Below are 72089 nucleotides of genomic sequence, written 5' to 3'. Positions count from 1 at the left end.
TGTCAGTATTATGTCAATATCAGGAGTGGTTATTTGCTTCAGTCATCAAAACGATTTCTATAAGTTTAAGTTTGTAATGGATATATAGTTTTTATATAGTATTATAAAATAATACTGTGTTAAAAAGTTTCTGGGGGAGGACCCCCCGCCATATCCAACCCGTATTCATTTTACTGTATAATGTTCATGTCTGTATATCAGAACTTTGTTTGTACTCATTTAAATCCCCCTTTAATTGTTTGTTTTACTTAGCTTATTATAGTATCATTTTTTGTAATATAGTTGTTTTGGATATTTACAAAAGCTCTATATTAGTATAGACATCTATTATTATTATTAATATTTTACTTTATTAGCTGTGATAAAAGTTCAATAGTTCAATAGTTCACTGCAATGATCAGTAATTATTTGCAGCTGTTGTTATAGGTAGCTATAGGTTTCACAGCTGTTTGAATTGATGAGAAACTAGAAAAAGTGCTCCTCGGAGCACAGGTCTCCGCCAGGTCAGGTAGGTTATTGTGGCCTCCTGGTGGCGCTATAATAGGCCAATGTGAAAAGGGTGCCATTTCTTCTTAGGCCTTGCACGGCAATCGGACACTGCATTCATGATTTTTGGCATTTTGTTCCAAAAATGTGGTTTGCTAAATTAGACCTGATGGTGGCACTATAACAGGCCAATGTGAAAAAGGTGGCATTTCTTCCTCGGCCTAGTGGGAATGTGCGTGCAAAATTTCACGGAAATCGCACACTGCGTTCATGATTTGAGGAATTTTGTTGAAAACGGACCTATCCTGCAAACTTTGGAAGCCAATGTAGCCAAGTAGGATGGAATATGAATTATTGGACACATCCATCTTGATCACATGACTATAGAGATACTGTGTGTACCGATTTGCATGATTTTTGGACAGAATCTGAAGGAGTAAGAGCAAAAAAATTGTTTTACAAAACTCAACCTCCTGGTGGCGCTCTAAAAGGCATATGTGGAAAATGCAGGGCAAAGGTTTTTCCTTGGCCTCTAGGGAGTGTGCGTGCAAAGTTACATGCAGATCGGTGCAGTTATAGCTAAAAACGTGAATCGGCCTGTTATAGCGCCACCATGAGGCTGATTTGAAAGTTTTCAAGTGGAATTTCTTCCTGGGCCAAGTGGTAATCTACGCGAAAAAAAAACACGGAAAGCGCATGCTGCGTTCATGATTCGAGGCATTTTGTTGAAAATGAACCAATCCTGCAAACTTTGGAAGCCAATCTTAGCCAATCAGGATGGAATATGGAAAATCGGACAGATCTGTGTTGATCACATGACTATAGACATATTGTGTACCGATTTGCATGTTGTTTGGACAAAATCTGTAGGAGGAAAAAATGTGTTTTGCAAAAGTCGGCCTCATGGTGGCGCTATGACAGGCTGATCTGAAAAATGTGGGGCAGAGGTTCTGCTGTGGCATCCAGGGAGTGTGTGTGCGCAGTTTCACAGCGACCGGGCCAACGGTGGCGTAGATTAGCTGCTCGCAGACAGAAGGACGGACACACACACGGACGGACACACGGACGGACGGACAGTGGGCAAAACATACTCTCTCGCCATGCCTTTCGGCCTGGCGGAGACAATTATCAATATAATTTAACATCAGTCAGTTTCACAGCTGTTTGAATTTGAATTGATGAGAGAATCTATACATATAGTTTAATGTGTCTTAGCTGACCAGGTCAAAGCAATTAAGTTTGGCCAATCATGTTACTGATGGGGTGAGAGGGACTGTGAGCCAATCAAGGCATGTGTGGTTTATACAGCCATGTGACATTAGCAAGGGAATATGCTGGCTGACTTCGAAGAGTGAAGATGTTATCTGTTGGTATTTTTTTTGGACCAATTTTCTGGACTGTGCTTTATTGTTCATATTGTTCACAAATGTTTTCTTCTTACTCCTTCAGATTCTGTCCAAAAAACACGCAAATCGGTACACAGTATCTCTATAGTCATGTGATCAAGATGGATGTGTCCGATATTTCATATTCCAACCTACTTGCCTAACATTGCCTTACAAAGTTTGCAGGATAGGTCCGTTTTGAACGCAGTGTGCGATTTCCGTGAAATTTTGTACGCACATTCCCACTAGGCCGAGGAAGAAATGCCCCCCTTTTCACATTGGCCTGTTGTAGCGCCAGCAGCAGGTCTAATTTAGCAAACCACATTTTTGGAACAAAATCATGAATGCAGTGTCCGATTGCTGTGAAAAGCCTAAGAAGAAATGGAACCCTTTTCACATTGGCCTATTATAGCGCCACCAGGAGGCCACAATAACCTACCTGACCTGGCAGAGACTTGTGCTCCGAGGAGCACTTTTTCTAGTTTTGAATCAGTTCTAACCAAAACTTATATTCCCTCAAGTTTTCCTCGTAGACATAATGTACACGTATACGTACCCCCAGAACATATGCTTTCAACAAGTACAATTTAATGTTGTGGTCACCATCATCATCGGTGTAAAGAAAAATGTGTGTGTGTGTGTGTGTGTGTGTGTGTGTGTGTGTGTGTGGGTGGGGGTGGGGGGGTGGGTGGGTGGGGGGAGACAGGTCTCACTGCCCAGAATGCCATACCAGGAAAAAAGGAGGGTAAGACTATATATTAAGGTTGGGTCTATAATGCATTATAATCACATTTATATTGCATAATAATGCACTTATAAGGCCTTATACCACTTTTCATAATCATGCATAACAACTTATAACAAAGTTTATGAAGTCTTATAACTTATAATAATATATCTATATATAGTCTTATACCTTGGGGAGCCCGAGGGAACATAGGGTCTAATTTGGGATGAGGGAACATAGGGCTGAGGGAACATAGGGTCTAATTTGGGATGAGGGAACATAGGGTTGAGGGAACATAGGGCTGAGGGAACATAGGGACTAATTTGGATAAAATAAAATTGTTAGGGATTGAGGGAACATAGGGCTGAGGGAACATAGGGCTGAGGGAACATAGGCATGACCCCGATCAGATCACACAAGGTTCTGTTGAGACGCAGTCTGTTTAGGCCCTCTAACACCTTGCGGAAATGGCCACGCTCCACAAAAATCTCAGTCCCCCGTGAGGACAGATATGCACTGCTGGTGCTGTCCTCCAGAAGCGCAACGGCACCATCTAGAGGGCAGGGGGGTGAACTGGCATCGACCCCGATCCTTTCAGCCGTGTCTGCCTTTGCTGGATCAGCCTATTAGGACAATAGCAAGGAATAAATGGTCAGAACTGTTTGTATGTTACCTTTTATCAGTGGTGTAAAGTAACTACAGTACATTTACTTAAGTACAATTTTGAGGTATATTGTACTTTACTGGAGGAATGTTCAGTACTTTAACTTCTACTCCACTACATCTCAGAGGCAAATATTGTACTCCACTACAATTATTTGAACATTTTAGTTACTAGTTACATTGTAGATTTTGATTATTATTACAAAACATACATTAACCACTTCAGCCCTATATACATTTCGGCCTTTGAAAATAGCCGATCTACAAGCTCACAATATGTCGGGATGCGATGCCCCTCCCCTTCTCAGGGGAGGGGCCGGAAGCGGAAGGCCTACAAATTCACGCCCACTTTTGAGACAGCGCCGCTAATCGAGGTCCTTTAGAACGATGAACTGCACCTGCCAATGCATTCCCTATGAAAGAATATGAGAGTTGGCCTACTTTTAAAATTATCCTGCATTAACTGAAGACAATATCGATTTAAATAAAAATATGTTTCCAAATGTATGGAGTGTGTCTTTGTCAACATATCTTCTTGTTTTCTTAATAGTTGATGTGTTTCACATTTAATTTGCCACTTTAACACATTCCCTGCCAGAGTTTTCTACAACAGGCTGTTCCCACTGCCAGCCATTTTGACCAGTCTGACTCTTTTTTGTGGACCCATAGCATATCTTCTGCTATGACTATGAACACATGGAATATCTCAAAACAAAGCTTAGAATCTCTTCTTTCATCTGAAAAAAAAAGTGAGTTGATAGCATGTTCCGTCTTTTAGCTAGAGGTAGTTGAATACAGCTCGCTTTCACCAAAAACTGACCTTTTTCTTTAGATTCAGAGTTATGAGTGTTTTAGTGAAAGGACACACTTTAGAGGCATACAAATGATTTCAGAAGTGTTTGATATTTATTTTGCGCCTTCATTGACATCAGGCATGTAAACAATACTTGTTTATAAAAAAAAACAAAAAAAAGTTTTTGATTGTACATTTATCGCTCCATTTCCAAAGTGCAAGCTTATTTCAGCTCAATTCAAACAACATTTTTTCACTGTATTTTTTTTTTCAAATATGTTTTCCTCAAAATAATAATAAATAATAATAATTCCAAGTTCAAAGTGCAACATCAATACATTCAAAATCAAAATCAGTCAAAATCTCAAGTATTCATAACAAATAGCAGATCAACAAGCTTTTACTAAGCTTGTAGATCAGCCTTTTTTTTCCCTTTTATGCCATTTATGACAATTTGTGAAAATAAATAAATCAAAATAAGTAAACCAAGTAAAGCTCAATGTGTCATGACTCATGATGCACAATGTGCAGTGCATGGTGAGTGAGGTTGGTAGGTTGAACCAGCGTCTCACTACAAAGTGCAAGAAGTCATTTGAAACTAAATGTAACTACATGAAATAATAAATAATAATCGTTCAAAGATCAACATCAATAAATTGGTGCAATTAGTGCAAAATAAATAAATACAAATAAGTAAACCAAATAAAGCAGAACTCACATGAATGACAAAATAGGGATGAATGTAAACAGACTCTTGAGTCTCAACAGTGCATGGTGAGTGACTACTGAACATTCGTTACAGTTTCACTGTAAAGCACAAAGTGCAAGTCATTTCAAACTAAATATAATCAACTAACAACAAATAATAATCATTCAATCAATAAATTGGTGCAATCAGTGCTTTTTGAGGGAATGTGACAACTGATGGTGTGTGTGTTTGTGTGTGTGTGTGTGTGCAAAAAAAATAAAACAAAATAAAGTAAGGCAGGTAAGGTAAGGCATGAGGTACTGGTTCAGGTTTTACTCACAAATACCTGTATTCCTGATAAGTGTGGTACCGTAACCAACAGTCCCCAAGATGCAAGGGAACATGACATGACCTGCACTCATAACTGGTCTCGCTCCGTGTTCGGTTTGATCTGCTACACACCCTACAAACCCTTGTTGGGTGCTTCTTTTTACCCAAGCCTGGGATTTGGTCCAATGTATGGGGTAGAGCTCTATTCAGCCTGCTCTGTGGGTCCACTATTGGTGGCCTTGGGTGGCGAGCAGGTGGTCCGGGGTCCACTCTTGGACCCCGCCTTCGGCGGCGAGCAGGTGGGGCATCTGGTGCAGGGTCCTCTCTTGGTGCCCTTCGGCGGCGACCAGGTGGGGCATCTGGTGGAACGGGGCCATCCTCGGGAGGAGGGGCCTCAATCCCATCCTCCCGAGGAATGGCCTGATCCTCTTCCGGAGGAGGCGGGGCCTCAATCCCATCCTCCCGAGGAATGGCCTGATCCTCTTCCGGGGGAGGCGGGGCCTCAATCCCATCCTCCCGAGGAATGGCCTGATCCTCTTCCGGAGGAGGCGGGGCCTCAATCCCATCCTCCCGAGGAATGGCCTGATCCTCTTCCTGAGGAGGCGGGGCCTCATTCCTACCCTCCTCAGGAGGGGCCACAACCACAAGGTGCGCCTGACGGGTCCAGGAACCGACTATTTCGTTCATGAAGGAGAAGAGGTTCTGCCAGGCACCATCTGGGTGCCTGGCTTTATAGAGGACAAAGGAATTGTACAGGGCAATTTGGAAGAGGTAAAACACAAACTTCTTTGTCCACTTCTTGGTCTTCCTCGTGCACATATAGTAGGACAGGTTCTGGTCCAGTCTGTCGACCCCATTCATATACTGATTGTAGTCAACCACACAAACTGGCCTCTGTTCGTTCACCCTCTTGCGTTTCCCTTTCTCCCTCAGTGGCACGGTCCGCATTTCGTCAGGGTGGAGTGTGGTGATCATAGTGACAATCTTTGTCAGCTTGGATCGCCATGCCACCACCATCACTCCATCTCCACTATGGCGTGACATTGACGACCCAAGGCCCAGCTTCGATTTGGTCACCTCGGCGATGTCTGGTGGCTGCCCTCGGTTTCTACGCAGGGTCCCGCAGACGTGGGTCTTCTTGGCAAGGAGGATTTTGGCCGTGCCCACCGAATTGTTCAAGTTGTCCATGTACAAATGGTACCCAAAGCCTGCTAAGTCCCCCAGTAGGTTTGAAACCGTGTCCACAAGGGTGTGCCCCAAGCCACAGTATGGCTGCATACTATATAAGTAGCCTGTTGCCGAGTCACATAGTATGTAAGATTTGATGCCGTACCTGACCGGCTTACAGGGGGCATACACCTTGAACTCGAGGCGCCCACGCCACAACAGCATGCCCTCGTCAATTGAGATGTTCTGGCTCGGCATGAACATCTTCTTGAAATTTGCCAGCAAGGAATCAAACACCGGGCGGACTCTCCAGAGCTTGTCTTCTTTCTCGTCAGGCTGAAGGACAGGGCGGGGCACGGTGTTATCGACGAAGTGAAGGTTGCTGAGTATGGCCTGGAACCGGTTCCTCGACATGTACTTTCCAAAGAAGGGGGTGGCTAGACGCTCATCAGTGCACCAGTACATCTCAATCTCCGGCTTTTGGAGGAGTCCGGTCAAGAAGAAAAGCCCCAGAAAGTTCTTGAGCTCTACCACATCGACAGCTTTCCATACATTGGACCTGGAATACTGCAAATCACTGGGCTGCTGCTGGCCTGCATAGAGGTTTGTTTGTTTGCAGATCTCCTGCAGCAACTCGTCTGTGATCAGCAGCTCCAGGAAATCGACCGGGGCATCGGACTCCAGAGCAGCAGCCTCGTTCCGAGGACCCGGATTCCCAGTGAAGGGGATGTCCCGAGGACACCAGTCTGTGGCATACCACACAGGAGGAGGAGCCTTGCGTTTCCGAGGCCTGCCACCACCTGCGAATTATAGAAATAAGAAAATTACCATAAAATATTTGTTTTTGACACACACACACACACACACACACACACACACACACACACACACACACACACACACACACACACAGCAGAAGAGGGTCTTTCTTACCTCGTCTACGACCAGCTGATGCTCCAGCCATGTCGCCCTCCAGATCAGCCCCAACCATGTCTGGCCCTACAATAACACATCAATTCAATTTAGGCATTTAGCATCGATATAGATCACATGCATATATATACAGAATAAATACATTTGAGAGAATACATTTACATCGCCCTGTGGGGATTTAGCTTTTTTTTATTCCTGTGATGATAATTCTCACCTCTACTACCACCGCCCACAGCTCCACCAATCGCTCCCTCCAACTCCTCCTCCTCCTCCTCCTCCACACCAGCCTGTGACCCTAGAATAACATAAAAATATACTTTTATAATCTAGGCATTTAGCATCAACATATAGATCACATGAATGCATATATACACTGAATAAATAAATATGAGAGAATACATTTACCATTGTCTGGTTTTAGCATTTTTTTATTCCTGTGATATAATTGTGACTCTCGCCTCTCCTACGGTCACCAGCATGGCTGACACCTCCATCCATGGCTCCCGCCATAGCCTCTGCCTCAGAGTCAGAATCTAGAATAAAATTTCAAATACTATATTATGCATTTAGCATACATAGACAGAGTGACTAGGCACACATGAAATAACATAGTACATCTTTCTGTCATGGTAGAATTACAAAGGCAATTTCTCAAATGCTTTGTTGACATGACCCGATCATGACCTGACTCACATCAAACGCTTCATTTGAGGTCAGGACGAAAACAACAATAACAAAAAAAACCTTGATCCTACAGGATCAAACAGTTTTGTTGTTGTGTTGTTGTGGCCCTGACCTGAAATGAAACCCCTGACCTGAAATGAAACCTTTGATCTCTTTTGTTATGATAACAATTATGTGCAGAGGGAGTGGGGGTTGGGTGCACCTGTTATTTCCCCCCAAAAAAGCAGAATAAAAATAGCAGATCTACAAGCTCACAAGCTTGTAGATCTGCCATTTTATAGCACCACACAATACATCAACAGAGCCTAAAAAATGTCATCAGCAATGCAAACATGCGTTGTTGTGAGCTCAGTTGTGGTCGCGACCCACATGTTGAGAACCACAGACACCGACCGCTGATGGGCCTGTCGTGTTAGCGTTGCCAGGTTGTGGGAGAGGAATAAGCAACCAGGTCTATGAAAACGAGCCCAAAAGTAGTGACTAGCCGACTATGGGCCACATGAGCACTTCAAGCCTATCTGAACATAGCCAATTTACAAGCTCACACTCGCAGGCAATCACCATGTTTTATAAGCAGCTTCACAGAAAAACAAGCCCAGTGTGGCTTATTGCAGATATACAAACTCATAGCTATAATAAGCAGACCTGGCAACACTGGCTACGACTCAACACACACAAAACCGCTTGATTTCTCCATTGAATCAACTACGTAACACACAAAACACGATCAAATAAAATACTAACAAATAAAACAATAAAACAATAAAACAATGATCACACAAGCAGATCACAACAACGACTCGCGTTGCGAGTCGTTGTCACTTGTCAGCAATGCATACATGCGTTGCTGTGAGCTCAGTTGTGGTCGCGACCCACATGTTGAGAACCACAGACACCGACCGATGATGGGCCTGTCGTGTTAGCGTTGCCAGGTTGTGGGAGAGGAATAAGCAACCAGGTCTATGAAAACGAGCCCAAAAGTAGTGACTAGCAGACTATGCCACATGGGCACTTCAAGCCTATCTGAAAATAGCCGATTTACAAGCCCACACCCGCAATCACAATGTTTTACAAGCAGCTTCACAGAAAGACAAGCCCAGCGTGGCTTATAGCAGCTATAGAAGCTCATAGCGAAATAATCAGACCTGGCAACACTGGCTACGAATAAACACATAAAACAGTTGGTTTTCTCCATTGAATCAACTACGTAACACACAAAACACGATCAAATAAAATACTAACAAATAAAACAATGTATAAAAAAATGTATGTGTGCTTACCATTGTCAAAAGCAGGCCTTGGTTCCCAAACAGAGCCTCCAGAATCACTGGAGGAGACCACACCGGACTCGATCTCACTCTCCGTGCCTGGGACAGACTCTGGGTCTGAGACTGGGTCAAGTACGGGCACGGAGATCCGTGAACTGTGACGGACAGGCGGGTCCGGCACAGGTCCGGTCACTGGAGGAATAACTACCGGGGGCTCCGGCGGCTCCGGTGGCTCCCGTTTCGTCGGCTCCCGTTTCGTCGGCTCCGGTTCCGGCTCCCGTGGTTGGGGGTTCGGGGTTGGGGCTGCACTAGGCCCCCCGAACTGCATCTCCAACAGCGTTCGCTGCCGTGGACCCGACGATCCAACGGCGACCGTGTTCTTACGCTTGTTGGTTCTCTTCATAGTCTACCCTCTCTCACTGAGTAAACTATGAATAACTCCTGTCTACTCTCTCTCGCCGATCAACTCGCTACACTTCTTCACCTACTCTATCTCTCTATTATTACCTCCACGCCTCTCTATCTATATGTATATATAATAACTCACTAGGCTATATATATACCACTCACACTTACAGTAAATCACTCACTCACAAACACTGTATACTACACTCACCTATATAATTATTACCTCCACGCCTCTCTATCTATATGTATACAATAACTCACTAGGCTATATATATACCACTCACACTTACTGTAAATCACTCACTCAAATATCAAATCACAATCAGTCACACAAACTCACGTACAAATCTCTCAGATCACTCACCCTCTCCCTCACTCAAGGTCTCAAACTTGCACAACTTTCTCACTGACTCACTCAAATCTCTCAAAACTCACACTAACTCACACTCAAATCTATCAAAACTCACACAACTCACTCAATCAATCCACGCAACTATACTCACACTCAAACTAACACTCAAAATCACTAGCAATCTATCTATCTCTCTTTCTCTCTCTCGGTAACTCTCTCTCAATGATCGGCTTTCTAAACTCAAAAATGGTTTTAGATGCACAGACTGAACACGCTTCCCGGCTCCTCTTTCAAGGCTTCGATTGGTCACGTGACCGATGACGTCACCCATCCAGCTGCGCTTTGAGCTACGTGCATGAGATTAACCCCCAAGCTGCCAGAGGACCTTATTTAACAGAAACCACTAAAAAGACCATGTCCCGAGATATCTCGGGATCGGCGCTTAACGGGTGGATTTTATATCTCGAGATATCTCGGGATTGGCAGTTAATGTGTTAATATCTTACCTTCAATTCTCGCTGAAGAACAGACAAGCCGTGGAGACTTCGTCTGCTCAACCATGCCTTCACCCATTCTTGTCTTGTCTTACTCTTTTTCGTTTTCTCGGTGCAAAGCGTGCAAAGCACCACCGCCGCAAGCTTAGCCGGGTCCATGTTGTTTGTCTTTTCGCACTTTGTTTTCTCTCTTTGCCCTCTCTTTTCGCTGTCTTTGTACTGCTGTCTTCCTCCCGCTTCTTCTCCAGCCTCAAGCTCCGCTCCTGTGATGTTTTGTCTTTCTGTTTGTTTGTCTTTTCGCACTTTGTTTGCTCTCTGCTCTCTCTTTTCGCTGAATTGTGAGCGAGGTAGTTTCTCTCATATCTAGGGTTTCTCTTGTTTGTTTTGGCGCCTCTACTTCTCGCCCAGTCGCGCTCTAGTGACGTAATCATCCTGCGTTTACATCTAGCGTCCAAATTATCAAACATATTCTACATAATTATCTGTTATATATCTGTTTACCTCATTGAAATAAAACTGAGAACGAGGTTTCAATGTAAGAGTATTTAGATGAAATTGAAAACACATATTTATTATGTCCATTATATATAGATGAATTGAAAACACATGTTTATTATGTCCATTATATATACATCTATCTATGTAGGATGTTTTTTAATAAATACAACAAAAAATATAAAGTATAATATAAAGTATAAACTAATTACTAGTAATAATCATAATGTAATTGACAATAAATACTAGTATAAAATAGTATAAATAAATAAAGACATTCATGTATAGCACTTTGTGGTATTTATTCAATACATTTCCACATTCAAAAAGTCTTAACTTTTTAATATATATATATATATATATATATATATATATATATATATATATATATATATATATATATATATATATATATTGAAATGAACACTAGATGCCATAACTCTGAGATGTATATATATGTCACAGTACGTTCGGAGAACCAGTACGATTGAAGACAGAGCGCTCGTTTTTAGGCACGGGGCTCCTTCGGGGCGAGGCGGGGCTTTTCGAGACAGGGTTTATTAGCGAGGCTCGCGAGGAGGAGGAGGAGGAGGACGGCGCTGCGAGGCGGGGGGTTATTACGCGAGGCTCGCGAGGAAGAGGAGCCTCCTCCTCCTCCTCCTCCTCCTCCTCGCGTTTTAAACCGTCCCGTCCTCTCCTTCTCTCCTTCTCCTCCTCCGAGGAGGAGGAGAAGGAGAGCGCGGAGAGGCGGGGCTTTGATGCGCCGACGGAGACCTGTCTTTTGTTGTTCCCCCCCACATAGCAACCAGGAAGCTACGCTAGGGGAACCATAATATCTATGAGGGGAACGCTGAACACGCGTTCACACGCACGGCGCGCCGACTTAGTGGAGCTTGAGGCCGAGGAAGCGCGCCCAGGCGCGAGTGCCCGCGGTGACCGGCCGACGCTCCACTAGTTGACTCAGCGCCGTTTGATTTGTAAACCGATAGGGACAGAATAGTTCTTTTCATGGATCACTGTGTGTGTGTGTGTGTGTGTGTGTGTGTGTGTGTGTGTGTGTGTCAGGGAGAAAGTAAAACAAAAGCCAGAACACAATAAAAGTATCTAAACAGTCCTGCTTTCAATAAACCAAAAAAAGCATGAGCGCGTGCGCGTGTGTGTGCGCGTGTGTGTTTGTGTGTGTGTGACTGTGTGTGTGTGTGTGTGTGTGGCCATATATGTTTGTGCACAAGCCTGGCTTGTGGCTCCCTCTAGTGCTGGGTGGGTGGTAAAAACGAGCGCGCATTCTTCAATCGTACTGGTTCTCCAATCATACTGTAACATATACATCATATGTATATTAACACACACATATTTATTCATTCCAGAGTAATTCCTGTAGTCAAGTCTTCGTCCTAGCTGCCTTTGAAGACAACTGACCCCTCCACATTAGTTTGGCAGAATAAACACTTTGAGAGGAAGGCAGAGTGATCAGTGGGTACAGTAATCAATGGGTAAGCCCTCACAATCTACTTTAAACAGTTTAGATCCCAGAGCCTGCCTTGGATACTGTAGGTTTCAGCCACTTGGGTTAGCAACATGGAACGCCAAAAAAGCTCAGACAAAAAAACATAAACGACCTAGGTAACAGTAGTGTTATAGAAGATATACGTGTATTGACATGACCAGCTATCAAGAACATATTAAATAGCGGAGAACAATGGCTGTGTATGAACAAAGCTTGGTTTAGAAAGATTGTGTGTGTGGTATCACACCATATATATATATATTTAGCAGTAACAGCAGCGATGGACAGTAGTTTTGTGGAGATGGGGCAAGAACATGAGTGACTGCCTGTACCTAGTTTTCCGACACGTCCCTCCTCCCAATACATTCCACCTGACAAAGATAAACTACATATATAAACTACATATATACATAAACCATATATAGATAAACTACAACCCCATACTGCAATATATTAATAACCTCCACCACCACTCCTGTCTCAGAATTGGGCAGCATTTCTGCAGGAGGAACATTCAGAAGACCCCGGTCCAAAGCTCCCTTTAGGTCAGAACTGTCAAAGACCCCACCATCTGAGACCCTGCCCTGAACACCTACACTAACATAAATAAACTTACAATTTGCATCAACAGCTGCCATCATAAGTACAGAAAATCTACCCTTATAATTGTGCCATGTGCTGCCACTGTTACCTCCACACAATGTTGAAAACTAAAAACTAAAACAAAACTGATTGAAACACAACTGGACATGCACTTCCTTTGCCAATGCTGAGGTAGAGCTGTTACTCTTCAAAATCTTGCAGCATTCTAAAGATACTCTGACAATGCTGCGGGCCCTGAGGAGGCTGCATGTGATGGTAACTGAGGTGAGGTTGTGACTGTGTGTGTGGGGGGAGAGGGGGGGGCATGTGTGTAGGTGCAGGACTGGGAGGCTGATATGTGGCTGGTGGCATGTATGGCACACTCTTCTGGTCAGCATCTTGACCCTCATATAAACACAGCATGATTTTTCTCTTCACCCCTGTCTGAATTGTGACATTTTTGATTGCCCTGAGCTCTACCGCAACAGTATTGGCCCAGGAAGTGAATGGATCTGGAGGTGTCAACACCGAGGCAGTCATCTGCTGCAACAACTGCAGCTTCTGGTGCTCAATGGAGTCTGCCTCCTTCCTGTTCCGTTTCGGTCCTGGTGTGGAACTGGTAGAGGGAGTGGTGGTGGAGGGAGTGGTAGAGGGAGTGGGCCGGTCCCGGTCCGCCCGTGCAGTAGGCTGTGGCCCTACGGCAGATAAGAACAATATAAAAGGAAAATTATGTTTTCATTAGAAGTAGAGATGGGATTTATGGCTCTGAATGGGAGCCGGATCTCAGGGATCGGTTCCTTTCAAAGAGCCATTCAAAAGAATGAAAAAAATACATATATATATAATATTATTCATATATTATTATATGTAGTAATATATAATATTATAATAAGTGAAATATAATTAATATATAATATTTCTGTACATCTACAAGTTTTGATTGTACCTGGTGCAGCAACCCCTGACCTCCCTTCGTCTGGGTCATCCATCTCCGGCTCCTCAATTGGCTCCGCCGGCGCCAATTGCTCCCTGATAGATTGATCAAGCTGAAAGATAGTTTTTGTGTCAGTTGAGTGAGTGTCTATTCATTGATACATCAACAGGGTATGGCTACTGACAAACAAATACTGTCTGTGAAATTGTTTTCTCTGCCTTTCAATGCATGATAGTTATTATACAATGGCCTCAATACATGTTTGGTACCCTAACATAATACATGCAGATAATTCATTTATTATATTATACACTCCTGTCATACCGATACTGCATACTCCTGTCATACCAATACTGCATATACTCCTGTCATACCAATACTGCATATACTCCTGTCATACCAATACTGCATATACTCCTGTCATACCAATACCGCATATACTCCTGTCATACCAATACTGCATATACTCCTGTCATACCAATACCGCATATACTCCTGTCATACCAATACTGCATATACTCCTGTCATACCAATACTGCATATACTCCTGTCATACAAATACTGCATATACTCCTGTCATACCAATACTGCATATACTCCTGTCATACAAATACTGCATATACTCCTGTCATACAAATACTGCATATACTCCTGTCATACAAATACTGCATATACTCCTGTCATACCAATACTGCATATACTCCTGTCATACCAATACCGCATATACTCCTGTCATACCAATACTGCATATACTCCTGTCATACCAATACTGCATATACTCCTGTCATACCAATACCGCATATACTCCTGTCATACAAATACTGCATATACTCCTGTCATACCAATACTGCATATACTCCTGTCATACAAATACTGCATATACTCCTGTCATACCAATACTGCATATACTCCTGTCATACCAATACTGCATATACTCCTGTCATACCAATACTGCATATACTCCTGTCATACCAATACTGCATATACTCCTGTCATACCAATACTGCATATACTCCTGTCATACCAATACTGCATATACTCCTGTCATACCAATACTGCATATACTCCAGTCATACAAATACTGCATATACTCCTGTCATACAAATACTGCATATACTCCTGTCATACAAATACTGCATATATTCCTGTCATACAAATACTGCATATATTCCTGTCATACAAATACTGCATATATTCCTGTCATACAAATACTGCATATATTCCTGTCATACAAATACTGCATATATTCCTGTGATACAAATACTGCATATATTCCTATATTCCTATTAATTTTGGGAATCACTGACGATTGTAAAAATGGTGCTAAAAGTATAACACAAAAAGCCCTGAGGGCTATTTTCCATTGTGGTCCTGTGTATTCAGTCACCTACTTTCTACCATTCATTCAGGAGTTAAAACTACAGCGATATTTACAAAACATTATACCAAATAAATGTATATAGTCTACACAGTAAAACGAAGAGTGTTGATTTAACTATTGAGAGAGTACACAATACACATGGAACCAAAAGTTAAGAAGTTCGTCGCGTTTGTTAGCATTTTCTCACCGGTTACGTTGAGAGCCGAGGCTATCTCGTCCCACCGCTTCTCCTTCTCCGGACGGTTGTGATACTGCTCACACGACACATTGAAGAGAAACTCGTGTTCTTGCCACATCTCGACAAATAGGTCGTCCATTGCTTTCGTCCATGTCGCTTTAGATTTCACACTCGCCATTTCTGTTTGTTTGTCTTTTCGCTCGTTGTTTTCTCTCTTTGTTTCCTCTCTCTTTTTGTTAACTTCACTGTCTACACGGTCCTCCCGCTTTCTCGCCTCAAGCTCCACTCCTGTGATGTTTTGTCTTTTTTTTTTTTTCGCACTTTGTTTTGCTCTATTTGTGTCTCTTTTCGTTGTCTTTATTCTGCTGTCTTCCTTCCTCCCGCCTCAAGCTTCGCTCCTATGATGTCACTAGGAAGCGCCTGGCAGTCCGGCTATTATGACGATGACAAAAAAGGGGGGGAGGGGGAGGGGGGTTCACCCGAGGGGAGGGATTTTCACTCGAAATATCAAACTATTTTGAACATGATCGGAGCGGCCCCGATCGTCTTGTGAGCAACTCGGGAGGTTTCAGATTGGATCTTTGAACCCTCACACTAGACGATGTTTAAGCCCGAGATTCGCCCCCGATCTAGGCTGGGGTAGACACGCCCCCCCGATACTCGTGAGGGTTGTTTTTTAGCCCGATTATCTCATAGTGTATGTCCACCTTAACACTGGTGACATGTCATTGCATTGTGAGCTTGTAGATCTGCTATTTTCAAAGGATTGTTATACATTTCATACATTTGAAAACTTGAAACGGGACATTCAGCATAATGAGTACTTTTACTTTTGGTACTTTAAGTACATTTTGATGCCAATACTTTTGTACTTTTACTCAAGTACATTTTGAATTCCAGACTTTCACTTGCAACAGAGTATACGGCAGTTTTGATACTTTTACTTAAGTAAAACAATTGAGTACTTGTTCCACCACTGCCCTTTTCATTGATCTCTGACTCTGAGCACCATCTTTACCCCACGACAGCATGTAGCTTGGAAACCTACAAAAGAAAACCATAGCTAGCATACATGGCCCGGCCAGATAGCAGATCTACAAGCTCAAAACACGTCGCATCATGACGTTTTGTGATTTCGTAGATCGGCACTCAACCCCATGCAGTACTCGAGTAAGACTACAGATACTCCCGGTCAAATTTACTCCACTACAAGTAAAAGTAGCTTAGTCAAAATGTTACTCAAGTAAGAGTAAAAGAGTAATTGCTTTTAAATATAAGTAAAGGTAGTGTAAGTGATTTACTTTAGTTAAAATAGCTCTATATTGTGATAGTTCTCATTGCTATAGAGTGTTTGTTCAGTAAAAGGAGTCTCCATGTCTCTCCAGCTCTTTATTAAACAGAAAATGCATTTTCAGTGCTCTCTCTCCTGATTGGCTTAAATTGTGTCACCGTACAGTTGACATAGAAAACAGAGCATTCTCTCTGTTCAGTGTATGTTTGTGCAGAGACCTGTGGGTTTGCCGGGAAGCCAGAGCACCCAATCAGAAAGCAGAGCACCCACAGGAAATGTGTCGGTCGGATGTGTCGGTCGTGAACCTTTGTAACGTGCACTTTTGCACACCTACTGGGAAAGGTGCGTAGGAGCAGGCAGCCAGTGCATGAGGCAGGAAAGAATGGTGATCACGCACACTGTCTTCACTTACAGCTAAAAAAATATATTTTATTGCGAGTACAATGTTTCCCACCAGACATTCAATCAGGTATTTCTGATTAAGGGGTTAAAACTTGGTTGATGTGTGTGTGACTTGTTGTTGAGTACCCTACCCACCCAACATAAATCGGCATCCATGCCTGCAGAGATGGTGGTTGCAGAGAGGCAGGTGTTGTCTGCAAGGCATGCAGTTCTTTCTGACCACTTCCTCTTCATGGAGAGCAGATAAGAGGATGTGGTCCCAAAGAAGAGGCTGTTATCTGCAGTTTCATATGTTCCCACGCGCACAACCGTTAACTTCACCCTGTCAAAATAAGATGGCACAGAGACAAGTCGACCTGCTTGGTCTCCACACAAACAACCTTTGATTTCCTATACTAACACATCTGTGTGCCTCTTTAAGTAGATCTCATGTCATTATTTTTTACAGTACCTGCTTTTAAAAATACTTAAAGTACAAGTAAAAGTAGAAGTATGTTTATGTGCCTGTGCATAGGGCCTGTGCCCCAGTAAATTCCCGCGGAAATGTACGGAAATGTACTCAAGTAAGAGTAATAAGTATAAAAAAAATCAATACTCAAGTAAAGTACAGATCCTTAAAAGCTGTTACTGTACACCACTGGTAACTAGTTACTTTGTAGATTTTACAAAACATACATAACCCACTTCAATCTAGATCTACAAGCTCACAAGCTTGATACTTTTACTTAAGTAAAGAATGTGAGTACTTTTTTCCCATTACTGCACATAGTAGTTATGTGCATATGAACACGTCGACTCCCATGCAGACACTGGCCACTCCCCCTTTTACAAAGCTTGATATTAAGAGCTGTTAAGGCTGCAGCTCATTTGAACCTCTGTCTCCGTCACCATGCAGAAGCTGATCATACTCATCCTGGGCCTCGTGCTCCTACGTCATGGTAAGTCTTTTTTTCCCCTTTCTTATCCGCTTTAGTTTAACCAATTTTACCATTTAAGACCTGGAACGCATCTATGTCACTTTTTGATTTGAGCAAAAATAGCAGATACGAGCTTGTAGATCTGCTATTTTTGAAAAATTATGAAAATGTGTGCAAATCTTTGAATATATATTGTTTTAACATTTTTTTACTAAAATATTTGCTTCTGGGGGGTCCCTGGAACAACATATTTTGAGATGGCGGTCGGTGGCCAAATGAATAACTTGAATAACTCGCAGCGGTTCCGGTACAAAGGAGACTCTTTGTGTCTCCTACCGGAACCGCTGCCATTCATACACATTTTATTGGCTTAGGAATGAGACAAAAACAAAAAGAATATCCATGAATTCAAGCCTGCATGGGGTGACTGATCCATAGAAAAAAAATATTGTTTTGGGGTGAACTATCCCTTTAATGTTGATATGGCACACCGCCTATCAAGACAATGACAAACATGGCGCTTGGTGTCAAAAAGTCTGCCGACCCCTGAAGCCACACAGATAGCATGTTAGACATCATACTAGATCAGGGCTGATGCAACTGTGATGATGCAGAGGGACACTATATTTCCACACTCACTCCAGAGGAACACATTGCATATACTGTTGGGGCAGACACCTCTTATCTCCATATTTTTTACTTTTTCCATGTCACACAAAAGTACCAAAAATAGCCGATCTACGCGTCACACTGCAACGCGCTTTGAGCTTGTATATCTGCTATTTTTGCTGTTTTTGAATTGGAATCCAGATTTCTTTTGCTGCTATTTTTCAATTGGAATCCTGAAAAATATTTTGTTTTATTTAATTTCAAATGCATTTAGTTATACTTATGTTAACTTTATGAACTTAAATACAAATACATTGGACATAAAACAGACAATAGAATGTTAATACTAGTCATTAAGCTACTAATATAGACTGAAGTAATTAAGACCGGGAACGCATCTGTTTAACCACTTAGACCATTAGTTTATACTTTGGCTATTAAAAAATAGCAGATCTACAAGCTCATATGAGCTTGTAGATCTGCTATTTTTTTAAAAATCTTGAAAACTTGTGCAATTCTTTGAATATATATTTTTCCAAGTGAACATATTTTACTCAAATATTTACTTCTGGGGGTCCCTGGAACAAAACATTTTCAGACGGTGGTCCGCGGCCAAATAGGCTTCATATCATTCTGGGGTCCTTGACATGAAAATGTTTGAGAGCCACTGATTATAGCAACATATATATTTTTTTAAACTGTTTAGGATTTAGAAAACATTTGTAGAATCCCCCCCGAAGTAAAGATTTGAGTCAAAATGTTCGCTTTAAAACATATTTATTCAAAGATTTGCACACAATTTCACGATAATAATAAATAAATAGCAGATCTACAAGCTCGTAGCGCAGCACTCGGTGCGACGGTATGAGCTTGTAGATCTGATATTTTTGAATAACCAAAGAAATCCTTAAAAATGACACAGATGCGTTCCAGGTCTTAATGGGTTAAAGGGATAGTTCACCCAAAACATGATTTATTTTCTATCAATTGCACACACCCCACGAAGCCTTGTATTCACGGAGACTTTTTAATCGTCAAATTATTGGCTGAGGAATGCAACAAAAACTAACACAGCTTCATGAATTCAACTCTTCATGGGTGTGTGAGTGATAGAAAATAAGTCAACTTTTGGGCGAACTATATATCCTTAGGCTTTAACCGATAAAAAGCCAGGAAAGTGAAATTTTACACCATTTTGAATCACAATCTTTTATCTTATCTTTTAAATATATATATATATATATATATATATATATATATATATATATATATATATATATATATATATATATTCTTTTTAAAGGAAATATTCTTTTACTTCTGGGCGTCTCTGGACAAAAACATATTTTGAGATGGGGGTCGGCAGCCAAATATAAAAATGTATAATATATATAAAAGAACCGCTGATATAGCAACACACGTTTTTCACAAAAAACTGTTCAAGGGTAATAATCAAGGCCACCGATACTGTGGGTGCCTCGGGGCTAAAGCCCCCAAAAGAAAAAACCTCCGACATCTACACTTCATGGAGTAGGCCAACATTTTTTGTACCAAATTAACCGAATTAACGTTAAAGCAGGGGTCTTCAACAGGGGGTCCGGGACCCCTAGGGGGTCCTCAGAGCTACTATAGGGGGTCCGCCAAATCGTTGTGTGATATGATTTAGTTTTTTTACATTAATGACCTGAACCCTAGAATTCCTTTTCTGAGGGGAACATTAGCCGAAAATAGCAGATCTACAAGCTCTGCGAGGCGTTGTGAGCTTGTAGATCTGTTATTTTTGGCAAAGAGGCTACAGGTGTAGAGGGGAAAAAAGAGCAGACTAAGTTAAAAAAAAAACTTTAATCTGAAACACAATTTTATACAATATAGAGTAGGGGGTCCCTGCTTCATCTCTCTCTCAGCTAGGGGGTCCTTGGCCTGAAAACGTTTAAGACCCCTGCGTTAAAGTAACAAAAAAACAACAAAAAACAAACAAAAAACAAACAAAAAAGTAACAAACCCCCCCAAAAAAAAACATGTGCGCTGGCCACGCATGCACGCGCACTGCGTCCCCGGATGCGCCCCCAGGAGCATGCACTTAAATCGGCGCCACTGGTAATAATAATTTGGTTTTAATTGTATGATATTGTCTACCTGTTACATTAGCCTCTGTGTCTGCCTTGGAGTGTCACGTATGCAAGACGCCTAAAGATGCCGAGAAGGACTGCGCCGCGAAGGAAACATGTGAATCCCCCAAGGATCGCTGCTTCACAACACCAGGTAATTATCCTACGGCTTCAGACAATTGTCCTGTTTACATGAATATGTCCAGTGGTATAAAGTAACTAAGTACATTTTTTAGGTATTTTTTACTTTACTGGAGTATTTCCAATTTTCTGTACTTTTACTTCTACTCCACTACATCTCAGAGGCAAATATTGCACTTTTACTCCACTACAATTATTGGACAACTTTAGTTACTGGTTACTTTGTAGATATTATTACAAAACATACATTACCCACTTCAGCCCTATATATATTTAGACCATTTGCAGATCCATTTGCAGATCTACAAGCTCACAATGCGTCGCGATGCGACGCATTGTGAGCTTGTAGATCTGCTATTTTCAAATGATTCTAATACATTTTATACATTTGAAAACTTGGGAAATGGGACAGTCTGCATAATGAGTACTTTTTACTTTTGATACTTTAAGTACATTTTGATGCCAGTACTTTTGTACTTTCACTCAAGTACATTTTGAATTCCGGACTTTTACTTGTAACAAAGTATTTCTACATTGCAGTATTGATACTTATGTCATGCCTCATCTCAGAAAAAAATGCAATGATCTTTCTAGACTTCATATAAGGTCCCTATTTTGTGCGCCCCCTTACCGCTTATGGCTAAACTTTTTAGCCATTTATTTACTATTTAGAAAAAAATAACATTTTGAAACAGCTCAAATAGCCGATCTATAAGCTCACAATGTGTCAATGTAGATCGGATATTTTCATTATGTTACAATATTTTTCAAAAATAGTAAAAAAGAAAACAAAAATTAAAAGCCAAAAAAGGTATAGGCATAAGGGGAAAGGTAGGGACCCATACATTACTAAAAGGGATATTTCACTTTCAATCATGTTTGGGGTCATTTTAACGTCTACTCAGGCTTCTGTGTTTCACCACAGATAGTTTATAAGTTGATTGATTCAGTATTTGGATATTTGATATTCATTTTATCAGACTCACAACGCGTCGCATCCAAATAGCCTATGTATAAAATAGGGCTGAAGTGGTTAATGTATGTTTCATAATATAATCTGAAAAGTAACTAGTGACTAAAGTTTTCAAATAATTGTAGTGGAGTAAAAGTACAATATTTGCTTCTGAGATGTAGAGGAGTAGAAGTAAAAGTATTGGAAATTGGAAATACTCAAGTAAAGTACAAATACCTCAAAATTGTACAGTAAAAGTACAGTACTTAAGTAAATGTACTTAGTTACTTTACACCACTGAGTACAGAGAGTAATAATATCCTTCTCTCTCTGCGTGTGTGCGCGCGCGCGTGTGTGTGTGTGTGTGTGTGTGTGTGTGTGTGTGTGTGTGTGTGTGTGTGTGTGTGTGTGTGTGTGTGTGTGTGAGTGTGTTCGCAGAGACTGGAAAGGTGACTGAGATGGGCTGCGAGGCGGTGGCTGACTGCACAGGAAAGAAGTGCTGCGACACAGAGTTGTGCAACAAAGCCCCGGCTGAAGCCACGAGCACATCTGGAGCCGTTAGCTCTGTTGTGAGCCTGCTGCTCAGGGCCGGTGCTAGGCAATTTGGCGCCCTAGGCAATATTTTTTCTGGCGCCCCCCCGCCCCCACCCCCCCCCCCCCCCGCCCTCACCCCCCCCCCCCCCGCCGTGCCACTGTTTTCTTTTTCTGTCACAGCGCCACGAAGAGCCTCCAAATTTTGGCATCTAGTGCATACATGGGGCAACTGGTGGCTCGGGGGCCACATGATTGCATCAGCCCTGATCTAGTATGATGTCTAACATGCTATCTGTGTGGCTTCAGGGGTCGGCAGACTTTTTGACACCAAGCGCCATGTTTGTCATTGTCTTGATAGTCGGTGTGCCATATCAACATTAAAGGGATAGTTCACCCCCAAAATGCATTTTTTTCCTACGGATCAGTCACCCCATGCAGGCTTGAAGTCATGGATATTATTTATATTATTATTATTTTTATTTATTTTGTTTTTGTCTCATTCCTAAGCCAATAAAATGTTTATGAATTGCAGCGGTTCCGGTAGGAGACACAAAGAGTCTCCTTTGTACCGGAACCGCTGCCTACCGGTCCGCTGGTCATCAACTTATTGGCTTATTGTATTGACAAAAACAAAAACAAAAATATCCATGAATTCAAGTCTCCATAGGGGGACTAATCCATATAAAAAGAGTTATTCAAGTTCAAGTTCAGTTTATTATTTATTATGCCCCAAACTGGGCAATTTATGTTACAGCAGATAATAATAATAAACTCCAAGACACAGTAAACATATACATACACAAGACATAAACATAGACATGATCACAAGATCCAGATAATAATAGCTATTAATACCTCCTCCTGCCTCCATTATTGATGGCACGGAATGTTAGTTGTTTTGGGTGAACTATCTCTTTAAGTTTAATTATGACACAGCGTCAAAATGTCCTATTCTTTAGAAACCCTTTCTTTCACATCAGGATGTTTGATCACAGACTCAGAGCAAGTTTGAATGAATGTATAGAAACATGTGCAGGATGTAATTTGTATCTGATGTGATGTGAGGGGACTCAGTTTAACTGACTAAACTCTTTTTCAGTGGTGTAAAGTAACTAAGTACATGTACTCAAGTATTGTACTTAAGTACAATTGTGAGGTATTTTTTACTTTACTGGAGTATTTCCAGTTTTCAGTATTTTTTACTTCTACTCCACTACATCTCAGAGGCAAATATTGTACTTTTACTACACTACAATTATCTGAGCCGATCCCCTCCCCAAATCTTCCTCACTGACTCACCACTGCTTGTTATTCCGTATTTTGATAATAAAGCTTCTGTGTGCAGCATCCATCCATTTGTATTAACAATATGTATTTACAATTATAATAATAATAATAATTATTATTATTATTATTATTTAATATTAATATTAATATTAATAATAATAATATAATATTATATTAAAATTATACATAATGTAAATGCTTATACACTATACTGTATTATATTATTATACTATTATAACTACAGAAGCATTGCATTTCATATCAGCATCATAGCTTTAACTCAAACATGTGCAACTGGTGGCCCGGGGGCCACATGCGGCCCCTACCTTCACTTAATACGGCCCACAGGTTAATATCAGAATACTGATATATTATTGATTTCAGCTGTTAGGATTCCAAACATGCAAACATGACCCGCTTTCATTACTTCAGTCTATATTAGTAGCTTAATGACTAGTATTAAAATATTTGTGTCCTTTTTATGTCCAATGTATTTGTATTTAAGTGCATAAAGTTAACATAGGTATTAGTAAATGCATTTGAAATTAGAAATTACTTTTCACTTCAGGATTCCAAATAAAAAAGATAGCAAAAATAGCCGATCTACAAGCTCAAAACGCGTCGCATTGCGACGTGTTTTGAGCTTGTAGTTCGGCTATTTTTGCAACTTTTGTGTGACATAGAATGGAGAGACAGTTCATGCAATGTGGCCCTCTGGAGTGAGTGTGGAAATATAGTGGCCCTCTCCATCATCACAGTTACATCACTGCTGCTTTAACTGCTTGTGTTGCTGTCGGTGTTTAGAGAGAGAGAAAATAAAACGCTATATTTAAGCGTCTTCTGTTCATGAAATATCATAATATAAATGATATAAAATAAATTACACAACTACGCATGATTGTGAAACAATGACATAGATTGTTTGCTCTGAATCCCTCAAATTCAAAAATAGCAAAAGTAGAAAGCAGATCTACAAGCTGGTGGATCTGGTACTTTTGATACTGCTGTCGAAACGCTGTAGTATGTTCAAGCAGGGCAGTGGTGTAAGTAACCAAGTACATTTACTCAAGTACAATTTTGAGGTACTTTTTACTTTACTGGAGTATTTCCAATGTCCAGTGGTGGACAGTATACGGAGTAAATGTACTTGAGTACTGTACTTATGTACATATTTTGAGTATTTGTACTTTACTTGAGTATTAGATTGTTTTGATACTTTTTACTTTCACCCAAGTACATTTCCAAGACAAATGTTTTACTTTTACTCAAGTACATTGAGTGTTCTTCTTTTTCTTAGTCACCTTTCCAGTCTCTGCGAACACACACACACACACACACACACACACACACACACACACACACACACACACACACACACACACACACACACACGCGCGCGCACACACGCAGGGAGAGAAGGATATTATTGTCTCCGCCGTAGGTGGAGAGTATGTTTTCGCTTCGTCCCGCCGTGTGTGAGCAAACATTGTTAGCCAAGCTAACAATGGTCAAGCTCCACGTGACACGTGTCAATATGTTGACACCAATGCCTTTGATTGGCTAGAGGGACGCATGACGAAATAAAATCCTATAAATAGGTGTGTCACTTCAAAAGGCCGTTTACGTTTTTGAAGTGAGGTAAGACAGGATCAATCAGTCTTGATTGGAACAGTACCTTCCAGTCCAAATCACCCGTCCGTGCGTGTGTGTGTCCCTCTGAGAACACCTAACATTGGTCAAGCAAAGGCGCAGAAGGCCAAAGCTAAGAAAGCATACTCATCTACAACAGTAACACAGAAGAGGACTATAGAGTTGAATTGATCCCACAACAACAAGGCCGAAGTCTTAATACTGTAACAATTGGCCGCCTTGATCAAATACATTATGTAGCACTAGAGAAAACTGACATAGATCAAACACACCAATCAACTGCTGAAACTGTTCAAGACAATGAAGATGAAGAAGACAGACAAGCATTTGAACAAACCAGTCAATTACGACGACTCCCATATGACACATTGCTTCAAGAAGAACATCTTTTAGATGCAGACACTACATATTCAGTCGCCCCTGCAGAACACCAAAAACCACGCGCATTCTACCAACAGTACCTTGCAGTACAAATCACACGTCCGTGCGTGTGTGTGTTCCTCTGAGAACACCTAACATTGGTCAGTTTTACGTGACATCACAATATGTAATATAAATATATAAATAGGAGGCTGAGATCACACAATGTAACTAACTCCCATTATGCAAACTAAAGAAGCAGCAAATGAGCATCTGAAACCTGATGAAGACGCAAAGGCGCAGAAGGCCAAAGCTAAGAAACAGAGAGAAGGAATGAAATTAAGAGTATGTTTTCGCTTCGTCCCGCCGTGTGTTAGCATGGCCCCTAGCCAAGCTAACATTGGTCAAGCTCCACGTGACACGTGTCAATATGTTGACACCAATGCCTTTGATTGGCTAGAGGGACGCATGACGAAATAAAATCCTATAAATAGGTGTGTCACTTCAAAAGGCCATTTATGTCTTTTGAAGTGAGGTAAGACAGGATCAATCAGTCTTGATTGGAACAGTACCCTTCCAGTACAAATCACCCGTCCGTGCGTGTGTGTGTCCCTCTTGAGAACACCTAACATTGGTCAAGCAAAGGCGTAGAAGGCCAAAGCTAAGAAAGCATACTCATCTACAACAGTAACACAGAAGAGGACGACTATAGAGTTGAATTGATCCCACAACAAGGCCGAAGTCTTAATACTGTAACAATTGGCCGCCTTGATCAAATACATTATGTAGCACTAGAGAAAACTGACATAGATCAAACACACCAATCAACTGCTGAAACTGTTCAAGACAATGAAGATGAAGAAGACAGACAAGCATTTGAACAAACCAGTCAATTACGACGACTCCCATATGACACATTGCTTCAAGAAGAACATCTTTTAGATGCAGACACTACATATTCAGTCGCCCCTGCAGAACACCAAAAACCACGCGCATTCTACCAAGACGACCCGTTCTACCAAGACGACCCGTGCTATTAAAATAGCACGGGTCTGCTGGCGGAGACTTGTGCTCCGAGGAGCACATTTTCTAGTTACTCTCTCTTTCTTCTTCTTAAATGCAACTGGCCTCTTTTGAGTGTTACTTGCATAGTCTAAATGTAAACCACACTTCACGCCCACATGTGTCTGAGAAACGTTTACATGTCCTTCTTCTGCTGCGTGTTTTTAAAGGTGTTGCATAGCGAGTGCTGACAACTTATTTTGTTCTATGTTCGTGCCTTTTTATACTCAGGCTTTAACAAGAAACATGGAGACTGCCGTGCTCAGCTAAAACGTTATCAGCGTTTTCAAACAAAGCGACCTAACCTACATTGTATTGGATGAGAGCAGGGTGGAGAGCAACTGCGGTTCAACAAGACCCATATTTAAATAAGAGAAGGGCAATTTATCTTGTGAAAGCAAACAGGCAGGTGCTCAAGCACTGGCAGTGGTGTAAAGTAACCAAGTAGATTTAGTGCGGTTAAACTGCATGCTACACAGGTTACATGTTAAACTGCATGCTACACAGGGACTAGTAGTGGTGGAAAAAGCACTCACATGTTTTACTTAAGTAAAAGTATAAATAGGCCTACTTAAGTAAAAGTATAAATAGGCCTACTGCAATATAGAAATACTCTGTTACAAGTAAAAGTCAGGAATTCAAAAAAATAAAAAGTATTGGTATCAAAATGTACTTAAAGTACCAAAAGTAGAAAGTACTCAGTATGCAGATCGTCCCATTTCAAGTTTTCAAATGTATACAAATCATTTGAAAATAGCAGATCTACAAGCTCACAATGCGTCGCGATGCGACGCATTGTGAGCTTGTAGATCTGCTATTTTCAAATGGCCGAAATGCATATAGGGCTGAAGTGGTTAACTGCCATTTGTTGCCAAAGTTGTAAGCTGAATGCTAACTAGTTCCTAGGCTAGTACCTCCTAGCTAACATTTGTCCCAAAGGCTATAACGTTATATGACGAGATAAAATACGATAGGTATAATCATACAAATACGTTTTTAATAATGTTGGTAGGATAACAGAAACTCAAGCCAAAACTAAAAGGACACGATGCATTGCTATAGCTACTTATGCTACTGGTAGCTGGATTTGTTGTCTTGATTCTGTGGTCTGCCAAGACTGAACATGTTCGGTCGGCCCGGAGTCGGCCATTGGGTTACGGTGGATTCGGCGGACCCCTTGGCATCGGGACAAAATGCGGTGGAAAGCTGCCTCTAGAGCAGTGGTTCTCAAACTTTTTCATGTTGTCAAGGACCCCCAAAATGATATGTATTTAGCCGCGGACCCCCATCTCAAAATATTTTGTTCCAGGGACCCCCCAGAAGAAACGATTTGAGTCACAAATGTTTGCTTTTAAAAAATATATATATTCAAAGACTTGCACACATTTGCAAGATTTTTCAAAAAACAGCAGATCTACAAGCACTCGGTGCCATGCCACGCTATGAGCTTGTATATCTGCTATTTTTGAATAGCCAAAGTATAAAATAATGGTCAAAGTGGTTGAAATGATTGTGACGCTATATTAACTACTTTTGCTGGGGACCCCCTGGTACCCCCCCTGGGGGTCCCCGGACCACCCTTTGAGAACCAATGGCCTAGAGCAGTGGTTCTCAAAAAAAATAATTCATGTCCAGGCCTTCAAGGCCCCTAATTGATGTTTATTTGGCCACGGACCCCCATTTGAAAAGATATTGAGCCAGAAACGGAGAGTAGCACATGTATAAGCTCACAATGATGTTTTGCATAGTAGTGTATATTTGTCTGTCATTAAATGTTTCTATGAATTGAGTACAAAGGAAAGGACCCCAATGGAAACAAGCCATAGGCTTTCTTGGGTTATAAATCCTCTGAGCAGACCTTGTATTGAACTGTATTTTCCTGTGTTTTTTTTGCAAACTGCTAATAAAGTATTCAATCAATAAATCAATCACAACGTTGTGTACATAATTATGCTATTTTTTAATGGCCAAAAAAATTACATTTAGTTTCAACTGTTCTCATTTTGCTGGGGAGACCCCTCAAGGACTCCTGGACCCCACTTTGATAACCATTGGCATATGAGCAGTGGTGGAAAGGAGAAGGCTACTGTGGCAATCTAATGTAATTCATATTATTTACGTTTTTTATTTTTAGCTGGAGGACCATAAATCTTTCAAGAAGATGCTGCGAATGACCTCTGAAGAGTTCGAGATCCTGCTTGAGCGAGTAGCCCCACTCATCACTAAACAGGACACCAAGATGAGGCGGGCAATTACTGCCAGGGAGAGGCTCTCCGTGACCATCAACTTCTTGGCCACAGGTGTGTATAGTTAACAAGTGTTTCTCCTTTTTTTTTTTTTTGCACAAATGTTATCATTTTCTTTTCTCTTTTGAAGGTGCGTTATACGAGTCCCTCGCCTTCTACTATAGGCTTGGAGCCACCACTATATCAAAAATAGTGAAGGAAACATGCCACGCTCTGCATCAGGTGTTGAAGGGCGAGTTTCTTAAGGTTAGAAATCCCCCTCTTTTTAATCACTACCATCACAACCATACATTATGACATATGTAAATTTTTTAACGCAAACAGCATAGTTCATAATGACAACCAGAAAGAGGATAACATAAAGATAACAGATGTCTTATAAGGCAGTATGCTTGACTGGGGGAAGTGAGAAAATATTTTGATAGCCTGTAAACCCTAAGCCTATTCATATTTACCAAATAATACCTTATACTTACCTTTAGTTATGCTTAACCTAACATACTAGGTTTTATACTTAACCTGTTACCCTGTAAACCCTAAACCTATTATTAATATTTACCAAATAATACCTTATACTTACCTTTAGTTATGCTTAACCTAACATACTAGGTTTTATACTTAACCTGTTACCCTGTAAACCCTAAACCTATTATTAATATTTACCAAATAATACCTTATACTTACCTTTAGTTATGCTTAACCTAACATACTAGGCTTTATACTTAACCTGTTACCCTGTAAACCCTAAACCTATTAATATTTACCAAATAATACCTTATACTTACCTTTAGTTATCCTTAACCTAAGATACTGGGCTTTATACTTAACCTGTTACCTGAAATTGTCCAAGATCACCCCAACTACCATCATAGTGTACCTGTCATAATGACCTTACTGTTGTGGTGCTGCCCTACATGTTTGTGGGGGATTACTGTTCATCTATCATTCTGTTCCTATGTTTGCAGACGCCAACATCAGAGGAAGAATGGAGAGCAGTAGCCAATGACTTTTATGCTAAATGGCAATTCCCACATTGCCTGGGTGCCCTTGACGGGAAACACATCTCCATCCAGTCACCAGCCAACAGTGGCAGCACATGGCACAATTATAAGGGTAGATTTTCTGTACTTATGATGGCAGCTGTTGATGCAAATTATAAGTTTATTTATGTTAGTGTAGGTGTGCAGGGCAGGGTCTCAGATGGTGGGGTCTTCGACAGTTCTGACCTAAAGGGAGCTTTGGACAGGAGGTCTCCTGAATGTTCCTCCTGCAGACATGCTGCCCAATTCTGATGTGGTGCTGCCCTACATGTTTGTGGGGGATGAGGCCTACCCTCTGAGAACAGACTTGATGAAGCCCTACCCGTACAAACAGCTGGACCACCACCAGAGGATCTACAACTATAGGCTCTCACGGGCTCGGCGTATTGTAGAAAACGCCTTTGGCATTCTCGCCAATAGGTTTAGGGTTTTCCGCTCCACAATCCTCCTTCACCCAGACACTGTAGTGAAGATGACCCTGGCTGCAGCATGCCTCCACAACTTCCTCCGTGACCGTCGATCAGTGGTCTACGTGCCACCGGCACTGGTCGACTGGGAGGGTGCAGACCACAGGGTCAACGAGGGAACATGGAGGAGAGATGGACTGGGGGCCATGCAGAATGTGCAAGCTGCAAGGGCACGAAACCCCAACCTCACTGCCAAAGAACAACGACAGCTTCTCAAAGAGTACTTTATGTCACCTGCTGGCCAGGTGTCATGGCAGGAGGATCGCATTTAGACAGTGTATAGGGGAGACAAACAGTAGGAAAGCTGAGATGAAGACAGTGTAGGAGAGACATACAGTAGGAAAGCTGAGATGGAGAGACAGTGTAGGAGAGAAAAACAGTAGGAAAGCTGAGATGGAGACCATGTTTGCTAAACAAGTTGCAACTCTTAATGAAGGATGAAAATGGACTCAGGTCATTTGGGCTCTGCTGAACCAACAGCAAATTAATGTAAAGTCATCCTAGCCTGGGACCAGACGAATCTGCGAGTGCAAAAAAAAAATGCACTCTGCGATTTGGGTCTGGCACCGCTCCATAGAGAATCCATTTCCTGCTCCAGAAGACGTGGGTATCCAATCAGGGCCCAGAATCCAAATATGGGCGGGTTTTTCCCCTTTATAGGAAATGACGTACTACGCAAGGGACTGTAGTTTTTCAGAATCACAACAAACATGGATGCCGCTATAGCCTCCGTAGTAGACGAATTGGAAACTATATCGTATCTAAAAGACGAACAAACAATTGCTCTTAAAGCTTTCGTTGAAAAGAAAGATGTGTTTGCCGTACTGCCTACTGGATTCGGGAAAAGTTTAATTTATCAACTGGCTCCGCTCGTCGCAAAGAAGTTGGGACTGAGTGAAAACCCAGTAGTTATAGTAGTATCCCCGTTGAACGCTTTGATGGAGGATCAGATCAGAGAAGCTACTAATTTTGGACTCACCGCCTTTCAGCTCGGAGTCCACGACGACGCTGAAATCCTCAGTGGACGTGGACAAGTTATATTCGGTAGCCCAGAACTATGGCTGCTGAATGATAAGTGGAGAGGCATGTTATCCTCGGCTGTTTTCAAGGACAATTTAATGGGGATTGTCGTAGATGAGGTTCACCTAACGTACAAATGGTAAGTGTTGGTTGCTAAATACTCTCATGCCTAACGTCTGTGTATTGTGTAGAACTAGAAGCCACTAATATTGTTACAAACAACAAACATGTGGATGCTTAGCATGGCTAGGCTGACACTCGCCTGCTAGCAGCTGAGCTGGAACAACGCCATTAAACAAAGCAAGAGCCTCTGATACACTTCGATCATTAACATTTGGTATTTGATAAAACTTTCCTCAAAAGGACATCGGCAGGGAATGAGCATTAAAACGTTCAAGTTGCCGTGGCTTGTCCTGTAAACCATAATTTCTATTGTTGTGTTGGGCTGGGACCGTCAAATATCACTGACCTAAATCCGTCCAAGAACTACATTTTCAATGGTCATTATTCTTAAATAAAGTTTAAATCTGTCCAAGCATACTTGGATCCTTAGGGTACATTTATTGGATAGTACTTGTAGAGATAGCCATACATATCAGTATAAACAAAGCTACAAAGACATTTGTACTGCAGTGTTTAATTAAATGTTCTTTCTAGTTTGTTTTAACATATTATTTTCTATTAATATGTTAGTTGAAAACCAACCCACAAAGCAATTAATACTGATGTGAACACATGTGTTAATTTATACTGTTTCCTGTTTATTTACACATTCATGTTAATGTGCTTTTAGACATTTAAACACAATTTTTTTTTGTACTTTGTCTACAGTTTATTTCATCTGATCTTTGCTCTGTGCATTTTCTGTTTACACTAATCTGTATATTACAGCAATTAAAATATACATTTCTATAAAACATTCTAATGTTCATTTATCCTTCCCAGGGGACAGGCCAAAAAGGGGGAGGTCGCAGCCTTCAGAGAGAGCTTCTCGAAGTTGGGAGATTTGAGATCGATCGTCAAGGAGGGTCAGTATATATATATATAAAACGACAACAAATGTAATATTTTCATAACCACTTGAACCCTACTATTCCTATTTTAGTGTAAACAGCAGATCTACACTCTCACAGCTCATGTGCTCTGAGCTTAAAGATTGGCTTTTTTAATAGTAGAAATGTATTGTGACAGTATGATTATGATAGAATAGGAAATGATGATTTATACAGCAGGGGTAGTTCATGAATTTAAACCAGTTGTGAGTTTTAAAAAATAGATTTTTTTTTCTAAACAAATTTGTGTTACAATACAAGCTAACATTAGTGCATTTGTTTGTCTTTTCAGGTACACCTGTGTTGGCACTGACCGCATCAGCTGATATTGCTTCCAGAGCCAGGGTGAAGAAACAGCTGCTCATGGACAATGTCAATACAAAAACTGTGACAGTTAGCCCCAACCGGACAAACATCAGACTTGGACTGATGTCAGTTTCTGACGAAACGCTGGAATGCCTGGACTGGGTTGTGAGGGAGGTTAAAGAGAAGGGGCTTTCCATGTCTCACATCCTTATTTACTGCCGCTCCTTAAAGACAGTTGGTAGAGTTTTTAATTATTTCAAAGGAGAGCTAGATGAAGATGCGTGGGTTGAAAGGGACCCTGAACAAAAGTCAGAAAACCTGCTGATAGGAATGTTTCACAGCCACACACATGCAGAAGACAAAAGCCGATTGCTGTCATCTCTAGGTGGAGAGGGGAGTTGCAGAGTTGTTGTTGCAACAACAGCTCTTGGGTTGGGCTTAAATTTTCGAAATGTATCTCATGTGATAATGTATGGGGTACCAGATGATGTTGAATCAATTGTTCAGCAGGCAGGCCGGGCAGGCAGAGATGGCTCACAGTCACATGCTGCATTGTATGTTGTTAAACAGCATAGAAGGACTGATGAGGGAGTTAAAGAGTTGCTACACCAATGCAAAATTGGCTGTTTTCGAAAGGCCCTATACAGTAACTTTGAAGAACATACAACAAGGGTTGAGCCAGGACATCTCTGTTGCACCTATTGCCACTCTTTGTGTTCTTGCACCACTGAAGGTTGTGGAGAGTTGACACCTAATTTTGAGTTGTTGCAAGACGAGGTTTCTACTAGATGTAGGCAGGTACTACCAGAACATAAATGGTTAATCAGGGAGAAGCTGAATGTATACCAGGACAGTTTGGTGCCTGAAAATGCACATCTGTTCACCACCGAGAAAGGTAGCACTGGATTTGGCATAGAACTTATTGATGCTGTTGTAGAACACAGTCACAATATATTTGACTTGGCATACATAAAGCGCAATATCCCAGTATTCTTTCAGCGCCATGCTATTCTAATTCTGAAAGTTATTGGTGAGGTATTTCAGGACATTGACGGCTTGGAGACCAGTCACTTGGAGTCGGAGATCAGAGACTCTTCTTGTTTTGACCAGCCAGACATGTATTACACTGGTCACTTTGATGCACCAGATGATGTTGACCAGTTGCAAACACCACTCAGCAGCTCAGAATCTGCAATGTCTGTAATGTCAGGATTGGCATCACTGCATTCCTCTGACTGAAAAATATTTTATTGTTAGTGTCAGACCAAAGTATTGTTCCCAGATTTGTTCATAGCTATCGTGCAGAATGTTAGTTGAAATTGTATTACTTCAGAAGCCTTAAAGATAACAGGAGCTTGTGAATAAATGATAACTACATTGTATTAGTTGAACACAGGTTATTTTTCATGGTTTTCAACAGACAAAGACAATATGATAAGTATATAAACATGTAAGTTATATTTTTTAGCAAAAACATGGATAAGTATCTAAAAAATGTATCACCTGTATTGCCAAAACATAAATAAAGTTGACCAAATGTTTGAAAATGCATTGATTTCAGTCATTAGCATGTTTTCTATGGAAGTGTATTAAGGCAGTGGTTCTCAAAGTGGGGTCTGGGGACACCCAGCTAAACGAGGACCCATAGGTCTGTAACTCTTGTGTGTAAATGGAACCAAATGGTCCATTTGGTTCCATTTATACACTCAGAGTTAAATTGAAGCAGATTTTACTGTGTAAATTGTGGTTTCAAATATCAAAAATGTTATCAAATAAGGGTCTGTGTAATGCATGTCAAACGGAGGGTCCTGAGGGTTTTAAAATGGTTCAGAATCACTGCTCTAGCTCTAAAATGGGGGTCCCCTTCCTGCCGCTCACCTCCAGACAATGCTGTTCAATGATCAACGCTGCTTCACAAGTCACATTGGGAGTAGGCCAAACAAAACTGTTTAGTCTTGAGATTTCATTTTGGTTTTATCATATATTATGGACCACAAGCTGCTTATTTATCAGACATTACAAGCTAAATCTAAAACCATGACTATACTATGACTTTACTAAAGTCCATGTTTACATACAGGCATGAATATGGCTGTCTTCATCTCTGAGGTAATCAGATACACTATGTTAATCTTGACCAATTGTCTAAAGAAGAGATGGCTGATAGCTTAGAGCACAGGGGTGTAAATTGTAATGAGAATTCTATTGTTCACTTGGAGACAGTCTGATCAGATAGTGGCCTCTTGGTCACACCAGCAGGATGCAGGAATGCAGGAAGCAGGCAGTGAGACATTACCATGTACAAACATTGATGAAAGGACAGGACATCTTCCAGGGTGACCCCAACCCTCATGGAACCTCTTATTCTAATGTGAAAGACTGTATACACAACATATAAGAACTAGACAATGTGTATACAAGTTAAATTTAAGGTGTGGATTAAAAATCCTGTATTTTCTATTGACATGTGTAATCCATGCTTAACCATCTCATTAAACAACAATGAAGTTAAAATGTTTCCAATATAAGCCTAGCAAAAATGCATTTAAAGGAGCCAAGGGTGAACTCAGAATATCATTTTTAAAATAAATACTGTCATTAATATATGATTAGGGCATGTGACTACAAAGTAACCCTAAATACAGTTATGCTATATAAACTAAATTTGAGTGAATTTATTACAGCCGTTTTTTGATCTGTTGAAGAACAATGACTACATTAAATGCCTTAAAATTTAAATGAGGAATCCAATGTTGCATCACGATTATGCATGAAATTAATACATTCAGGGAATTTAATCAAGGAGGTTTTATTAATCTTGTCTTTGACCGGTACAAAAGCTTATAATTTCACATTTTTCAAAATCACAATGTTAATTAAGGTATACATGTAATGAAGAGCAGCAGCCTTCGATGTGCAAAGGTGGCTTGGCATGGCCAGATATTCAGACACTATACAATTTTTGGTTTAGTGCAAAGGAGTAAAATATATATAAGAGCAGCAAATGTGCAATAGTCAACAAACATAATTGCAGCAATATTTGAAAATTGCAATGTTGAATCAACATAAGGTGCATGCTGAAAACTGAAACTCAGAAGACGTGTATGTCTCTCCTCTCACAGCCCTAGGTATAATTTCTGTCTACCACATATTTACATTACATCCACAGTACAGTTTAAATCTGGAGTTTCCTCCACTCTCTAAGCTTGTTCCTCATCCACTGACAATAGTTATCATAGTGAAGATTTGAGAACAAATCCCTACTGAACTTTGGGAATGCAAGGAACTGTCTTCCGTTTTGAGGTCTGAATAGCTCTGCCTCCCTAAAAACATTAACCAGGGTCAGAACATCTTCTGTCTGTCTAACTGCATGGTGAATGCCAGTTGGCCTGGACAACTTTAGCTCTCTGTCCGTGTTGTCCATCATCTCCTTGAGGACACCTATGGACTGGCTGATCCTTGATGCTGACTGCTCTGAAATATTAGGCCCCAGACCCTTCAAAAAAGACTTTAGAAAATTGTTCAGGTGTTCTAGGTGCAAGTCAAGAGAGATGTTTTTCCCGTTGCCCCCCCTACCATTCCAGAATCTGTTCCATGTCAGACTGTGAGCCAAGCGGGGCGCAAGTGTGGCTTTGAGCTGTACAGTCATAAGAAATGTACTGTACGCATACTGTGTGTGTCCATATGCCCTGTACAACTTCAGTGCCAGTAGGTACAGTCTCATCAGCCTTTCACCATCTCCCTCTTTCACGGCATCCAACATGTTTAGGAGAAAAAAACCAAAGCTAAGTCTTGCTTCAGTGTGCTCCGTTTTGTGGTCCCGTTGGAGTGGCGTTGAGCGGGGGTCATCGTTGAACTTGACAAATCTGTCTACAACGTCAGCTACCATGTCAGAGAGCCACGTCCTCTGCTCCTCTCGAGTTCCAGCAAGAACCGCAGGTGGAATGAAATCAGCTGGGATTTCTGTTGAAATATTAAAGAAATGGTTGACAAAAACAACAGTGTTATTTAAAAAATAAGCATCACAAAAGGTCTAATACATATTGAAAACAAATATTAAATCTAGCATAGTTGCACTTAGGTTACTGCTGAGAGATTGTATAGTATGTAGTGTCTAATATACCTGTTACATCTGCCAACCCAAGGTGTTCCATTGCAGCTGCCAGGAACAGTGCAGTTGTGTCTTTAGAAACGAATTCTTTGTAGGCATTGTATGCCTTGTGTGGTCCCTGCTTAGCATTGCTGCACCTGTCAATCAGAAATTGGGATTTTAATTTCATTACAAAATATCTCCCGGTCTCACTCACACACATAAACGCATACATAGTTCTTTTCATCCTTCGGTCACCCTCACTCACCTCACACTCTGTCACGCACAAACACATACATAGTTCTTCGCATCCCTCCGTCTCCCTCACCTCACTCTCTCTCACACACATAAACACATACATAGTTCTTTGCATCCCCTCTGTCTCCTTCACTCTCTCTCTCTCTCTCTCTCTCACACACAGTGTTTTTAGAAAATTAATAACACAGGGGCAGTTGATTCCATTGTGCAGACTTCATTCACTGAAGCACTTTACATGCAGTCCACTATGGCTTTCTGCAAGTGTAGTCTAGAGACACAGAGGGTTACTTCATGGCATGCTACTTCCGGGTTTGCCCAGGAAATTATTAATTTTAACTTCTACTTTAACAACTCTTGAGGGTCAGTGGCCTTAAGCATATCAAGTTTTGTTCCATTTTATTTTAATAAGTGTCTGAGATTCTATGGCATATGGGGACATAAGCCCTCAGTATGAAACAACCCTGTAATCTGTGGCCTCAATGTGTTCTACACAAAGTCACAACTGCCCACATATGTGCTATCCATACCTCCCCAGGCAACACTAGGGCAATTTCATGTTGACAGCACTGCATTTCCCATCCCAGTTTGCAGTACAACAATTCATTCTGGTGACAAACCACTGTGAACAAAACAATTAGAGAATGTGTGACATCACTTATACTACATACAAGACATTTCACAAGTAATCACTATACCCTAGCCTACATAGTCCTCCAGGCGTCTGTATAGACCTTTTCTGCCCAACCATGTTATTGGTGGCGAAAAAAGCAGATCTACAAGCTCACAACTCATGACAGTGCAAAATGTTTGAGTTAGATTTTCTGGGAGAATGGTAGACTATCTTAGTACACATGTATGCCACTCCCAGAATAGTGATGCTAGGGTTCCTGTGGGTAGATGGGTAGCCTTAAGGTGTAGAGACAATACTTAAACCACTGGAATTCTTGTAACTTTCTTAAATGGTTCTTAAAAAGGTAAATGCATTGCAACTTACTTTAACATGTTCATATTAGCAATAAGAGTACCATGTTCTTTTGCCGACGCTTCCTTGTAGAAAATCTTATGATGGATCTGAAATGACATATTTTTTCAATTAGAGTTACCGTTATAACTTACTATGGTATTACCTGTACACCAACTGTAGTAAAGAGTTCTGTATGTCCCTTCGTAGAAAGATGCTATTTACTACAGTTGCGGTGAAGGTTTTTTCCTTTAGTGAGGACAATATAGTTTGAATAATAAAACACACTATATTGTTTTGCACCATAAAGTAGTTAGATCATTTATTTAAAATGTTTATAATATATATAGATATATGTGTTACCATTTATCACAATACAGTTAAAATAACATATCCTCTCTTTAATGACACTCACTTCAAATAGATTTCTAATGGCATGCCAGTCTTCAAACTTGAAGTGCATGCCCTCCAGTCTTTTCTCCGGGGTCTCTCCCTGGTTGAAGGCCCACTGGATATTTCGGGAGTTTGCCTCACTCAGCCGGTCACCGCCGAAGAACACTGGAGACAACCCTCCCGGTTGTTTTGGCACATACCTAAAGAGAATACACAAAAATGAGGGCTCAAAACTTAATCAACGGTCATTCCCCGCTTGCCCAAAAGTGACAGTGGAGGCTGATTAAATACTTACTTGTTCTGAAGCTGGAACAGTACATCTGTCAAATCCGCAGTTATATTTTCATTTTTGAAAATAAGACCCAGGGGATACTGTGAACAAAGACAGACAGACATTTTAGTCTTATAAGCATGCTAGTGGATTATACATAATATTAAGGCATATATGACATACATGTAGGTCACAGTACTTACATCTGTGGAGCGCTGTGCCATTTCATCAGAGTACTGGTGTGGGATGTGATGCACTACGACCTTTTCCAAAGGCTTGAAAGCAGCCAGGTGCTTGGTGAGCATTCGACTCCCAATGACAATGAACTCATTCCGCATGTGTTCTTGCGTTTTGATTGAGGGGAGAGAGTTACCAACATCATATTGAAGGAGGTCTTGGATTGGTCTTCTATTGCTCAGCTGATAGATGGGGATTCTGTCTCGTACAGCAATGTGGTGGATCCAGTGCATAGAGAGGTTGCTTTTTTGTAAGGACTGATGATGTGTTCTTATAAAAAAGTCCAGGTTATCGAAAATAATAGAATAGGTTGGTGGGGGCGGTCTGACAGTCACCATCATTTCTTCGTTAGTGAGGTCACTGAATGGTAAAACAGCTTCACCACGGTCAAGCATGCTTAGTGTGTCTTCGCCACCCTCATTCGAGTCTGTTGGATAAATACAAAAAACATTTAGAACATTTTACTTTTTAGTTTGCTTTTTCAATTTAACCTAATAAAAACAGATGTGAAAGCTGAAATCTCACCCAAAATGTTTAGCTCTTCCATGCTTTCATTGAGGTTGGCCAGCTCCTGCTCCATCTCTGGCACAGAGCCCGTCTCCGAGTCCTTTTCTTCAACACCAGCTGCTACCGGCTGCTTCAGGTACTCCTCATTTTCCAGCTTCAAGCCTTGAACAGCCTCTCCACATGTGTGAGCCAACTCCTTTTGCTTCCCTACAGCATTATTATGAGTTGTTGTGATGGCCATTTTGGACAGCCTTTCAAAGACAGCCTTCTTTGCCCCGCCATACTGTAGTATGCAGTCTATGTAATATGCAAAAGCTGACATGCGCGGCTCTCTTCCTCTCAAAGCAATAGCGGCTGCAGCACAAGTGGCAGGCACAGAATCTTTAGTGATAGTGGACACTATGGAGAGCAAGAATGGCGATAGACGTCTGAGATCTGACTCTAAGTGTTCAAAAGTGAAAGACTTCAGATCCCCAGGTGCTGACCTCCACAGCATGCAACCATTGTCACGGTTACAGAGGGTTTTACATTCACTCTCAATCACATCCAGAATCTTTATCTTGACCTCTTCTGCTAGGTCCTTGTGCTTCAGAATTTTGGCTGCAGCCGTCTTCCAGTTCTGATTGGTGATGTTGGTCACAATCCCAGCCTCTTCTGGCTGGCTGACCTTGGCAACAGTTTTGGAGGGGAATTTGGTGATCACCTGAAACATAAATGAAATATTCCATCAGTCATCATCCCAGTATCACAAAGTCCACTGCCCTGATTCCCTTTAAAATTAACATCAAAGCAGTCTCAAGTGACTACCCAACCCTCCTTTTCTTACACTATTATGCTTGAACTCTTCCTATCTAAATCTGCTGTATATAGAATTTACTGTGGAGTTGTTTGCATGAAGTTTGGTGGCAGCTACTTTAAAAATGCTGTTGGTGTATACATATATTATACCAAGATGAAATGCATGTGTACATACACTGATGTTTTCTTTATTTTTTATCTGTTTTGCACTCACTCATAACATTATTATTGTTATTATCTATGCAGCTGAATTGTCTGAAGAAAGCCAAACAAATGTGTTTACTCTTATGTACATGTACACAAGATGTAACAATGAAGCACAACCTTAATCTCTGTACAAGATGAAAGACACAGCTAAAGCCTAGGTACTGTGTGTTGGTTGGGCACTGTAGTAACATGGTTCTCTTTGTTATTTTCTATGCAACTCCTAGGGTAAGCATACATGTTGACAATAACAAAGAATAATAGAAAAGTGCATTAGTATTTGCTGGTCAAGGGGCAGCTTGTTCGTTTAGGCAGAATAGATAAATAATTCCAAGCTTAAATATGAACATTGTGCCTGTTAGCCTAAAAATGCAAGTATATTATTCTCAAATTATAATTATTTCACGTTTATGAAGTAAGAATATAATTGTTTCACGCCACTTTAAAAGATTCCTACCTCAGTTATACTTCGCCGGGCGGAGGTTGGTGTGGTACGAGCAGGACTTGGCGGATTTGGACGTATTTTCTTCAAAGTCCTTGGCGTTTTCGATGGTGTCACTCGGGGCCTTTTATCAGAAGATGATGACCCATGGCTAGACGGTGTTGGGGAGGCGGAGGTAGCCAACGTTGCTAGATTAAAACCAAGGCTAGATGTTGATGGTGTTGGAGAGGCAGAGGTGGTGGACGAAACTCCTAGATTCAAACCGTGGATAGATGTTGATGGTGTTGGAGAGGCGGAGGTGGTGGACGAAACTGCTACATTCAAACCGTGGCTAGATGTTGATGTCTTGGCGGCCGACGCTGCTGGATTCGAACCAGATACTTTTTCGTCCTCTTTCCATTTTCTGAAAGCCGGCAATGCACTTTCTAACCTTTTTACTAAGGTATCACACTTAACACAGGATCGGGAGGATTTGTCCCGACAGTCAGACAGAGACAAGCCTAAATCGCGAAGTCGCACGAAAATATTTTTGTCCTTCTCCGTCTTTTTTCTATCAAAGATTAGTTTAGAGTGATGAATTTGTCCACTTTCATTGCGTAAACGATGATTGCAAAAGCGACAATAATCATTAACAGCATCCATTTCTCTCTCTTTCTCTGTTGTTCTTCAATAAGTTTTTACGTCGAGTCCAGACAAAGTTAACTATGTTCTGCTCTTTAATCTTTATTTACTTTTTCACCACCGGCGCTTGTGCGTGACGTAGCAGGCTGTGCGGCTCTGATTGGCTGTAGGTCTAACCAATAGCGTCCATCTTCCGTGTTTAGAACCCGCCCCTTGGAAAAAAAACTTCCTCATAGAAGCACCAGACTCATATCCACGCAGTGATATAGTCTGTCAACGCCAGGCTAAAGTCATCCCTCACCAGTCATCCGCCAGACCGCCACCTTTAAACTCTTCCAGATAGATAGAATGTTTTATTATAGTGTCCTGCACCACAAGATGCCCAGCCCGCACAGACTTACAAGACTACAAGACACTCACAAAATTAACATACACCAAGATACACCACAAACAGAATATATTGATTGTCCAGGCTGAGTTACGGGTACATCGTTCTCGAGCACAACTCCCATGCCTTCTCTATGAATTTTCCTAAAACAAAATCTTCCTTAGTGAACAGCCAACTTAACATACAACTCCCAGGTCACAAAGAAAGAACAGACAATCGCTGCTCCTCAGGAATGCCAGTACCTACTACTACAGCACACTGATATATATTTATAACCACAAGAGATTTAGCTTGAGGATAAATTGTAATCAAATACAGAAGATATACAGTAAAAAGAAAAGAGATAGGAATCTACGTCATGTCAGTAACACTGAGAGGACCACACAATTTACTGTAACTTGCCGTTCCCTGAAAAACGCAAGGTTGAAGATGACAGTGTGTGCTTGCCATTTACTGGTGTTATGAGCATGTGTGGGGGAGTGTCACCACAGCTCTGTCAACAGAAACATTAAAAGAGAGATGGCTACTGGTTTGTGTTTTATTTGTACAGTATGTGTAGGGTGTTGATGGGTCACAGGGGAACTCTTGGATCCACATTCTGGTACAGTACATGTTTTATACATGAAACCATTCAAGTGATGTCGGTGGGATGTCGGTTTAAGATTCTGAAGGGCAAGGTATTTTCCGTGGATTTGTATCATTTGAAAATATCGTATATTATAATATATAGCCAACAGACAACAAGACAACCCCATTGAGGAAACAAATAATAGTCATATAGCATACCATGGAGACCATGTTTGACAGATAGGAGAGAATGCTGTGATTCATCTCAGAGCAGCAGGGTTCCAGACATGTGGGACTTTTTATAGTTCATAGGATATCGTCACTGTCGGACAGAAACCGCTTATCTCCATATTTTTTCTCTCCTTTTTTTGTAAATTAATTCCTTACTTTGTCATACTACAGTGTCACATAAAAGTAGCAAAATAGCCAATCTTGTAGACGGGCAGTTTTTTCATTCGAATCTGAAAAAGTAACAGTTTTGGACTTATGGGGTTTCCACCCGATGTTAAATATTCGTATTCATACTAGTGTGTATTTCCATTCGAGTCTACAGTATTCAGTATATGTCATTTATTTTAACAGTCCTGGAGAAAGGTCCTGGAGAAAAAAAAGAAAAAAAAACACTTGTATTTTACTGTTATGTCACTATAGCAGTGATACTCTCCAAACCCAACCAATGAATGACACTCATTTCCTAAAAGTGTTTGAGCCAATCCATATGTAAATCCAAAATAAAAGGAGCGGTGAGAGAGAAAAATTGATTTGCATGTCGACATTGTATCTTTTCTGTACCTCCGTTAACCTTTTTGAAAAATTGAAAAATAAAGTAATCCATTTTCATTAAATGTTTTTGTTTTAACTGTCAACTTTCTTCTATAGACTTTTGGATGAAAAGCATCTCTCACCTTTAAAAAAACAAGCAAACATGCCTTTAACAGTACATTTTATCTCTAGTATGACAGATAACGTACTTTCTATCTAAACTTTCTGATAACTAAATATTACACAAGCATGTCCGTACCACCATCTTATTGGTATAGGAAAAAAATGGCCCACGACCGAACTGGCTGACCCCTGTTATATAGTATAATTTCAAATGTACATTATACCCATTTATTTACATAATAGATATTACTGAACTGTTGCAATGCAGGCGTTATCTTTAACATACATTATATGTGCTTTGTTTAAATTAAAGAGTTCATATTTTCATTTCAAGTATTTATTTGTTTCCAACATGGAAGTGTAACATTTTTCAAGAGTCAACCAGTGTAAACATTACACTATATGCACAGCATCAACAGGGTAATGCAACATGTTTGTACTACTGTTGTTCATTATATTATACACTGCTGTCAAATCAATACTCCTTATTAGACAAAGCCCTGACATTAATGCAGAAACCTGTTCCATAACACTGGTCTCACTAGGGCGACATGCGGGCATATTGTCTGAGGAATTCCAACGTCCTCAGCATCCACCTCTGCCTAGACGTCAACTCCTTCCACTTGGATGGATGGGGCTTCAGAAACCTTTTATACCGCTCTCAGAGTAGCAGTAGCACCAGCAGTGGTGGAAGAAGTACTTGGATATTTTACATAAGTAAAAGTAGCAATACCATAATACTGTTACAAGTAAAAGGCCTATGTTAAATTGTTACTTGAGTTAAGTGTCAATTTTACTCAAGGGAATCTATCAGGGAACAAAGCTCCCTGATAGATTGATCAAGCTGAAAGATTTTTGTGTCAGTTGAGTGAGTGTCTATTCATTGATACATCAACAGGGTATGGCTACTGACAAACAAATACTGTCTGTGAAATTGTTTTCTCTGCCTTTCAATGCATGATAGTTATTATACAATGGCCTCAATACATGTTTGGTACTGTAACATAATACATGCAGATAATTCATTTATTATATTATACACTCCTGTCATACCAATACTGCATACTCCTGTCATACCAATACTGCATATACTCCTGTCATACCAATACTGCATATACTCCTGTCATACCAATACTGCATATACTCCTGTCATACCAATACTGCATATACTCCTGTCATACCAATACTGCATATACTCCTGTCATACCAATACTGCATATACTCCTGTCATACCAATACTGCATATACTCCTGTCATACCAATACTGCATATACTCCAGTCATACAAATACACTCCTGTCATACCAATACTGCATACTCCTGTCATACCAATACTGCATATACTCCAGTCATACCAATACTGCATATACTCCAGTCATACCAATACTGCATATACTCCAGTCATACCAATACTGCATATACTCCTGTCATACCAATACAAATAAAAAGGGACGAGTCTGGTCAGCTGTGTTCTGGTGAATTTTGGGAGTTTGACACCAAATGCAGGAGAAATGACAATGAAGGAGTCCAGGAGGAGATGTGGTTGAAATCAAGGAGAGTCCTGCAGGATCCAGGAGGGTTGGCAGCCCTGGTTCTGGCTCTTGCCCTCACTTCAACAACTGAAATCATAAATGTTATGTGATGTTACAGGCTTTAACTTTGGAATCACTGACAGTCACTGCACTACCATCCATGCAGCTGTAGTAATTAAAACCATAGTAACAAAACATGATAGCTGCACAGTATACAGCGTGTTAATTTAACTATTGAGACTGTACAAATGGAACCAAATGGTCAATCTATAAACGTGTAGCTAGCAGGTCATCATGTACTGTTTATTAGCTTAGCATTAGCTTTCTCGCTCACCTGTTACGTTCAGAGTGGAGGCGATATATCCCCATGTCTTGTTTCTCTGAATGGTTGCAAAAGGCGTCGGAGGAACCGTTATACAGACACTCGTGTTCTTGCCACATCTCTCCACCAATTCCTGGTCCATTTCAGCTGTCCAGCGGACTTTTAAAACGGTTTCGCTTGACATGTTTTTCCACTCGTCCCAATGTTTACTTCTGATTCCGCAAGAGATCACGTGAGCTGACACCACGTGATGTCGTTGCCCCCCTCCTCGGGTCCGATACTCTACATAGAATCTTGTAGTGTGAGACGTCCACGATTTTTTAGATCGTGTAGTGTGTGCATGTTTAGATAATCTGATAAGAGAATCTTGAAAGATCATCTTGTAGTGTGTGATGATACCCGATTTAAAAATCGTTAATATTAAGATTATCTCGTAGTGTATGTCCACCTTTAGAACACAGTTTTAGACTCAATCCAGAGTTAATTGTATCGTGCGCTCTAGTTAGTTTTATTTAATGAATTCATTTTAATTGTATTACTTTAGAAGCTTGTCTTGTCTCTTTTCTGTCCATGTGATGTGATCTATAGGGACAAAACATTTCAACGTGAAGTCGATGATAAAATTGACCGCTTCTGTAACTTAGTCATACTTCTCTCTTTTTTAACCTTCCACCTGTACAGTGTGGTACAGATGCTGAGGTGTGTCCTCTGTTACCGTACCCTTTCGTCATCCTCTCTCAAAGGCTTCACACACACACACACACACACACACGCACGCACGCACACGCACACACACACACACACACACACACACACACACACACACACACAGCATAGAAACCGCAAAGGCTCAGCCCTCTATTCACCTTATTCCTGGCCACGCCCAGGAAGTAAGTATGGAAGGTAGGGGAGTAGGGGCATACACATATGGTAGGGGAGTAGGGCCCCTACTCCCCTACCTTCATATGTCTATGCCCCTACTGTAGGGGCATAGACATATGAAGGTAGGGGAGTAGGGGCATAGACATATTATGAAGGTAGACGCCTCGTCCGGCTCTGAGGCGTCTGTATATCTCGGGCGCCATTTTTGAGAAGGCAAGCTTCCTGACCACTGGCCAATCACAGCGTGTCGTTTCCGGGACTTGTCAGAATCTAGTTGGAAGCTTGCCTTCTCCAAAATGGCGGCCATGCACCATTACAGGTCGCTCCAATGAACTGCAGAGGCCAATGAGGTATCTAGGTTTCTATATCTATGAGTAGGGGGGGGGGGAGGCGTGCCTCTTATCAAGGGGTTTCCTGTTTACCATGTGTTACCTGTGTTGCCATGTCTGCTTATAATAAGCGGACTTTGGGCTTGATTCTTAGTGTAGTAAAAATAGCAGATCTACAAGCTCACAACATGTTGCATTGTTAGCTTGTAGATCTGCTATTTTCAAATAGCTGATGTAAAGTGGTAAAACTTAGTCGTAAAACACACGCACGCACGCACGCACGCACGCACGCACGCACGCACGCACACACACACACACACATCAAATACTTGTTACAGTAAATGACCTCCATATAATTTACAGTATAAGGGAAATGTGGTCAACCAAATCAAAGGTAAGCTGAGACAAAGCTTGTTCATGAAGCACCTTTTAAAAGACCAAAGTGTTGTAGGCTACTGCTTCAATAACAAAGAGGAGATCTTGCGTGCAAAATTGATATTTTGGCCTGAGGATGGCGCTGTTGATCTTCACAGATGTTAAAAAGCCATGCATGTTCCTAGCAGGGTAAAACAAACATCCACTACAAAGACATTAAAGTTCACATACTGTAGGGTCATGAATGAATAGTCCCTACACAAACAGTTGAGTGTATAACTTGGACATTTGCATGGGGCTGTCTCAGTGGAAAGTGTGTTACCTATGTGTTCATTTGAATTATCTCTCTCAGTCCCTGGCATGCATTTTCATACACACACATTTTAATGAATGGGATTATAGATTAAACTGACTACACACGGTACATATTATACCAATATGCACACACACACACACACACACACACACACACACACACACACACACACGCACGCACGCACGCACGCACGCACGCACGCACTCACACACACACACACACACGCACGCACGCACGCACTTCACACTTGTTTTGGCAATGTAAACATTATGTTTTCTCCTTTGAACTGAATTTAATTTAATTCAATGGGTTGAATTGAATTGAATTGATAGCGTAACACCTTCCTGACTGCAGTAACACGTACTACTCTCCCGGCCAGGGCCTCTAGAACTTCCTAGACAGTGGTGTAAAGTGACTAAGTACATTTACTCATGTACTGTACTTAAGTACACTTTTGAGGAATGTATACTACTGGAGTATCTCCCAGTTTCAACAACAATTGTTGGACAACTTTAGTTACTAGTTACTTTGTAGATTTAGATCTACAACATACATTAACCACATAAAACATCAAGCGTCCATGTATGAATAATATCATGTATGAATAATATCATGTATGAATAATATCATGTGTGAATAATATCATGTATGAATAATATCATGTATGAATAATATCATGTATGAATAATATCATGTGTGAATAATATCATGTATGAATAATATCATGTATGAATAATATCATGTGTGAATAATATCATGCAAAGCATAAAGTGAGGATACTTTATAAACCGCTTCTAGCCTTATCAACCTCCTGGGTGGAGCTACGACACAAGGCAAGAGGAGAGGAGAGCAGCACTCTGTCCACTACAACAGAGACAAAGAGAGGAGAGGAGAGGAGAGGAGAGGAGAGGAGAGGAGAGGAGAGCAGCACTCTGTCAACTATCACAAAGACGAGGAGAGGAGAGGAGAGGAGAGGAGAGGAGAGGAGAGGAGAGGAGCACTCTGTCAACTATCACAAAGACGAGGAGAGGAGAGGAGAGGAGAGGAGCACTCTGTCAACTATCACAAAGAGAGGAGAGGAGAGGAGCACTCTGTCAACTATCACAAAGAGAGGAGAGGAGAGGAGCACTCTGTCAACTACCACAGAGACAAAGAGAGGAGAGCAGCACTCTGTCGACTACCACACAGACAAAGAGAGGAGAGCAGCACTCTGTCGACTACCACAAAGACAAAGAGAGGAGAGCAGCACTCTGTCAACTACCAAAAAGACAAAGAGAGGAGAGAAGTACTCTGTCAACTACCACAGAGACAAAGAGAGGAGAGCAGCACTCTGTCAACTACCACAAAGACAAAGAGAGGAGAGCAGCACTCTGTCAACTACCACAGACAAAGAGAGGAGAGAAGTACTCTCTGGACGTGAGCGTTTAGAAGATGGGATCGTGTCTGGCCTCGGTCAAAGACACTCTGTCCAAGGCGGTGTTCACTCCGTCCTCTCTGGTCGCCGGACGGGGCCTGCTGCACATGCTCCAGATCGTCCTGGGCCTGCTCACCTTCCTGCTGGGCGCCTGCAGAGGCGCCGGCAGCCACAGCTACTGGATCTACGGCATGTTCTGCTGGCTCTTCTGCCCCCTGGTCACCCTGGTCATCACCGTGCTGGAGCTGTTCAAGCTGGACGTGTTGCTCAACATGTTCTGCCTGGACTGGGACGACTTCGCCACGGGCATGGCCATGGCCTCCGCCCTCATGACGGTGACCGTGGCGATCACCTACGCCAACTTCTACCTGTGCTGGACGTGCGTCTACGCCTGGGTGATGACCGTGTTGGCGTTCCTGTGCGGCGGCGCCTACCTGCTCGAGGTGAGTATCACGGTGTTGGTGGAAAAAAGTACTCAGATGTTTTACCTATAAGTAAAAGTACTCTGTTATGTACTGTAAGTAAAAGTCCGGGATTTAAACTGTACTTGAGTAAAAGTACGAAAGTATTGGTATCAAAGTGCATTTAAAGTACCAAAAGTAAAAGTACTACAATGTTTGAAAATAGCCGATCTACAAGCTCACAACGCGTCGCGATGCGACGCGTTGTGAGCTTGTAGATCTGCTATTTTCAAATAGCCAAGGTATAAAATAGGGCTGAAGTGGTTAATATATGTTTTAAAATGTAATAATTTATATCTGCAAAGTAACTAGTAACTCAAGTTTTCAAATAATTGTAGTGGAGTAAAAGCATTAGATCTGATATTTTTGAATTAGCCAAAGTACAAAACAATGGTTACAGCTAAGATCTAAAATGACACAGATGCGTTTCCCGGTCTTAATGGGTTAATACTGCATGTTGGATTCATGTTAAGTAACGGTACTTGAGTAAATGTACCTAGTTACTTTTACACCACTGGTACTTTCAGACAGGGGCGGACTGGCCATATGGCATACCGGGTGTAGCAGGGCGGTATGAATTTATCTATCTATATAGCCAACTACGCCACCTGGGGAATTGCACCCCAGGAAATATGTATAATATAAACCAGGAAATATGTATAATATAAACCAACCGCCTGAACATAGATTGCTCCTCACACAAGTTCGTTGGTACAATTGAATTAAAGGCAGAAACAGTATTTATACAAAGTACAAAAAGCTTTATTGTATTAAAACATCAATAATAAAAGAGAATGACAGTCATTAGCTAAAACAATAGGATAATGCACTTAATAATAAAAACCTATTTGCCTGTAGGGCCAGTGCTGGGGGTTAAGGGGGAGGAGGAGCAGGCCGACTGACCCAGAGGAGGGGCTCCCCGAAGTGGCACAGCAAAACAGACTAAGGTTACTTCACACTACGAGCACAGCAAGAGGGGGGAGGAGAATTACCACAACCCACTGGGCAGCCGCCACCTGCTCCCTCGCACCAAGGGGTCCCCAGCCACCGGCCTGCAAGACAGGAAAGCAAGCTTTAGACAGTGCCAGGAAAATAGAGTTAATTAATTGGTATCATATATATCTATTATAGAGTATATATATATATATATATATATATATATATATATATATATATACAATAATAGAGTGCCGTATGTAGGCCTATAGTAAACACAAAATAAACAATACTAAATAAGCAAAAATAACCAAATAAGAAATAAACAATCACAACGAAATAAACAAAATAGGCAATAACACTAAATAAACGAAATAAACAGAGAGGCTGGCTGTGAGCCTGGGAGTGTAGACCAATGCGTCAGCAAGGAGTGAGTTAACCCCTATAAGGGCATTAGCTCCGCTGGAGGGGAACCTCAGAGTGGAGCGCCAGGGTGCGAGAGTTCTTAATGCGTGGGTTTATTCAAAACCCGCAAAGCAGCAGTTTGGTATCACGGTGCCTGAAATGACAAACGGTGTCACTCTACCATTTATAATACTAATATTCATTAAGACAGGAGCAGAGAGACAGACAGTAACGTACCGCTATGCAGCAAAGGCGGAAGCCACGATGGCCCGCTTGCAGCGGCGGACACCGGTAGGAATAACTATAGTAATAATAAAGGCCATGATTATTATAGTGCCTGCCTGACATAGAATTAATAGAGTTATACTGCGGAGAAGGAGGACCACCACATACCAGTTGTGCAGCGTGAAGCAACACGCACGCCCGGTGCAAAACATCAACCAGCTGGGTAGACACACCGGGGCTACAAAGACACAAACGGTCATGGTCAAGTTCAAGACCATGCGCCACGCAGTATAAAGCAAAGGGCATAAACAGCAAGATGGAGAGACATACCTGCGCTAATGCGCGATGCGAACAGCAGGCCAGCCTGGACTGGTAACAGACCAGTGTGGAGAGACAGACAGCTAACTGTGTTTGGAGGTGCATTGCTTTAATACTGTTGCCAATCAGCCCACTGATGAGTGGGCGGAGGATGGGCCGTGGGTAGAATGGGAGCCAACGCCCATCCTGCTACAATCCTTCCCCTCCAATTGCATCGTCGGCCCGACGATGACTCACACAAGTTTCATCCAAACCCTGATTCCAGGGTCTATACAAGGCTGAGACAGCATTCGATGCCGAAACAGGAGTGGGGACCAGTCCTCTATCCACTGCCTGTGGAAGATGGAAAAGGTTGGAATGTTGGCCAGCTGTAGACCTTGAAGTTCGGCGTTGGACGGCCTCGCCACTACTGGATGGGTCATCCGGTTGAGAGACCAGTGATCTAGAGAGTGGAAGTACCCTGTTGGACTTGACTAAGTCCACAGGCACGACCGCAGATGGTTCAAGAGCCGCCAGCACAATGGGGACCGAATCACCATCAGGAGATTCCCCATACTCTGGACTCATCTGTGGATCACCGTCTCCGTTACCGGATGGTTCGTCCAAACGAGGAACAGAGGATCCTGAAGGTAAGGCTATTAATACAGTAGGGTGCTCATTCAGATTAACAGGCCCAACCGAGGTGTAATCTGGTTGGCCAGAAGGACGCAGGGGAGCCCCTGCTAGAAGTGGATCTGCAGGCAAGGCCAGATGGGACTGGGGCATTACTGGGGGGAGAACAAACCAGTCACCCTCGTTCTGGTCTTCGCCCACCAAGGGTGGTGACCTCTCGACCCGTTGGTCATTTGGGGAGGTCCCGACCAGAGACTGTCGCCCAACCCGTTGTTTGAGGAAGGTGCGATGACCATGCTTCACTCTGCTTGGTTCGCTTACCGGTGCCATGGTGTACATAGCGCTACCGGGCTTGGGAGCTCTGACTACCCTGCGGCCATGATGTGCTTCTCGGCAGTCTGCCGCAACCTTCAAACGGTCCCGGGCCCCCTCAAAAGCTATCTGAAGCCGGGTCTGATGTTCGATGACCCAGGCATTTACACTACCCGCTACCGGGACCCTCCCCAACAGGAAGTCCACAGGTAGACGCGGTTCTTGCCCGAACAGTAAGTAATAAGGGGTCTCACCTGTGGCCTGATGGGGGGTGGAGTTATAGCAGAATAGCATCTGGGGAAGATAATCGACCCAGTCCCTCTTACGGAAAGAGGGCAGAGTGCGCAAGAGATTATGTAGAGTTTGATTGAAACGCTCGCCCTGACCGTTACCAGCAGAGTGGTACGGAGTAGTGGAGGATCTTTCGATTCCATAAAGGCTACACAGCTGTTGGAATAGGGACGTGTCGAAATGTCGGCCCCAACTAGAATGGATACACCCAGGGACTCCTAATTTATAGAACCATTCTTTCACAAGGACCTGGGCAACAGTGGATGCCCGTTGATCCCTAATGGGGATGGCCAAAGTGTATTTACTAAACACGTCGGTGATAACCAAAACATTCTCAACCTCTGTACGAGAATGCTCCAAGACGGTAAAATCAATGGCCACAACCTCATTTGGCCGGGAAGCCAGTAAGGGACCCATGTAACTTCTGGCAGACGGTCGGGTGTCCTTTGTATGACCTGGCAATGCTGTAATGGTGGCCTGAGTAGCCAGATCTGCTGGCTCTGGTGGAACTGCTATCTGTGCAGGGTAGAGGGGAACCCGTCGACCCCTACACTTCCTGGCTAAATGGCCGGGTTGCTGACACTTCCTGCATATTACAGGGCCAGCATGGGGGGGGTGACGAGTACTTGGTAAGCGAGCCACAACCTGCCTTAGTTGGTTCAATTGTTCCTGTTGCCATTTTAGCATCTCTGTGATTGCACCTAGCTCCGAACCCTGCGGCGGGTCACCACTCGCCGGATGTGCCCTGCCGTGAATCACATACTGAGAACTATATGTCGATGGAACGGAATCGTTGCCACTCTTTGTACAAACGGGCCTGCCTGCCCGTTCCCAATGAACAGCTTCCTCTCTAACTTCCAGCAGCGTCATGGTGGGACGACAGCGTACCAGCTGCTTCAGCTCCCGTCGAAGGGCTCGGTCCATGACGTGCTCTGTGAATTGATCCCGCAACACAACCTCTGCATTAAACATGCTGGCCGGAGCCCGCTGTTTGACCTTCTCCATCAAGCTCATCAGAGCGAGAGAGAATTCTTGCAATGTCTCTCCATCCTGCTGTTTTCTGCTGTAAAATGCCTCCTGTAAAACTACGTAGGACTGTGAACACCCATACAGGTCTTTTAGAATGCCAATAATGTTATTGGGATCCTCCCTCTCCGCAGCAGGGCGATATTTTATCTCCTCTCGTGCCTGTCCCTCTAGATGATCAAATAGGAAGAAAGCTTGGTCTAAGGCCGAGAGATAGCGAGTGCGCATGCAAGCCTGTGCCTCCTCCACCCATTCATTTATACTTACACCAGACTTGCCACTGAAATATGGGCACTTTCTATCTCGCGGCACAAAGACCAATCTTTCTGGTGAAATAACCCTGGCCCCACCCAACGGGGGTGCAGGAGGAGGGACTGACACGTCAGAGGGAACTATACTAGTACCTGGCTGTGTATCTCTCTGCTCCTGCCTTAATGAACAATTGTCTGCCTTTAGCTGTGCTACAAGCTCCCTGAGCTCATGCAGCTCCGCCTCCATAGCGGTGGCAGAAATTTTCCAAGACTTACGACCAAATTGAGAACACAACCCAGGTCCTGAAGCGGAAACCAGGGAGCCCGTTTAGGCGACCAATGGGTCCTCTCACGTCCACTGATACCCACTGCTGCTTTGCTTTGAACACAAAAGAAATATAAGTTAACAAAAAAATAATAATAATACACTCCAACACAACCGCTCTCCCCACATACAGTTTGTTTTTTAAACAGAACACTACAAATTGGTGAACAGTGAAAAATAAAAGAAATAAAACTAAACACGTCTCTGCCTTTAATCTGTACGTCCTGCCGACCCACGCCAATTTGTAGCAGGGCGGTATGAATTTATCTATCTATATAGCCAACTACGCCACCTGGGGAATTGCACCCCAGGAAATATGTATAATATAAACCAGGAAATATGTATAATATAAACCAACCGCCTGAACATAGATTGCTCCTCACACAAGTTCGTTGGTACAATTGAATTAAAGGCAGAAACAGTATTTATACAAAGTACAAAAAGCTTTATTGTATTAAAACATCAATAATAAAAGAGAATGACAGTCATTAGCTAAAACAATAGGATAATGCACTTAATAATAAAAACCTATTTGCCTGTAGGGCCAGTGCTGGGGGTTAAGGGGGAGGAGGAGCAGGCCGACTGACCCAGAGGAGGGGCTCCCCGAAGTGGCACAGCAAAACAGACTAAGGTTACTTCACACTACGAGCACAGCAAGAGGGGGGAGGAGAATTACCACAACCCACTGGGCAGCCGCCACCTGCTCCCTCGCACCAAGGGGTCCCCAGCCACCGGCCTGCAAGACAGGAAAGCAAGCTTTAGACAGTGCCAGGAAAATAGAGTTAATTAATTGGTATCATATATATCTATTATAGAGTATATATATATACGCCCGGTGGGCCGCTGGGCCAGTGGGCCACTGGGCCACAAAAAAAAGCCACTAGGCTCCTGTTCATTTCCGGGTTGCACGGCCCAATTATTAGTTACGGTAATGTCCCTGACAATTGGGAAGGCTAGGAGATCTGGCTTGAGGCTGGGGGGGTCGGCCGTGCGCAAAGCGCACGGGCGCGGAAAATTGCGGTAGAGTGTCTGCTATCTGCGCGCCGGTTGTGGTGGGCCGGTCTGGGACAAAATGCCAGGGACGAATTTTGGTCCCAGTCCGGCCCTGCTTTCAGACCTGTTTTAAGCGCTTAATATTGAACCTTTGGCTCTGCTCTCTCTTTCTGTCTCTCGAGGTGATCAAGGACAAGTTCTTGGACCGGAAGAAAGGCAGCTACCTGGCGGCTCTCCCCGGGTTCTGGAAGGTCCTGGAGGCGTTCGTGTCGTGCCTCATCTTCGTCTCGCTGACGGGCTACCGCGGGAAGCCGGCCCTGGTGGCGTGCGTGGTGGCGTACGTCCTTCCTTTCCCCATCATCCCGCTGATCGTGGCCGTCAACGTCCTGAAGAAGCTGAGGAAGTGCGTGCCGTTCGACCTGGACCGCGTCTCCTTCATCTTCCTGGTGGTCTCCGTGGTCCTGTACGTCTACGCGGCCATCGCCTGGCCGCTGTTCATGTTCCGGGGAAACCCGCGGCCCTCCGAGTGTCCGCCCAGCTACTGCGTCTGGGCCGTGGAGTTCATGGTGGCGCTCTTCACTTACGTGAACCTCGCTCTCTTCGTGGTGGATCTGGCGTTCACCCTGCTCGGGACGTGTGGCTTCAAGCGCGGATGAGTTGACGCAGGGAGTGGTGTAAAGTAACTAAGTACATTTAACTCAAGTACTGTACCTACAATTTTGAGGTATTTTTTACTTTACTGGATTTCCACTTTTCTACTTCACTACATCTCAGAGGCAAATATTGTACTTTTACTCCACTACAATCATTTGAAAACTTTAGTTACTAGTTACTTTGCAGATATAAATTATTACATTATGAAAATACATTAACCACTTGAGCCCTATTTTATACATACTGTAGGCTATTTGAAAATAGCCGATCTACAAGCTCACAACGCGTTGTATCGCGACGCGTTGTGAGCTTGTAGATCTGCTATTTTCAAACATTTTAGTACTTTTACTTTTTATACTACACAAATGTTCACGGCCCCCCCCCCCCCCAACAAAAAAGCAGATCTTCAAGCTCGTAGCTTGAAGATCTGCTATTTTTGAATAGCCCAAAGTATAAAATAATGGTTACAGCTAAAATCTAAATTAAATTCAATCTATGACACTGATATGTTCCTGGTCTTAATGGGTTAATACTGTATGTTGGATTCATGTTAATGTGTACTTTCAGACCTTTAACCGCTTAATATTGACCTTTGGCTCTGCTCTTTTTTTCCCCCTTGACACCAAAACTCTTTGCCGAAAATAGCAGTGTGAGCTTGTAGATCTGTTCGGCTTATGTTCTCCCCAGAATTGTGATGCTAGGGTTCAAGTGGTTAGTGTAAAAAAAAAAATCACACAACGATTTGTGAAAGTGTTTTTCATGTCAAGGACCCCCTACTCAAGATGGATTTGGCTGCGGACCCCCAACTGAACCCATTCTGTGCCGGGAGAACCCCATACATACAAGATCGCAAGCATTGCATTGCGCAAATTTGTGCAAATCTTTGAATATATATATTTTTTAAAGTAACTCAAATCTTTGCTTCTGAGGGATCCCATGGAACAATATATTTTGAGATGGGGGTCCAAATTTTGGGGGTCCTTGACATGAACAAAGGTTGAGACAACATACGTTTTTTTTTTTTTTTTATTGTAGAATCCCCCCAGAAGCAAAGATTTGAGTTAAAAATGTTTGCTTTAAAAACTTACATTTTCTAAAATTTGCGCAAAATGTTCACAATCCCCCCCCCCCCCCAAAAAAACAAAATTGCAGATCTACAAGCTCGTAGCGCGGCACTCGATTTGCATCGATCGAGCATACAAAATGTATCTTGTTAAAATGTTTCAAAAACAATATCCAGCATTTTTCATATTAAAGGTAAAAAAAAGAAAGAAAAAAAAACTAAATTATATCCAATCTTCCAGCCCACAACGCGTTGCATCGCTATGCGTTGTGAGCTTGTAGATCAGCAATTTTCAAAGGATTTTTATACATTTGAAAATGAAATGGGACCTGCTGCATACTTTTGGTATACTTAAAGTATACTTTAAGTACATTTTGATGCCAATAATTTGTTTTACTTTTACTCAAGTACATTTTGAATACAGAACTTTTACTTGTTTCTACTCTACATGCATTTTACTTTTACTTAAGTAAAAAACAAATTGTACTTTTTCCACCACTGGTGTGTAGTCAGTTTATTCTATCATCACGTTCATTAAAACGTGTGTGTATGAAAATGCATGTAAGGCAGAGAGAGAGATAATTCAAATGAACACATAATGACAGTTGAAACACTTTTCACTGGGGCAGCCCATGCAAATGTCCAAGATACCGTATACACTCATTTGTACGACTGTTCAAAGAAACGATAGCACCAGTGGTGTAACGTAACTAAGTACATTTACTCAAGTACTGTACCTAAGCAAAATGTTTAGGTACTTTTACTTTACTGGAGTATTTCCAATTTTCAGTACTTTTACTTCTACTCCACTACAACTCAGAGGCAAATATTGTACTTTTTACTCCACTGCATGTATTTGAAAACTTTAGTTACTTACTTTGTAGATGTTGATTATTATTACAAAACATACATTAACCTCTTCAGCCCTATGCATTATGCATATGATTTTTCAATGATAGCGATCAACAAGCTCGTAGCACGGCCGCGCTACGTAGCTTGTAGATCTGCTATTTTTGAATAGCCCAAAGTATAAGATAATGGTTGTGGCCTAAAATCTAAAATGACGCCATATGCGTTCCCAGTCTTAATGGGTTAAACTCCATAGGCTGTTGAGTGGAGTTCCTCAGGGCTTTGTTTGCGGAGACTATTCATTCATGACCCTACAGTATGTGAACCTTATTGTCTTTGTAGTGGATGTTTGTTTAATAGTTTGTTTTTACCCTGCTAGGAACATGCATGGCTTTTATAACATCTGTGAAGATCAACTATTTGAGTGGCCCCCATAACCTGTCCTACAGCGCCATCCTCAGGCCAAAATATACATTTTGCAGGCAAGATATCTTCTCTGTTATTGAAGGTGTACAACACTTTGGTCTTTTAAAAGGTGCTTAAATCTATGAACAAGCTTTGTCTTGTTCATACATTTAGATTTTATGAACAAGACGATGCTGATCATACATTCTGCACTGATTCTGCTGAGGAAGGCTTACTGGAGAGACAGACTGTCACCTGTCTCATTCTTCTGTTCCTGTTTTAACCGGGCCTTACCAGGGCTTTCCAGCTGCAAAATTATCTGCATTATGGGTCTTAGATCTGTAATTGTTCTGTTTAAATTTTTTTTGCCTAATAAAATATTCAATCAATCAATCAAAAACAGTACACATAGCACGTATATGAATCATTGCGTCATAGATCAGTTATAATGATGATTAGTCAAAACATGAACAGGTAATCTCAAGGTGAGAGGACAGCGCAGTTTTAAACAATTGAAAAGATGTTATTGAAGGAATATGAACAGGTAGATTGAACTCAGAAGGAGCTTTAAACATAAATGTTTTTTTTGGCAACTGACGTAGATGCAATTGGGACTTCAAAGTAAATCTGTGAACAATGTCTTAGTTAATGTCTTGAAGTGAAAGGTTCCATAAGCTGTTTCAGATACTGTGGATAATTAAAATGAACACATTTAAAAATGAACTGCAGCCAGTGCTGCTGTCTTCTTGATGTGGGAGATGTCAGGTTGAGATGTTCATACATGGTACAGTGATGGGTCATATATGGACAGCCAAGAACAAATCTGGATAAGCGGTTGGATTATTGAGTTAACCCATTAAGACCAGGAACGCATCTGTGTCATTTTTTGATGTCTTTGGCTATTCAAAAATAGCAGATATACAAGCTCATGGCGCGGCACCGAGTGCCGCGCTATGAGCTTGTAGATCTGCTAGTTTTTTTTAAATAATTTTTTGCAGATCTTTGAATATATATATATTTAAAGCGAACATTTTTAACTCAAATCTTTACTTCTGGGGGATTCTACAAATGTCTATAAATCCTATTTTTTTTTGTTGAAAAAAACGTATGTTGCCATAATATCAGTGGTTCTCAAACCTTTTTCATGTCAAGGACCCCCCAAAATTATATGTATTTGCCCGCGGACCCCCATCTCAAAATGTTTTGTTCCCCCAGAAGCAAAGATTTGAGTTACAAATTTTCGCTTTAAATATAAATATATATTCAAAGATTTGCACACATTTTCATGATTTTTCAAAAATAGCAGATCTACAAGCTCATAGCGCGGCACTCGGTGCCGCGCTATGAGCTTGTATATCTGCTATTTTTGAATAGCCAAAGAAATCTAAAATGACACATATGTGTACCAGGTCTTATTGAGTTAACAGGGCCTTACTAGGGCTCTCTGCAACCTTATCTGCATAATGGGTCTTAGATCTGAGACCTGTAACATTGACATGGGAACGAGAACTTCTTCACCCAGATGCTGCTATCAGGCCCGTGTGATTCCATCTGTGTCCTCTGGGGTCAGATTTGTGTTGTGAGTTCAGTAGACCCTCGCTGTGGTCCTAAGAGTGACCCTTTTACAAGTATTCCTTTGAAAGCGAGCAGCGGACCCCAACAACAATAATAATAATAATAAACTTTATTTGTATAGCACCTTTCATGACATGAAATGCAGCTCAAAGTGCTTTACAGAGCAAGAATACAATTACAGTTAGAACCAATTTAACAATAAAGCAAACAAAAATAAAATAAAATAAAATAAAAGCAAAGGCTCGTTCTCAGTATACAATTGCAGATAATAAAATGCAGTGGCCCTCGCCACTACAACACAACTAGAATGTAGTGGCTTATCTATGCACAACTACAACACAAATGGATATAACTTAAATGTAGTGGCCACTGTCCTCTACAACACAGCTAAAGAAATATCCACACTTCACACAATTGCCAATATTACATGTGTACCTTGTGTACCTTAGTAATATATCTTCACACAATTGTCAATATTACACCTTAGTAATATATTTTCACCATGTTTACCACGTGTGGACTAGCCCAGGGGATCTGCTAACTTATCACATCCAAACCACACACCGTACACCCCTGAGAATGATATCGGGGTTATACAAGATATATAGACTAAACATAGACAAAAGGATCTGCCCTGGAGGGTCCACCACGTGTCGACGTGCCCCAGAGGATAATTCACTAAATCCTCCGGATGGAGTTATCAGACTCTTGTCTTTTAACTACCGTGACTCTCTCTTCCACTCACACAAAACAAAAGCAAAGGCATAAAACAACATTAAAATAGGGAATACAGTGAGGAATTAAAAATCAACCAAAGAATCAGCTAAAAGCAAGAGTGAAGTAATAGGTCTTGAGCTGTGCTTTAAAGCTATCGACAGAGGCTGCCTGTCTTAAGTGTAATGGGAGTTTATTCCACACTGTCGGTCCGTAAAAGCAGAATGCTGCTTCACCGTATTTTTTATATGTCATTGTAGGCACCTCGAGCAGGTCAGCACTTGAAGACCTGAGGGCCCGGTTTGGAACATATCTCTCTAGGCAGTCAGAGAGGTAGGAGGGTGCCAGACCATTTAGAGCTTTATAAACTATTAAAATAATTTTAAAATCAATCCTAAAAACAACCGGGAGCCAGTGTAGTGAAGCTAGAACTGGAGTGATATGTTCTCTCATCCTGGTTTTAGTTAAAATTCTGGCTGCCGCATTTTGAACAAGTTGTAATCTGTCAGTTGTTTTCTTTGGCAGGCCAGAGTAGAGTGCGTTGCAGTAATCAAGCCGAGAGAAAACAAAAGCGTGGATCAGCGTTTTTGCATCGTCTAACGACAGATAGTCTCTAATTCGTGCAATATTTCTAAGATGAAAGAAAGCAATCTTGGTGACATGATTAATGTGTGTATTGAAATTCAATTCAGAATCGATAATCACCCCCAGGTTCTTTACTGTGGTGTTACTTTCTACAGCCAGGTTACCAAGTCTACTTGTTATTGATTCTCTCTGCTCACTGGAGCCAATTATGAGAACTTCTGTTTTATCCTCATTTAGCTTAAGAAAGTTCTCACTCATCCAGCATTTTATACTGGACAGACAGGTCAACAATGGGTCTAGAGCGCAGGGGTCGTCTGGAGCTACTGAAAGATACAGCTGGGTATCATCAGCATAGAAATGGAAGTTCACTCCGTGATCGGCGATGAGTTCTCCCAGCGGTAGTATATACAGGGAGAACAATAAGGGACCCAGAATTGAGCCCTGTGGAATACCAGAACAGATGTTGTGTTTGTCTGAGTCAAAGTTAGCTAGACTGACAAAATAGCTTCTGCCTGTTAGGTAAGAAGAGTGAAACCAAGACAAGGCTGTGCCTGACAAACCAATCCAGTACTCCAAACGTTGTAGTAGAATTGTGTGATCAATCGTATCAAAAGCAGCGGTTAAGTCAAGGAGTAGGAGAACAGATACATTTTTATCGTCAGCGGACACCCTAAGATCATTAATTACTTTTACAAGTGCTGTTTCTGTACTATGACCTTTCCTGAAGCCAGATTGGAATTTGTTATGAACCTTATTGTTCTGTAGGAACACATCCAGTTGATGAAAGATAGTTTTTTTCTAAGACCTTGCCCAAAAAGGGCAGATTTGAGATTGGTCTATAATTACCCAGCACCAATGGATCAAGGTTGTGTTTCTTGAGTAGCGGCCTGACTACAGCCGTTTTCAGTGAGTCTGGAAAGACGCCTGAAAGTAAAGAGCTGTTTACAATTCTTAGGATATCTCCAATAACACTGTCTAAAACCTCTTTGAGAAACGGGGTGGGTACTACATCCAGTGAGCAAGATGATGATGTCATCTGTGATATAGTTTTACGGAGTTCCTCTTCATTAATTGCGCAGAATGATATTAGGCTTCCTCTGGAGGGATCTAAATTTTTGCACCATGCACCATTTGCCGCATTTGCAGTGCTAGCAGCAGCATTCATAATACCAGCTCGAATGCTAAAAATTTTGTTTTCAAAAAAGGATGCGAACTCATCACACTTAGCTTTAGAAGCAGGGAGCGACTCCTTGTAAGCCTGGGGGGGGTTTAAGAGATGTTCAATGGTAGAGAATAAGACTCTGGCATTTTGCTTGTTGTCATTGATAATGCGTGAGAAATATGCCTGCCTTGCCAAGCGCAGTGCTTTGTTATAGGCCACTGTTGACTTCTTAAAGATCTCTAAGTGGACAGTGAGTTTGTTTTTTCTCCAAATTCGCTCAGCTTTACGACATTCTTTCTTGAGTGAGCGCATGTGCTCGTCAATCCAGGGTGTTACTCTAGAGTTAAGTTTCTTTTTAGTTTTCATAGGAGCCACTATGTCGAGAGCTGACTCTAATTTGAGATTAAGATGTTGAACCATATCATTCACTGAGGGAGCATCAAGTAGGGGGGGCACCTGCACACACGCCAGATGACGAGGAAACTCGTTTGCTGCAGATGAGATAAAAAAACGTTTTTTTATAGTATATTCTGTATTGTTTTTCCCTAGATCAGAGACAGTCATATTAAAACACAATAAATAGTGGTCTGTTAGTTCGGGCTTATCAATAATACTGTCAACAGTGATATTCAAACCTTTAGTGATCACCAAGTCCAGGGTATGGCCATGTTTATGTGTTGGCCCAACAACATGTTGAATAAAGTCAAAGTTGTGCAGTAACTGTAGTAAACCCATAGCCACAACATCCGAAACAATGTCAACATGTAGATTAGCATCTCCAGTAATCAGAGTTCTGTCATAATTAGTGGAACAGATAGATAAAAGTTCTGATATTTCTGTTAGAAATAAGGCTTTGCTGCACTTTGGAGGTCGATACATACTAATCATAAGCACAGAGGATTGACTCTCCAATATGGTGGCCTGGTATTCAAATGATTTAAAACTGCCGAGGTTTGGCAGAGGTTTGAATTTTAAAGTGTCAGAAAAGATATTCGCCAGACCACCTCCTCTTTTTCCCTCACGTCCTGAGTGAATGAAACTGTACTTTGGTGGGCATGCTGCAGCTAGGGGCACCGCTCCATCAGATCCAAGCCAAGTTTCTGTTAGAAAGATAATATCTAGTTTCTCTTTACAGATGATATCATTTACAGAGGAAGACTTGTCATTAAGTGACCTGATGTTAAATAGGGCCAGGTTTAGCTTCAGGCATTCAACTATCTGGCTGTTGCCTCTACAGGGAATGCGTGTTAAATTTGCTATATTTGCAGAGTGTTTAAAGTCACTCCTTGTCCCGGAGGCTCTATTTGAGATAACAGTGGAAATATTGTAAACCTTGTTTTCTACAAGGCTAACTGAAATAGCCTTGGGCCCAGACATGATTTTGGCTATGCATAATGGACCCTGCCTATCTCAGCAGTCAAATGTATTCTCTAGACGTAGGGAAGCCGACAGGATGTTCTTGTTCTTGCGCTGTTCTTGGCGTTCTTCGTTCCTGATCTTGCGCCTCTGTATCGCTAGTGCCAACAGCGTCAACCGTCGAGGGGGGATGGGTGGGGGGCAGGGCACGGTTGATGGTTGTGGGGCCTGGCGTTTGATTTGGGGGGTGAGTCTAGTCCCCTCTTTAATCAAGTCGTTCATGCTACTGGTGAACTCCAGAAGAGGTATTGGGGACAGGGAAAAAGATGATGATGAGGAGGAGGAAGGTGATAGAGTTGGTTGATCTTCCTCATTGAGAGACTCCTCTGTGTCTCCTCCCTCTTCTAGCGTGACCGTGGCTGCAGAGTCGACAAGACCACCAGTACATTCCAATGTTCATTAAACACATAGGGGCAGGGGTCTTCAACGTATTTTTCAGGTCAAGGACCCCTTAGCTGAGAGAGGGGTGAAGCAGCGACCCCCCAATTGTGTTGCGGATCAAACCTGTTCCTAGATGTCATAGTCAGATATATTTGTTTTACAGCACTATCATCAGTGTTGTCTAAATTAATGTGTTTTGTTCGTTTGTTTCTAAACGTATCTTTTCTATACTGTAAATATCTTGGATTCAAGTTCTTTTTTTCCCCTCCACACCAAATCTCTTTGACAAAAATAGCAGATCTACAAGCTTCACACAACGTGTCACACTGCGACAAGTTTCGACCTTGTAGATCTTCTATTTTTGGCAAATGTTGTCCCCAGAATATGGATGCTAGGTTTCATTTGGTTAAAGTAAAACAGAAAAGTTGCCATCACACAAATATTTGGCGTTCCCTTGTGGTAACTCTGAGGACCACATAGGGGTGCCGTACCACCTGTTGAAGACCCCCCCTGACACAGTGGTTTGTGTTTTGCTCTCACCTTACAAAAATAATAGCCTAAATAATGTTTTGAGGAAAACTATTTTTGCCTAAATCAGTTCTATGCCTATATCCTTATTGAAAAGATCATGCTGTTTCCACCCAGTAGCTATGACTGCACTGATCTGTGTAAAACTTAGTGGCCCTCATTTATCAACGTGGCGCAGACCAAATAATGGCCGTATGGCGAGATCACCACAACTTTCGGCATTTATCAATTTATCCTGACGTTGGCTTCAGCCTACGGTACGCTGAGATCTCACTCAGCATTGTCTCACCGTCTGACAGGCATCTGGCCACATATATCCACTCCAAAATGTATATCTACACACTAATAAATAATCCCTGTGAAAATATAACATTTTATAAAGTAATTTAAACAAACCGCTTTAACAGTCATTCAGACAAGATTGCAGATCTGGCTGCATTGAAAATAGCAGATCTACAAGCTCACAAGCGTCGCATCGCAACTCGTTGTGAGCTTGTAGATCTGCTATTTTCAAAATATACAAGCGCTTCTGCGAGAGCACTTTCGGGAGTTTAGACCGGTGCAACAGCGCTGCTGTTATTTTTTCATGGCCACCGGGAGATCAGACATTTAACCCACAGTCCAACACACACCAGCCTTCATCCATTAATGTTCTCTCCCGGCTATCTCTCATTAATGCGGAGCGGGACGGGACTCGCCAGTCCGACGGTCCGAGTCTCACTGGGAAATGGGAACAGCCTACATGACGGCTTTATTTTAGTGTAACTCGAACGCGCACTGCTCGTTATGGGTAAATAAATTAATATACAAACTTATTCCATTCATGGCGATGTGATTGGTATCATAATATGTCATTCATGTAGGCTACAAGCCTGCCTACGTGCCAAAGATTGTACCGCTACGCTACGGATTAGCTTTTATTTTTTTTACTGATAATACTTCTACTCTACTACATCTCAGAGGCAAATATTGTACTTTTACTCCACTATAATTATTTGAAAACTTTAGTTACTAGTGACTTTGCAGATATACATTATTATATTATAAAACACACATTAACCACTTTAGCCCTATTTTATACCTAGGCTATTTGAAAATAGCAGATCTACAAGCTCACAACAAGCTTATAGGCCTACATCTGCTATTTTCAAAAATGTTTTACTTTTACTTTTGGTACTTTAAGTATATGTTGATGCCAATACTTTTGTACTTTTACTCAAGTAACATTTTGAACACAGGCCTTTTACTTGTGACAGAGTATTTTTACACTGTGGTATCTTCATATAACTGGTCATCATTAATGCTCATTATAATGTGGTACCATTTCTGTCTACTTGGTCTGTGTCTCAGAGGAGGGCTGTGGACAGTTCAGAAACCTGCCTACCAGTGACATCATCGATTGGGAATCCAAGCTTATAGAAACTGCAGGCTTTCTATTAGCTGGAAAGTTAGCAATAGAAGACATTGTTCTCACGTTAATGAAAATCGAATTAAAACATTTTGAAATCTGCCTACCGATGATGTCACTGGTAGGCTACAGCCCTCCTTCTTTTCTTTTTTTTACCATTTTATCTTGAGCATTAGTGATGACCTATTATATGAGGATATAAAGGGAAGAATATAAAGGGAACCATCCTAGCTTAGTTGACTCCAGTATTTTGTGATTGATTGACTGATTGATTTATTGAATACTTTATTAACAGTTCGCACACAGTACAGCAAGTACAAACAATTGCAGAAGCAACACTAAAAGGATGGGCCTATGTAGTCAATTCATCAAGGCACACAAGAAACATACTACAATGTAAATCACCATCAATACCAGGAGCAACAAAATGTATAGGCCTGTACAGAAACGGGTACTCTCTGGTGGCAAGCTAGAAGACTTATCTGTTGCAAATTGCGGACAGGTACTCTTTTAGGGTTGTTTTGAATGAGGTTTTGAATGTCTGGTGGTAGGGCGTTCCACATTTTGGTGTCAGAATAGGACATTGCATTCATCCCCATGTTTGTGCCAAACTTTGTGGAGGGGAAGACCAGTGGATCTCCCTCTGTTGTGCCCGTGGGCGTCTCTCACTCTAGTGAAATATTTGACAGATACATGGGCACTGATCCCACCCTGAGCCATCCTGTACTCTGTCCTCTACCCTGAGCCATCTGTACTCTGTCCTCTACCCTGAGCCATCTGTATTATGTCCTCTACCCTGAGCCATCTGGACTCTGTCCTCTACCCTGAGTCATCTGGACTCTGTCCTCTATCCTGAGCCATCTGTATTATGTCCTCTACCCTGAGCCATCTGTATTATGTCCTCTACCCTGAGCCATCTGTATTATGTCCTCTACCCTGAGCCATCTGTATTATGTCCTCTACCCTGAGCCATCTGTATTATGTCCTCTTGTAGCGCTGCCACACATGTGTAAAAGAGGATTTAGTTTTATAATGGCATTTAAAAGTTTATGCCTATGAATTAAAATATTCCTTATATTAACGCCATCCTTTAAGGGTAAGGTCCTATCTTTTGTGATGTCTGTTTTCATTTTGTTATTGTTTGGGGGGTTTAAATGCTTATGCTTTCATTTTGATGTATTGTGATTGATTGATTGACATTGATTGACGGGTCTGTCTGGGAATGACTGACGCACCATATAGTGTGCGGAAGCTGCCGGCTCGCGGCCCGAAACGAGACAACAAACCGACAGGGAGTCCACGGGAGACCTGGTCCAGTTTGATTATTTATTTGTCTAGTTCTAAGCTATAGGTGGAACATAGCAAAGGCCACATTAACTGTCAATACTCGCCGTGTAAAGGGAAGAGCCACGGGACATTCTTCTGACTGGTGAGACCGTTTATATTTTGTTTATATCCAGCGTGGATACTTTTCTTTTCTCCGTGGAGATCCGAGCTTTTTGGATTATACCGCTTCTGGAGTGGATTAAGTTTCTTTTGGATTTCTTTTGGATTGCTTTTTTCGTGCTGTTTGGGGAGCGTTTGGAGACGCTACACGGAACTATATTGGAACAATAGGAGCGTGCGCGCGAGCGTGCGCGAGACGCGGACTTTACCGTCGGCCGCTTCATGATCTGCTATATTTGGGCAATGCATGTATTATTTTCCTGTCATTAAGGAGTAGATAAAAGGGTTAAAATTGACACAAACTTTCGTGCTTTATTTCTGGCTGTGTTTATTTGCTGTATATTTATTGAAGTGCACTACTCTCAGCCTAATCAATTGTATCTGAAGAGATCATTCACAACCCGTGATTTAAAAATTAGTAATAGTCAAATATATAATATCTGACCGTTACATATGGTGGCCCGTACGGGGAATGATTTAAATTGATTTTGTTTTGTTTGTTTTGTATTGAACATTGAACAATATGGCAGAACACCCAGTAGATACAGCCGAAGTTATTGCTGCTCCCTCTACTCCAGTGAATGAAAGTATGCCTTTATTTGCTGACCCAGATTTCACTGCAGGACCTTTTGTCACAAGGAGAAATCCTACTGATGAAATATCCTCTTTGTTGAGTGATTTGTACATAGAAAATGACGAAGTTAAAGCACCTGGTGTAAATGACGATGATAATGATGGTGATGATGACGATGATGATGATGATGATGATGACGATGAGGGGGATGATGATGGTGATGGGGTCGAGGCTGAATCAAATGTCACTGGTGACAGACAGGGAATACAGTATGTTACCCAGGCTGATTTTGGGCAGCTTAAAGACCAAGTGAATGCTATGAGGGCTGATTATGGGGAACTTAAAGGGGAGGTGAATTCCCTGAAGGAACAGGTGGTTAAGCTGGAAACTGATTTCAGAGATTCTGTAGACAGTGCCCTGAATAGAGAGACCCACCTAAGGAACTCCCTTGACACTGCCCTAGCCAAGGTGGACGAGGGAACTACGGCAAGCATACAGAGACTAGAAAGAGAGACAGTGAACTGTATGTTACGTAGGGATGACAAATGGAAGAAGGAGCTTGGTAGCTTAAGACCAACAAGCACTCCTGTGGCAAACCGAACCAGGACGGTAGCGGTTTCTACAGATGTCAGCTCCATAGCACCCCCTAGATCCCATAGTCTGCCTGGTGCACATTCACTCTCCTCTCCGTCGTACTCCAAACCTCCCGTGAAGTTGGAGTTTCCTACATTCGGCGCCACGACTGAAACTTCTGATGTCCTTGCCTTCGTCGAGGAGTGTGAGAACTTCCTTGGGCTCAGACCCCTCTCCAACCCGGAACTCTTAGGAGCACTGTCTTCTGTCTTCAAGGGGCCAGCACTCAGCTGGTGGAAGGCTGAAAAAAGCTAAGTTCAGGACTGGGTCTCATTTAAGAATGCCTTCATGTCTGCTTTCCTTCCCTCTGACTACATGACTGAAGTAGAGGAGAGATTGAGGGCCATGGTGCAGAAACCAGAACAATGTCTCAGGGACTTTGCTTATGATTATCGTGCACTATGTCTCAAGTGGAAGCGAGACATGCCAGAGGACGAGATAGTGAGACGCATCCTGAGTAACCTCAACCCGAAAGTGGCTGGCTGCCTGAGGGGGACGGTGACGACAGTGACCCAGCTGGTGAAGGTGGGTTCCATGGTGGAGAAGGACTTCTCAGGGTCCCAGGAGTACTGGCAGAGGGTGAAGGCAAGTACCGAAAAACAGGGAAAGAAGGAGAAGAAACAGTCTCAGAAAACAGCAGAGCTTTCAGTAGTACAACACCAGGGCTACAAAAAGGAAAGACCCAGGATCCTGTTAGTCCCAGTTACCATCAAGGGAATATCAGTAGAAGCCGTTGTGGACACTGGGAGTTCATACACGCTGATTAAGGAAAGTCTGTGGAAGCGGATCATGTTACCCAACGAAACCTTCTTACCGGCAGAGAGACAGGGATTTGTCCTAGCCGATGGAACAGCTCACCAAGCACTGGGAAAGATAGGTCTCTGCTTCGACTGGCACGGTATGAAAACCACTATCGACACCCATGTGATGCAGGACCGCCATCTTGTGTTCCCATTAATCCTTGGGCTGGACTTCCTTTCTGAAACCGGTGCCATTCTTGATCTGGCTAAGAAGAGGTATGGGTTGAAATCAGGTAAAGGTTACACCTATTATCCATTCTTAGGCCAGAACCCCAACTCCAGCTTGTGGGACAAGTCTCCCTCCGTCATGTACCAACCAGGCATTCGCCTCTACTACGCCTTACCACCAGGGGAGATGAGAAGTTGCTGGGCTTCCACTGTCCAGAGAGAGTCAGTGGCACCCTACGACACGGACAGCCCGGAGGAGCTACACCAGCTCATGGGAGACTGGCCCACCGTCACCTCCAGTAGACTGGGGAAGACGTCGGTGGAGAAACACACCATCTTCCTGCAGGATGAAGTGCCGGTGCGATCCAAGGCTTATCGTGTCTCCCCTCTGAAGAAGAAGGTCATCGAAGACCATGTGGAGAGAATGCTCGTGGATGGAATCATTGAGCCGTCGCAGTCAGCTTGGTCATCCCCTGTGATCCTAGTAAACAAACCTGATGGATCCTATAGGTTTTGTGTGGACTATAGGCGGGTCAATGCCAAGACCTTACCAGACGCTTATCCGATGCCCATCATTCACGACATCCTTGAATCCCTGGAAGGTGCCTCCTGGTTCAGTTCTTTGGACTTGCAGTCTGGTTACTGGCAGGTGGCAATGGCAGAGGAGAGCAAGCCAAAGACTGCTTTCATAACATCTCTTGGCCTGTTCCAGTTTAAGGCCATGCCATTCGGTCTGCGGAATGCGGCAGCCTCCTTTCAACGTTTGATGGAGAGGGTCTTGGCGGAGTTGAGAGGAAAGCTATGCTTCGTGTACATTGATGACATCATTGTGTATTCTCGCTCCAAAGAGCAGCATCTTCGGGACTTAGAATCTGTCTTTCAGAAGTTGCATGCTGCCAATCTCAGCCTCAACATGAAAAAGTGCCACTTCTTCAAGCGAGAACTGAAGTTTCTTGGACACATTGTCTCCAACCGAGGCGTGGAGGTCGATCCATCCAAGACCCAAGCGGTGTCGGACTACCCTGTCCCTCGGGACCTAAAAGCCGTACAGCGTTTCTTGGGGCTTGCGGGATGGTATCACAAATTCATACCCCGGTTTGCGGACATGGCAGCTCCACTAAACAACCTCAAGAGGAATGGAGTGGAATGGAACTGGACCATGGAGTGCCAAGACAGCATGGACGCTCTGAAACAGGCGTTGCAGAGTACACCGGTGTTGGCTCAACCCAATACCGCCCTGCCATTCCAGGTACACACGGACGCCAGCGAAGTGGGTCTCGGAGCCATCCTCTCCCAAATCACCGAGGATGGTGAGCACGTAATATCTTACGCGTCGAGGGGACTCCGAGGCCCAGAGCGGAATTATTCCACTTCGGAGAAGGAGTGCCTGGCAGTGGTCTGGGCGGTGGAAAAATGGAGGCACTATCTGGAGGGACCAGAGTTCAATGTCTTCACCGACCACGCTGCACTGTCCTGGGCTTTCAACTGTCCGAAGACCACATCTCGGCTGACTCGGTGGACACTCCGTTTGCAGCAATTCACCTTCAAGGTTCATTATCGGAAGGGTTGTCTGAACGCCGCTCCGGATGCACTGTCCAGAGCCTATGAACCACTCTCCATTCACTCGGCACCCTGTCTGGTCATCTCATCCAAAAGCCACTCTGACCTACCGACCACCTTGGCAGAATTGGCCCAGGCACAGGAGAAGGACCAGGTAGTATGTGACTTGAGGAGGGACATTGGTCAGTCAACATCTCCGCCGGATCGCATCGGCTATTACTCCAAGTGGGTGGAGATGTTCCCCTTGAGAGACAGCAAAACACCTCGTCTCATCAAGATCCTCAGGGAGGAAATCTTCACCCGCTGGGGGGTGCCGTTGTACCTGGTTTCGGACAGAGGACCGCAATTCACTGCCAACTTGCTGATGGACCTCTGCAAGGCTTGGGGTGTTGTCCAGAAGCTCACCACCAGTTATCATCCACAAACCAACCTTACAGAGCGTGTCAACCGGACACTGAAAACCATGATTGCATCATTCGTCGGCCAGCATCATAACACCTGGGACCAGTGGCTACCGGAGTTCCGTTTTGCCCTCAACACCGCCCAACAGGAGACTACAGGCAAAGTCCCTGCTGAGCTTGCCTTGGGCAGGAAGCTCCAAGGACCACTGGAGAGGCTGATAAACAAACCACCGTCTCCTGAACAGCAAGCCGCTTACGATCTGGTGGAGAGACAGCAGAAGATGGCGGAGGAGGTCAGGAGGAGAGTGGGTGTGCACCAGGCTAGACAAGCTAGGTATTATAATGCCCGCAGGAAAGATGCGCACTTCCAGCCGGGTGACCTAGTCTGGGTCAGGACGCATCCTCTCTCGAAAGCCAGTGACAAGTTCTCAGCTAAGCTTGCGCCGAAGTGGGAAGGGCCAGCGAAAATACTGAGAAAATTAGGGCCGGTAAATTACCGAATAGGATGGAATAACCCACCTGATAAACAGGACACAATAAATGTGGTCAACATAAAAAAGTTCTATGGCACCTCACCCTAGAAGCCGCTGGCTGGAGGGGGGGTCTATGTAGCGCTATAATGGCATTTAAAAGTTTATGCCTATGAATTAAAATATTCCTTATATTAACGCCATCCTTTAAGGGTAAGGTCCTATCTTTTGTGATGTCTGTTTTCATTTTGTTATTGTTTGGGGGGTTTAAATGCTTATGCTTTCATTTTGATGTATTGTGATTGATTGATTGACATTGATTGAAGGGTCTGTCTGGGAATGACTGACGCACCATATAGTGTGCGGAAGCTGCCGGCTCGCGGCCCGAAACGAGACAACAAACCGACAGGGAGTCCACGGGAGACCTGGTCCAGTTTGATTATTTATTTGTC

The 72089-nt window shown here is 42.3% G+C and overlaps 3 protein-coding genes and 1 long non-coding RNA gene across 7 annotated transcripts; 3 read left to right on the top strand and 1 right to left on the bottom strand.

Moving 5' to 3' along the window:
* The first annotated feature begins 18014 nt into the window (after positions 1–18014).
* LOC308077490 lies at positions 18015–23760 on the top strand. 2 transcript variants are annotated; one of them, XR_013932411.1, is made up of 3 exons: positions 18015–18086; positions 20823–20936; positions 22314–23760. It is a non-coding gene; the product is annotated as an uncharacterized lncRNA (long non-coding RNA). The 2 variants fall into 2 exon arrangements; XR_013932412.1 differs by having other exon boundaries at positions 22303–23760.
* Positions 23761–27606: 3846 nt separating this feature from the next.
* LOC308077117 lies at positions 27607–34406 on the top strand. 3 transcript variants are annotated; one of them, XM_080417673.1, is made up of 5 exons: positions 27607–29068; positions 29145–29260; positions 29980–31680; positions 32487–32569; positions 32886–34406. In XM_080417673.1, the coding sequence occupies exons 3-5, from the start codon at positions 31232–31234 to the stop codon at positions 34136–34138; spliced, it is 1785 nt and encodes a 594-aa protein (XP_080273799.1). In that variant the 5' UTR covers positions 27607–29068; positions 29145–29260; positions 29980–31231; the 3' UTR covers positions 34139–34406. The 3 variants fall into 2 exon arrangements, with proteins under 3 accessions (XP_080273799.1, XP_080273801.1, XP_080273800.1); XM_080417674.1 differs by having other exon boundaries at positions 29015–29260.
* Positions 34407–37536: 3130 nt separating this feature from the next.
* Positions 37537–45516, bottom strand: LOC308076896 (uncharacterized protein; the record flags this gene model as incomplete). The annotated part of the gene is made up of 8 exons (XM_080417413.1): positions 37537–37866; positions 38242–38318; positions 38624–38801; positions 38897–38973; positions 39076–39536; positions 39635–40319; positions 41076–41497; positions 45387–45516. The coding sequence occupies 8 exons, from the start codon at positions 45514–45516 to the stop codon at positions 37848–37850; spliced, it is 2049 nt and encodes a 682-aa protein (XP_080273539.1). The 3' UTR covers positions 37537–37847.
* A 3191-nt stretch (positions 45517–48707) lies between these two features.
* On the top strand, positions 48708–55501 carry LOC308076895 (myeloid-associated differentiation marker-like protein 2; the record flags this gene model as incomplete). The annotated part of the gene is made up of 2 exons (XM_080417412.1): positions 48708–49133; positions 55028–55501. 2 exons carry the CDS (start codon positions 48708–48710, stop codon positions 55499–55501), a joined length of 900 nt encoding a protein of 299 aa, XP_080273538.1.
* Between the last annotated feature and the right edge of the window lie 16588 nt (positions 55502–72089).

The sequence above is a fragment of the Gymnoscopelus braueri genome (assembly GCF_963280865.1).
Source record: "Gymnoscopelus braueri genome assembly, chromosome: 21".
NCBI classification, from domain to species: domain Eukaryota; kingdom Metazoa; phylum Chordata; class Actinopteri; order Myctophiformes; family Myctophidae; genus Gymnoscopelus; species Gymnoscopelus braueri.
This window is presented reverse-complemented; position numbering and strand designations above follow the sequence as displayed.

Coding starts and splice junctions, on each gene's coding strand:
- LOC308077117 (XM_080417673.1), top strand. CDS start 31,232: ATGGATGCCGCTATAGCCTCCGTAGTAGACGAATTGGAAACTATATCG. Junction 31,681..32,486: donor GTTCACCTAACGTACAAATG/GTAAGTGTTGGT, acceptor TATCCTTCCCAG/GGGACAGGCCAAAAAGGGGG. Junction 32,570..32,885: donor GAGATCGATCGTCAAGGAGG/GTCAGTATATAT, acceptor TTGTCTTTTCAG/GTACACCTGTGTTGGCACTG.